This window comes from Sabethes cyaneus, chromosome 2, assembly GCF_943734655.1.
Source record: "Sabethes cyaneus chromosome 2, idSabCyanKW18_F2, whole genome shotgun sequence".
Classification (NCBI taxonomy): Eukaryota; Metazoa; Arthropoda; class Insecta; order Diptera; family Culicidae; genus Sabethes; species Sabethes cyaneus.
In genome coordinates, this window is record NC_071354.1 from 88,587,455 (window position 1) to 88,659,543 (window position 72,089).

At 42.0% G+C, this 72,089-nt stretch overlaps 1 protein-coding gene across 2 annotated transcripts; it reads right to left on the reverse strand.

The window, feature by feature from the left end:
* Positions 1-550: 550 nt before the first annotated feature.
* LOC128734843 (serine/arginine repetitive matrix protein 2-like) lies at positions 551-18,885 on the reverse strand. Of its 2 annotated transcripts, none has more exons than XM_053829217.1 (5): positions 18,722-18,885; positions 17,755-18,369; positions 1,851-6,162; positions 1,603-1,789; positions 551-1,527 (listed from the first exon to the last, which is right to left on the reverse strand). In XM_053829217.1, exons 2-5 carry the CDS (start codon positions 18,137-18,139, stop codon positions 955-957), a joined length of 5,457 nt encoding a protein of 1,818 aa, XP_053685192.1. In that variant the 5' UTR covers positions 18,140-18,369; positions 18,722-18,885; the 3' UTR covers positions 551-954. The 2 variants fall into 2 exon arrangements, with proteins under 2 accessions (XP_053685192.1, XP_053685193.1); XM_053829218.1 differs by having other exon boundaries at positions 18,684-18,885.
* Positions 18,886-72,089: the final 53,204 nt, after the last annotated feature.

The window sequence follows — 72,089 nt, forward strand, 5'->3', positions numbered from 1 at the left end:
GTATTTATTAATCGGTGCCTGCGATATCATTCGTGCCTCATGACCTAACAACTAGATATCTAATGAGGAACTCCATCGTCGATGTCATCAACGGCCGATGGTGACAACAATTCGTGAAAGTAGGTGGAAGTGCATCGGACACACCTTGAGGAAAGGGGCAAACGAGATCGGTAGATCTCTACTAGAGAAGCACTCGACTGAAATCCGCAAGGACAACGTAGAAGAGGGCTGTAGACGAAAACCTGTCCTGGCGACGGGTAAAACGCATGGTGGGTAACCGTCCGAAGTGGAGATATCTGTTTTCATCCGTTTGTTCTGCCGGACCGGTGGACATGGTCACACAAGTAAGTTTTCTAAATTTGCTGGATTAGTTGCGGACGATGCGTAATTCCGAAATTCACAAAAAGCAGAGTTTTATATCGCGTAAACAGAATCAGGAAAAATTATGAAGAAAACTGGGTAAGATCGATTTACTTGTTTCTTATATTCAATAACAAAAAGCCGTTCCGTTCGTTCAGTTACTACATAACATTTTTATTAATTACCTTTTTAAAAGAATTATATTACTATTCAGTAAGCATACTCAACACAATTTGATGTTTATGCCTAAAATATATAGGTATAGTAGTGACTTTATGGACTAAATTAACCGTGAGTTTGGAACTACTCGCTACGCTCCCTTTAGTTCTTAACTCAAAATATATAATTGTTATAATTACAAGCCAGCGAATGCTCCGTCCGCGTTGCTTGAACCGGACGCTCGCTTAATTACATACAGCTTCGAATAGTGCTTATTGCCTAGTTATTATTTTCATATATTAACGCTAGTCTGAATTCGTTATTACTGCAAATGCACATACGTTGACATATGTTATACTTTTTGAATAGACATGAAATGATGTCGACGCTGAAAGCTGGTAGGTGCTATATTTACAATTACCTGCGTCGAATCAGTTAATGGAGTCCTCCGTCGTAGGTTGAGTGCCGCATCGAAGAACCGGAGGAGCCGATTGTTTCGATGGCGTGGGGCGATTCGCGATAACCTTCCCGACGAGATTTTTTCATGGATTGCGAAGGTGGAAGATGCTGATGGTGCTGACTGTGCGAATGGTGGTAGTGATGCTGATGGCTATGGTGGTGCGATCGCATATGTGACGATCCACTGGGAGGGATAGGTGCGCTCCGGTATGGACCCGGAGGGGGCGGCGGCGGCGCGTTTAGATTGTGATTCGAATTATTAGAAGGATTATTGCCACCGTTCGAGGGCGGTGTTGCTGGAGCAAACGGAGCCGACGACATACCAGAGCCATTAGAAGAAGGCGTATTAGAAGGTGTAGAGCCGCTACCAGAAGTAGCACGAAAGGGCAGCATTGGCGGTGCATCGCTGAAGTCAATCATCTGCACGGGAGGTGGATTTATGCAGCGTGGTTGCACGAGTTCCGGAGGCGGAGAACCCGGTGGAGGCGGCGGTGGTGGCATGCTATCCAACTCCGGATCAATGCGCTCCTGTTCTTCGAGATCTAAGTCCTGCAAAGAGAAGAATCGGTTGATTGTTGTTTTAGTAAAGTGTGATTGTTTGATTGTACATATGTCATTTCTTACCGGTAGTTTAAGTCGGTCGATCAAACGTTTTCGGCCGGTTGCTTTCAGAGTCCGTTTCCTCCGTAGCTTCTTACGCAACTTTGAGGCGGTCAGTTTCGCTGGAGAGCGCAGTGCTTCTGCACCCGAGGAAGATGATTCATCACCTGGTGCGACGCCGTCAGCGAAGAGAACTGATTTTCTTGCAACACTGTAACGAAAGCCCAAACGTAAAGAACGCGTGTTATAGTGGAAGTACAGATATCACTTACCATGCACCGGTTTTCGTTCGAAGGATACTCCGTTCGTATCCTCTGCTAAGGGCAGCAAGTAGATCCTGGTGCTTAACGGCATCGAATTCCTCCTCTTCGGAGGAACTGTTCGCTGCCGTAGTGGCTGTTTCCACCAACAATCGTTTAACTTCCATTTTGAGTTTTTCTTTGCGCATCCTTTTCTCCAGTCGTTTTTTCTCCCGTTCGACGCGGATCTTCTTCTTTAATTCCAAACGTCGCTCATGCCGCAGTTTCAGTTCCTCCGCCGTTAGAATCTTCGGCGTGAGCAGGTTTGGCAAGTCTGACGGCGATGTACTTTGCTGCTGGTAGGGAGTTGCTGAAGCCGATACAGTTAAGGGTGTTTGAGGTGGGGTTGCTTTGACGGATTGATTCGTGGAACCTGGAACCGATACCGGCGGAACTGCTGATGGTACGATTTCCAGTACGTTGCCAACCTGCTTGACGTGAGTCTTGGTCGGGTCCGCTACCGGCAATGGTGGTGGAGGAACCTGAATGTTTGGACTCGCGGGATACATGCTAGCTGGGTACATTTGCTGCTGGTGAGGTGAAACTGGTGGTAAACAATTACCGTGTGGTGTTCTAATCCATCCTGGTTGTGGGGCTCGCGGACTGGGATAGAATTGGGGACGTGGAGCTTGACCGTAGCCGTACTGAGATGGTGGCGGAGGAGGCGGCTGCGTTGGTGGGCCGCTGTGAAAATCTGGAGGATAGTTATGTGGGAAGTGTTGCTGCTGGGGAGGATGCAGCATTGGTCTAGGACAATTTATGGGGTTGGGGTATTGCTGATGGGCTGGTGGATATTGTTGTTGTTGCGGCGATGGATGCACGTCATTGTGCAACGGGAGAGATTGAATAGGCTGGTAATCTCCGTAGTGATTTGAACCTTGTGCTGGCACGGAATCTGCGCGTTTAGGTGCCTCTATACCGTTAATACCAAGCACGATGTTGATTCGATCATCCAGCGATAATCGTTTTGGCGAGTCCCCACCTTCGGGTCCTTCTAGAACCATGTCTTCAGGACCATAGAATCCATAATTTTTAGAGTAAATATTATTGTAAGCGGAACTGTCGTTGAAGTTTTGCGCCTTCCGCTTCTGAATTTCGAGGTCAGCATCGTTGATGGTGGAATCGGCCACGCTTTTCTTGTAACCAGCCACAGGAGATTGATCGCTGGAGGGTTTAAAGGCTGCATTGTTGCCCCCAGTGCTGGTAACGACGTCAATCTGGTTTTCACCTGGGGGTTTCTCTTTTGGAGATGGAGGTCGCTGATAGAAGGGAGATCGAGACCGACGCCATTCGCGTTCTGTTGAAAACCGGCGACCTCGTGGGCTGCGATCACGTTCCGGTGGACTTGGAGGCCTTCGCAGCAGTGTCGGACTAAGACTTCGTGACCGTGAACGTGAACGCCTACGGCGAAGAGGAGGTGAAATTCGCAACCTTCGTAATGGTGGACTACGCGAATGTCGCAATCGCCGATCCGAGAGTTTTCTCCGATCTCGCTCAAGTGAATCTCGCTGATCTCTAGATTTGCTCCGAATTTGTCGATCTTTTGAACGATGCTTACTGGCAGCGTCAGGACGGTCTCTTGACCTTCTAGGGCTATGGTCTTTTGATTTTCGATCTCGATTGTGTTTAGAATCCTGATGATCCGTCCGAGATTGCTTATCCTTACTGGTAGGTTCCGGCGGCTTATCCGAGACTTCCTTGGTTAAGTTATCTTCTTTAACTGTTTTTTGTTTTTCATCTTCATCGTCCTCTTCTCGACCTAGTAGAGCAGACGTCGTAACTGCCGGCACCATTTTGTTCTTTGCTTGCAGTTTGAGTTTGATTGGTGAGTCCCGTTCTAAAGTTAATGGTTTAATTGTACTGGCAACAGATTCATGGCTGGTGCTTTCACTTAATGAATCATCTCTGATGCTGTAAATTTTAGAAGAAGCTGGTATACCAATAGCAGCTCTCTTTGGCAGCAAATGTTCGGGAATAATTAAAGGTGCTGGTATAGAAGGCATCGACGGTACTGCAGCAGAGAGCTCCTGAGGTGTCGGAGTAACAGGAGGCGCTTGAAACGCTGGTACTGCTGCGGGCAACTCAGGATTTCGCAGAGCTTCAGGCATTGAATCTGACTCTATTGGTGATGTGTCAGATTGAATTAGCTCACTGGCTAGTTTTTCTATATCTTCCACGGAAATTATCGGTTTAATCGGCATCTTCTTTCGTTTAATCAGAACCTTCTTTCTCTTCTTTTTTTCTCCGTTCGAACTGTCCGAGGACTCCGAATCGGACGAGCTGGAGCTAGAACTGGAGGATGAACTGGAAGAGCTGGAGTCTGAGCTGGAACTCGAACTGTCCGAACTGTTGCTTGTGCTAGTTGTGCTAGTGGAAGCTCTCCGAATACCCTCAAGCTTACTAGCAGCAGGTTCACTTTTCTCTTGTACATCAAGAGTTGCCGCATTTGGTCCTCCGGTTGCTATCGACTGTACAAAATTGTGATATTCGTCAACCAACTTATCTGGTTTTTGTTCCCCAACCGGCGGTGAAGATTTTTTGTCGGTCTCCTTCGTTAGTGGAACGATTCCCTGCAATTGACCTACACTTTCCAGCTTATTTTTAATTGATTTTATTTGACTTTGAATGTTAAGTAAATCGTCCAGCGGGATGATTTGTTCATGGGTGCTGACGGGAATCAGCCTCTTTCTTTTGATTTCATCTTCTGCTGTCGGTGGAGGCTTTCCAGCTGTTTCCAGTTTTGGAGTATCTACCGATACTTTGCTGGCTGCTGTTACCAGCGGACTGAACTCGTCGATTTCCCAGTTCGATGCATAATCGTCGGTATCGGGAGAATCAGTTTCCTTCCTGTTGTGATCCTCTAGTTCTGCTTTTTGCAGGTCGGTCAAAGGCTTTGTTAGTTTTTTATCGCCGGAGTTTAGGTCATCTAAGAATGAGCAACTAAACTTTGCTCTGAGTGGTGTGGACTCGGTAGGTTTCAGCGTCATTTCTGCAGTCTTTGGCTCCGGAGTGTGCGCTTCGGGCACCGTTTTTCCTGAATGCGATGTCTCTCGGTCTTTTCTTTCTTTCTCCTCGTCGGTCAGAGGCTCCTGCTTCACAATACTGTAATCTATTTGAATTTTTCCAAACTGCACCGGATCTTCATCGTCATCTTTCTCCAGTTTGATCCGCTTCACGATTGGGTCATGCTCTTCGTCATCGTCGTATAACGATGTATTTGCATCCAATTCAGTGTCGGTATCGTCGCACTCACCCGATTTTGTATCCGGTGTTTTTTCTTTTGGTTTTTGCTCCTCGGTTTTTTCCTTTTCCGACGAGGATTTGCTACGTTTTTTATCCTCCTTGCGCTTTTCCTTGGATTTTCTTTTATGAGATGATTCACTTTTTCGGGATTTCTTTGCTGCAGTTTTGTTTTTCATCTTTTTCTTACGTTTTGTTAAAGATTGATCCTTGTTTTTCCTACCAATTTGCTCACGCTTGCTTCTTTTGGATGCTTCGCGATCACTTTGCGATGAATCTCCATCATCGTCGTATTCCTGTAGGGCAGCAATGGCTGGTGTTATCGGCGTCCGTGGAAGAGGAGTCGAACTGACCGCTTTACTAACAACTCGTTCTCTCCAGCTGATGATGGGAGGACTAGTAGTGTACTTAATCACAGAAAGCACAATCGGTGATTTTTCTCGATTTTTCCTGGCTGACGATGATGGTGAGCTATTGAATTGGTTGTGTCGGTTGAGAAAGTTCTCCCCAGTTAAATCTTTACCGTCGGTTCTGTTGGTCGCATGGGGCAGCGCTTTGAAACCCGCCGACTTTGCTCTTGTTTTATCGCGCTCTCTGGATCGGGATCTGCGCTTAGATTTGTCCTCGCCTTTATTTTTGCTTACGCCAGGTGTACTAGCTCGCTCTGCTTTGGGTCGACTAGCGGCTCTTGATTTCGACGAATTCTGCTCTTTTCGGCCATGAGGTGTACCACTTCTTCGGCCAACACTTTTTCGTCGTTCGATACTTTTGGATTTCCTACGCAAGCGTACCAGGGAACGGTCTTGCTCTTTCGTTTTGGGCTTATCCTTGGAACTCACTTTCTCTCGTTCTTTACTTCGATCTTTCTTTACCTTTTCCTTGTGTTTCTCCTTACCCTTGGAATGGCTGGATTCGGCGGACTTTTCTTTGCCACGGTTTTTGCTGGAGCTAGCATCTTTTGTGTCGGGCTTTCGCTTTTTGATGGGTGGGGTTTTGCTGCCGGTTGGCGAAACCTTTCGAAGCTTTTCAGGCTCTATCGAAGGACCTGTTCGGGGAGAGTTATGACAACGTAAGATGTAAATAAATATGTTAGCAATACGGAATGTACAGAATGCTCTTGGAATTTAATTATTAAAAGCGGTCGTCAAACAAACAATGCTTGTCAATAGCTAGTAAATGGAACAGATATTAAAAAATAACTTGAACTGCGATTACTGCTTACACCAAGACAGGGCGAAGGGCGTGCAATGGTCAGAAATGGTACAAAATATTCCAATTCAAACACGCTCCCATGGGTAGGTGTTTCGTCGAATCTATGCACAACCACTTAAGTTTTAGTTCTGTGTTTAGAATGTAGGTAATATAGCTTAACCTAGTTACATGTATAGAATGCTAGTAAACTTGCTGCAGATTTCTGGGCGTACTTGCATATTATCATCTACCATTCATGCATTTGGTCTTAGACTTCCGCGGTTTGCGAAATCAAGGAGCTAGTTACTTTTGCTAAAAATCGTGCCTTTCGTTTTGATGCCCACGCTTCGGATCACTCTGTTAAGAGTGAGGTTCAAAAGCATGCCGGATAAGCCGTCACTTTGTCTCAATCCTCGCCGCGTTTCGAAAGGACTCGAAAGTATTCCTAAGATTTATACAAAATACATCACTCCTTCCTCGAGATCACCACAACAGACTGACTCACGAATTAGCCTGGGTGCTAATTCCGTTATCGAAATTTGACCTTCTGCTATTATACGACAAACATCACAACCAGCTGTTAGAATACAGGACAGTGCGGGGTCAGTGCTACGATCCTATTGACTCTGACAGCCTCTCCCAGCCGAGATTCGAATATACGACGACTGGCTTATTAGACCAGCGTCTAATAATGACCTACGAATCAACCACATCTTAATTGACGGAAGGCACTTCCCTCATCGCCGTTAGAATCTTACGTGGCGCAAACATCGATTCTGACCACTATAGGGTGCCTGACGAAGTTTTGCAGTAAATTTCAAATAGCAATTTCTCATGCTTGCGATACAATCTTCAGATATATCTGGCAGCACTGAATAGCTTATACTGTTGGGTGTCAGATGTAAACAAATAGTGTTGATTAAACTGAAAGATGTCGACACAAGGAAATAATCGGTCAGCCGTCGTCGTTTTATTGCGCGCCGGAGCAAGCGTAAAGGAGATAGCTCGGTCAGTAAAAATGTCGGAAAGAACAGTGTACTATATAAAGAAGGCTTGGGAAAGTGACAAGCTATCCTACATCCCTACCCGGAAGGCATACAAGTGCCGTTTTAGTACCGCTGAACGGAACAGGGTTAAAAAAGTTGAAAGAATTATTAAAAAGAATCCTGCGACATGACATGGCTCGGAAAATCGGGTGTTCAGACTTCTCAATCCGGCGATTAACGGCTAAAAACTTTGGTTATAAGTCGTATGAGCTACAAATGGTCAATATATGATTTTTTTTGACCAAACCTCGTGTTTTAGTCATGACCTTGAAATGCGGTCAGGCATATATTAATATTTTTTTCAAACGATGGTTCTACAATTGATGGAGGGACGGTAAGGAAAAGTAATGTTTTTTTTGGGAATGGAGGGGAAAGAGTGGAAAGGAAGGGGGGGAGGGGGTAATAGGTAGCTACGCTTAGCAAGTTGTCGTTGTGACTCCTACCTTTTGTCCAATGCTGGAAGGTGCATGGATCGAACCAAGCTATAATCTGAGATTATAACCGGATTCGAACCCACAACACCCGCCAGGGCATGTCAGGGCACGGGTCCAGCGAACCACATGCCCTGGCGGGTGTTGTGGGTTCGAGTCATCGTGAGTCAGGTAACACAGTAGTGTTAATTTTCTAAGGCATGTCATTTACTGTACAAATTCGTCACGCACCCTGTACATTTTGATGGTTAAAGTGCATCAAAGACTTTACTCGGTACCATCGCCCGTCCAGGTATAATCTGGAACGACTCAAGTTACCTAAGGTTGCCACTGGGTACGCGCAAAGCCTTGAGGCAGCGCTGCCGGGTACGCTGAAAAGAGTCGACGTAACGACGTGGAATGATCTAGACATAAACTAACTCAGTTTTTTCCGGGATAAAGGGTGTCCCGCATCAATTTGCTTCACAAAAAAAACCTTGTAGAAAATTATACATTGGGTATCCATTGAGCGTCACCCGAAAAGCAACGTAGCGAATTGATTTTCTGCAAGCACCTGAAATATCCTCAACTCTCTCACTGGGACATCGGAAAACAACGGCAAAATCGGGTGGGAAAGTCACGGGGTCGGAAACTGTACACCCAGATGCTGACCAAGTCTCATCTCATTGTCTCATCATGGATGATAATATTTACGTCAAGGCAGATTTTCGGCAGCTTCCGGGGTTACAATTCTTCTCCGCCCATCCCAAGTTTGATGTTCCGGAGGAAGTAAGGAAGCAGAGACTTTCAAAATTTGCCAAAAAATACATGATTTGGCAAGCAATCTGCTCATGTGGCGCCGTTCGTGACTACGGAGACTGAAAACGGGCACATCTACCTCCAAGAGTGTCTACAGAAGAAGCGTCTGCTTCCTCTGCTGAAGCAACTCGAGGGCCGTACGATCTACTGGCCGGATTTAGCTTCGTGCCACTAACGTATGCATTAAAAAATGGACTTTTTTCGGATGGTGATACAAAAAACTAAGGAAGCTAATTGAGTTTGATAAATTTTCCATGGAAGGTAACTGTATTAGCTTACTTGCAAAAAAAATTCTACAGTCGAACTCTAACCGTGATGCCAAAAACAGTGAAGCTACTCCGTTCAGAAGTGTGCGTGTTCATAGAACGGTACCTCGCCGCGTCGTGCGGCACTTTATGGACGCCGGATACGCCCATTCCGGCATCTACAACTTCTTGGCACTATTGGAAAACAATCAGAGCATGGAAAGAAAGTCCGGTTCCGGACGGCCGACGACCCTGAGCGACAAGAAGTTCCAAAGAATGCTTGGCCGGGAGGTTGGTGCAACCGGCTAAACAGTGGAAAAGTACCTGGCGAACGAACATAGACATACATGACAGGAAGCGACAGTCCCGTCCACTGGTGTCGGAGCTGCAGGCAATGACGCAGCAGCAGCGGCTGAATAAGATGGTCAAGATGATTTTCCCGGCGAATCGCGACGTGGCGATGGTGGTGGACGACGACGTTCATTTCACACACCAAGTTCCCCAAGAAGGTGCTGATGTGGCTGACAATCAGCGAGAAGGGGATGTCAAAGCCGCTCTTCTTTCGCTCCGGACTGGCCGGGTGAACGAGGAAATTTATAGTACGAAGTGCCTGCCGGAAGTTACGTCGTTCATCAAGAAATACCTAGAAGAAAAGGAGTACGAGGACTTGGAAAAGCTGTATTGATGCCATCAAGCAGCTCAAGAAAAAGAAGGGAGCTAGCAAAGATAGCATCGACGCGGGGCTTGTCAAGATGGGCTCGAATAGGTTGGCTTCTTGTATGCACCGGCTGACGGTTGACAGGATCTGGGATAAAGAACAGCTACCGGAGGAGTGGAAGGAGGGAGTAATATGTCCAATATACAAGAAGGTCGAGAAGTTGGAATGTGAGAACTATCGAGCGATCACCATTCTCAACGCCGCCTATAAAGTGTTTTCTTAGATCATCTTTTGCTGTCTATCGCCGCTAGCAAATAGATTTGAAGCCGGTTTTGTGGAAGGGAGATCGATAATGGACCAACTCTTTGTGTCGCAGGCTCGCAGCAGATGTTTCAAAGGTATTGTGAATACCAAGGTCGCCTATGATACTATCGACCGTGAAGAGGTATGGAAAATAATGGACGGAAACGACTTTTCCAGGAAGCTGACACGATTGATATATAAAGTGGTTATGGTTGGGGGGCTCCGTAGCCGCAAGGTTACCGAATCTGCTTTGATAAGCGAGTGGTCATGGGCTCGATTCTTAGTAGGATCAGATAGGACATTAGATGTCAACTGACTTTAGCATGGGTTTATTCTCAGGCCCCTCATTACCCTTCCTTCATGCTGCATTCTATATGACCCCCATGAAAGCACTCAAGACAGTGCAAAACGTCACTCTTATAGTTAAATGTACTGGTTATGTACTGCAGTGCATGTTATACAGCAAAACCCGGGCGATATCACAATAGATCAACGATACTGATCGCAGAGATGAGTCCATACAGGAAACGGGGCTGGTACCGAATGGCCGAAACACAAATGGCCGAATCACGAATGGCCGAAATCCAAATGGCCGAATTTCAATAACAGTCACAGAAGGCCGAATCACGTAAGGCCGAATCACGAATGGCCGAATCACGAAAGGCCGAATCATGAAAGGCCGAATCACGAATGGCCGAATCACGAAAGGCCGAAATTTTTCGGAATGCCTAATTAACTACTCAATAAATGTGAAGGTTTTTCTCCCGGTGAAATCTGTTAAGGACTGTCGAATTCTTCAGGATAGTGTACAACATTTCATCGGATTTTGCACGTTCGGCCTAAAAGTTAATGCGAAGAAGTGTAATCTGGTGTCCTATACCCGAAAAACAAATAAATTGCTATTTGATTATTCCATGGACGGTGAAATAATACCAAGAAGAGACCATGTATGCGATCTGAGGGTAGAAATGGACAGCGAGCTTAACTTCATCCGGCATACTGAAAAGGTTGTTGCAAAAGCAAATTCTTTATTTGGCGTTATCAAACGACTCAGTGGAGAATTAAAGGATCCGCATGCTATCATCTCATTATACAATGCCTTGGTACGAAGTGGTGTTGAGTACGCAAGTGTAATATGGCAACCATTCTACGAAGTGCACAAAAAGCGAATTGAGCGAATCCAAAAGAAATTTATTCGCTATGCCCTGCGGAATTTAGGATGGACCGGAGGGATGCCTAACTATAAATCGTTATGCTTATTTGTTGGAACGGAAAGCTTGGAGAGCAGAAGGCGTACGACAGATGCTCTGTTCTTAAAGGACATACTCGCCGGCAGGTATAATAGAGGTTTTCCGTCAGATCATACCCCTTCTTTTCTTATTTTTTCTCGAAAGTACTCCCAATACGAGTGATAATGGTGCAAAAATATATTTTTTTCGTTGACTCTAGAATTTACTACGATTTTTCAAACAATGTAAATTGCAAGAATGGTGAGTTTCTTTTCACCAAATCACGAATGTTGAGTTTTAAAAAATTCGTTTCGGCTGCACTGTTTATTAAAATTTTCAGATTTTCTGGCAGCATTGCACAACAGATATTGACATATGTGTATCAGCGGTTGAGTGAAAAGGACAAAACGAATGAAGCTAATGATTACCTTCTTTTTCGTTTCGTGCGTTGCTTGCCACAAGAGTAAAGAGTGGCATAAATGGTTTCGAAGTGGTGAAAATAGAGGACACTGGTACAAAAAGGCATGTAATACATCCGAGAAGTGACGGGTTGAAATATACGTATTTTAGTTTTTCATTTTTACAGTAGTTAGAGGTTTTAATAAAGAAAGTTTTATATGGGTATAATTTCTAAGAGTCAAAACCGAACATTTAGTGGAAAAAAAAATTTTGACGGAAAACCTCTATTCGCCATATTTATTAAGCCAAGTGACCGTGAATGATGGACGTTCGTCGTTAAGACGTGTTAGACCTTTTCGTTTGACAAATAGAGTTCAAAATTACGCCAGAAATGAGCCAATGTATAGAATGATGGCCACATTTAACAATCATCGTGACATTATAAATGTTGAATTGACCAAGAAGCAAATTAGAGATAATCTGAGGATATTTTATGTAAATTATTTGTAATTAGTAGGTAATAACTATGTAACATTTTTTTAATATCGATAATGGGCAGAGCCTAACATCAGTCAAATAAATAAATAAAAAACCATGAATTGGCAAGTAGTTAACAAATAACTTTAATCAAACAAAAAACAAACTACTACTATTAAACAAACAAAACATGCTTAACGAACGCCTTTGTTTAGCGCTTAATAAAACCGCAACTGCGTCAACAAAATTTTTGCTGCTCATTTTGTGAGCATTAACACATTTCGAGTAGATTTTTTCGTCTATTTCTCGGCGCGAATTCGGAACATCCCCTTGAAGAATTCTAAGGATGTTCCTCTCTATCGCCTTTTGCTCCACCCGCAGCTCTGTGATGATCCTGGTCATTGACAGGTGATGGGAACCAACAATAGTTGCGTACATTACCTGCTTGTTTTTATTGAATAGTACCCCATCAATGGAAAGCATCGGTTTTCCTCTCTGCGACAACACAATTTTGACGACAGGTGCACTTTCTTCATCGTTGAAACCAGCAACATCGGATGAATCGCCGGATGCACTCATTTTTCACAGGACAACTACCAACTACCGTGCGGAAAGCAAACCGTGTTCAACAACAATGGACACAACTGTTGGCTTTGCTATGTGCGGTCAACAAAGATGGACACGGCGGGATATTGAATGAAATATTTCGGCCGCTTTAGTGATAGGGTAATAAACTTGTTTTTACCTGGTTTTTATCTCATATTTCTTAATTATAAATCCATCTTCATTATAAGGTGCGAGACGTATTTACCGTGTTAGTAGCAAATGTTTCCTAGATGATTCAGGGCGAGACGGCCGTAGGCCGCGAGTGTGCGCCGGTGACCCGCCGTCGGAAGCGCCGGCCACTGCGGGGGGGCAGCCCCCCTGCAGAAACCACTACTATTTAGGTGCATGCATTTTCCTAGGTTTACTGTCTATTAGGGATTATCCCTTAGTTAAGTCCGAACGAGCGGCAGCGAGTAAGGACAGCATGTACCCAACGTTTGCGCAGGTTGAAGGCTATGAATATTTTCGGTCGAATATGACATTCGGCCATTCGTGTTTCGGTCATTTGTGATTCGGCCATTCGTGATTCGGCCTTTTGTGATTCGGCCATTCGTGATTCGGCCATTTGGTATATTATGCCATTCGTTATTTCGGCCATTTGTGTTTCGGCCATTCGTGATTCGGCCATTTGTGTTTCGGCCATTCGTAGGTAATCCATCCTGTTCAACATAGCGCTAGAAAGTGTTATGAAACGTGCGAGTTTTAACATGCGGGCACGATTTTCAATAAGTTCAGCCAATTTATCTGTTTTGCTGATGCTGTGAGCTTTGTCGGAAGAACGCCCTAGATGCCTAGATGGTTGCTGAGCACTATGTCAAATTGAAAAGTGAAGCAGAGAAGGTTGGATTGAGCCTGAACACGTCTAAAGCCTGTACCTGTTCGTAGGGGGAACAGAGCGCGATCGAGTTCGCATAGGAAATAGTGTGGTGATCGACGGGGACGAGTTCGAGTTGCTATACAAATTTGTTTACTATGAGTCGTTAATGACCTCGGATAACAACTCCGAGCAGAGAATTGCGCAGACGTATTCTTGCTAAAAGTCGTGTTTACTAGGAACTTCACGAGCCCCTTAGGTCCGATAAGCTTCATCCCCTATTACATTCGGAACACTTCCGGATAAATGAAGAGAATACAAACTATTCAACATTTAACAAACTTATTCAAACGTGATGGTTTGTACGGTAAAACAAGAAAGAACCGAATATTCACATTTCTTTATTTGTCTTCGCAGTCACGGCTACTTCGATGGTAACTCCAAGGTTTTCGACAGTTATCTCAACTGGATCTTCTGGAACGTCCGAAAAAACAGGTGGTCGAACTGTTGTCTCAGGTATGGTTGCTACTGGTACAGGATGAAGTTCGAACATATCTACTAAAATATTGAAGTGACTTGTCGACTCCAGCGGATTGTCATCTGCTTTACGGTGCTTGAGCTGTTGGGCATGCGACCGTATCAGCTTGCGCTGAACTTCCAGCAATACGTTGTAGTTGACGTTGTTGAAAGTTTCAATAGCTTCTCCTGATAGACCAGATCCATTTCTTGGCCTAGATTTGTCTCCAGCTTGAAACGAACGGGAAGCTATTGTGTTTTCTGTTGAATTGCGCATTCTGCTGCTGATTCACGGTAGCCGGCTGACGCTGTGATGGCTGAAGTAGACTAAGAATTGTCCGCATCTTTGGACCTAGTATCAGTTCTGCTGGCGATTTTCATTGCTGATGCTGCATTTCACACTGTTTGCAGAATGCGGCAAAATGATCCGAGATGAACTGCAAACCGTTGTCCAGGAATTCAGTAATTGCTGTTGTGGTTAATAATTTAACGATTTGGACTTCAGGCCATTTTGACCGTGCATCGACACCAACCAGGAAATGTTGGTTGAAGAACGGTCCGACGAAATCTATAAGGATGTGCTCCCATGGTTTGGTTGCTTGTGACCATGACTGCAGTGGAACTATCGATGGTGTCTTCGAATGAGTGGCACAGTTGTTGCACTTCTTAACGAAATCTTTGATGGCGTGTTCGATTTTCAGAAAACGGTACTGAATCAGAAAGCGGTACTGCGAGCGACAGCTTTCTTTCTCTTGATGCCGGAATGGCCTCGATGGAGATGCTTCAGAATACGATGGCGAAGGTTGGTTGGAATCACCAACCGATCCGAAATCATCAGACATTCTTCCACGACAGCAAATCGTACTGAGTCATCCTCAATGCGGCTTGCGGAGGAAGGCCTTTCTGGTTGTACTCGTACTGGATTACTTACTTTAGGACTGGACACTTGAGCGTAGCGCCCACCGTTGTGGGCAGTATGACCATTGGAATCGACGATATGCCCTACTTGTTTGCAGTGGCGACTCGTGGGGGTTTAGCTTACCTGTTCAACCAGCGAAAAATACAAATTAATACGCAACTTTTTTTATTATCGCATTTCTATATTTTAATCATGAAACAAACATTAGGGGTTTTCACCGTAGCGCTTGCCATGTTGCGTAAACGGTGTATTTCGTGTATATACTGCCGCAATTCGCATTGCAGTTCCAGTTTCTATGAAGATGGAACTGTTATGCGAGTAGCGGCAGCATAAGTATGCAATACTCCGTATTCGCAACATAGCAAGCGCTACGTGAATATCCCTATTTATTTAAATAGCAACGGAATATGACGGTTTACTTTACCAGCAAACTGGTCTCTGAATTTTAATTACGAACCGAAAACTTTTGGTTCAATTTACCTATTGAACGAAATTCAAGAATTACCACCTTACTGCGATGCGCGCACATCACACGCACCACAAGCAATATGCGTAAGTTGTTCAATGCTAAAAATGAACGAGTTAATGAGAAAATTTTGCGAATAATGCATGCCAAATCGCCAACCGCGCTCTATTTTCAAATCCCCTTCATACCAACACATTATTCCTGGTGCTACTATCTCTAAAGTAACGTTCAAACGTCGTGTTGAACGTTTTGTTCATTAGCTTCCTAACTAAATAAAATATGGAATCAAAGCGCGTGCCATAGGGAGCCCGCGCTTTCGAGTAAAAGCTGTGTCACATTCTCTTTTTATCTCCTTCGTACCAACACATTGTTCCTGGTACTAATTCAGTATCAAGAATCAATGAAGTAATTTGCGGTTTCGTCACTAACGAGAATGATATTAGCTGAGGCTCGATTATGTAGGAGTGAGAGGGGAGAGAAGAGTGGCGGAGGGGATCCGGGAGTTTGGAATTTGATGTTGTTGATATTATTCCTACTGCAAACAGCCTCAGCGAGGGCCTCAGCTAATGTCAAAAAATCTTTAAATGTGTGCGTGGTGGAATACTTCATACCAGAGGAATAATGCGTTGGTATGCTTGTGCATTGAGATCTCGAAAGAAACGTTCAAATGTCGTGTTGAACTGTTTGCTCATCAGCTTCGTAACTAAACTAAATTCGTATTGCATTGCACATGCGTCGGTGCAAACAAAATTTGGTCGGGCTGAATTTTGTTTGCCTGTCCTATGAACAGGTTGAACATGCGGACGAGTCGCCACTGCTTGTTTGATCTGCCGTTAAACAATGCTGCAATTCTCTTCCCGAAGATTGAATCCGTACTCTGTCTGCCTCTTGATAAAGGCCATAAGACGTCGATGATGCTCCAACTCGATTTAGCTGTTTACCATAAAGTAATCCAGCAATGATTCTACGCCGTCGAGGTCAGCTATCATGCCGTTCATCAGCTGTTTGAAAGCTCCAGGGGCAGACTTTAAACCTGATGTCAATCTGTGGAAGCGGTCCTCGATGGGTGTTGATTGTTAACAGCTGCTTCGACTTGTTGTCTACTTCTACTTGAAGATATGCATCCGACAGGTCGAGGATGCTGAAGAATTTGCAACCGAGCTAGGTGCAGATGTCATCCGGAACTGGTAATGGGTAATTGTTTGGCTCTAGAGCAGCGTTCAGACCAGTGGAATAGCGACACAGATACGTACTTCCTTGGTAGAGAAGGACCTTAGCTGCACAGTTTAGCGCTGTCCTTCAAGGAAAGGTCTTCGTATTTCTGAAACCGTCGGTCGAACACACAGTCACTCTCCGGGTCGTTCCAAAACTCACGGATATTGGACGCCAACGATTCGATTATGAACTCGGGGCTGGCCGTTGACCGGGCCGGAGTTTCTAGATTGTTGAAACATTTCATCATGGCCATGTGACGAGCCTTTTGTTCCATTATCTGTTGGATAATAACCCTGAGGATGCCTTGATTCTCGATACCGCTTGAGGTTTCTCCTTCTGCAGGTAGTTCCAAGGTGCGTAAGGTGAATTCTTCAATTCTCATTACCAACTTGTTTAGTCCGGAACACTTCTGGATAAATGAAAAGAATACAAACTATTCAACTATTTTAGCACATTGCCATTGCTAAAGTGGAAAAATTTTGCGTTGGTAAACCCCAACTCCGACCCGAACGTCTTTGTTTTCGCCGAATTCTTGTAAAACTTATTCAAATTTTATGCAAAATTCATGCATGTTTTTCAGAGAGGAATTAACAATTAATCAACTTAAGTAAAACTCGTTTTTATGTTTAAGTGCAATTTTTTCTTTTCTGTGACATGCTTATAGGTAGTGTCAGCAACTTTACTTTGTCGAATTGAAGATCAAATTTACGGTTTTAAAAATATGCAAAAATATTAATAAAATTTAATTTCCAGTTGTGTCATTATTTTAATTTCGTTGTAGGTAGATGTTATTTCCATGCAACGTGAATATTATATTCGAAACTGTTCAAAGCAGACATGCCCATAGCGAAATTTTTTGTTTGTATCAGCAAACAAACAACCAACACAGATGCACATTTTGGGCTAGAACATTTTTTTTGATTTTATTTATCGAAAACTTTCCAAGAATTTATAATATCAGTGTTGTACAGTTATTTTGAATTGATTGTCGTGCAATTAAACTACATTACGACAAGGCTGAGCTCCATCGCTTTTGTGAGACTTTGCTGAATCACTCTGAAGAACGCAATTCTTACGCCAAGGCATTAGGATCGACCACTTTTGCAAGAAAAAAACTATCAGCACATATTTAGAAATAAAATAATAAAATTTCAGATTTTCGCTGCGTTTGCGATAATTGTTTCACAATTATTCTTCGCTGGAAAAATACCAAAGATAACTTATAGCAATTCTTTCCAAGAACGAGAACTTCCCCCTCATTTTTTCATGCATTATCTTCACAATAAGGGAATGTACAGAGAAGCAAATTATCAGCACTACTTACTTGAGGCACCACTCTTCTTTTCTTCCTTTTTCGTCGAGGACTGCTCATCGGTCGACTTTATCTCCGCTGGCGTCACCGCCTGCTCCACCTCTTTAGAGACACCCTTTTCCGCAATTTTTTGATCGCCATTTTTCTCTGTTGCCACAATATTTTCGCTCACTGCCGGCGGTTCTTCCTGCATTCTAGTCGAGTTTGCTGAAACTTTATCCAAGAAAATATCACCTTCCGGTTGAACCGAATCGTTACTGGTTGGCAATATCGGTGTAGCCAGACCGTCATCTTCATGGGCGAATTTCATGATTTCGATTGGTGTGAGATCAGTCGTCGGTAACGGAGGGGTACATGACGGCTCCCTCGTATTGGATGAATCGTCGTCGAAATCCATTGCGACGCCAAATCGTTCTCAATCGAAGCTACAATAATAATCAAAAATCACACGTTGCAGCACACTTCCGAACGGAGCACGGTCACTTTTTCTCCACCAGAGATGAAAACTACTGCACCACGACGACGTCCATTGTTGTTTTTCGTCTGTCACTTGAAGGGCCGTGAAAAATGAAGTTTGCCTGCCTCGCGTTATGCTCGAAGAGTTACTTTACCGTGCTGCCAGTGTATCTACGAGTAAAACAAAAAAGGAATGTGTTAGACATTTTTCATGAAAATAGTCTTTCTACTTAGTTAAGGATCAAAACTTTTATATTCTGGTAAATTTCTCGGACTTTTAGAACACATATATTCAGTGTAAATCAAATATAATTATTTGGACTTTTCATATTGCAAAGTTATCAGTCGTAAAGGTCGTAGAGTTTAAAATATGAACATTGACGATAACTATCGGCAACCCTTTCTTTTGCCAAACACGCTAAACTAAACCAAAAGAAAGTTAGAAGTGTTGGTAATGAACGCGATAAAATTATGAGAATACTCACATCATCAAGCGCCATCCGAGCAAAAGAAAATCACTTACCGAATGAAAAACAAAACGAAACAGCTTTAATATTTTTCAACCAAACTGCAGTATTTCATCTACATGAGTTACTATTCGTACCAATGTCTACTTGGAACCAATTTTGTTAAAGTTCAACGTTCTAATTCTGTTTGAATAAGAAGTGATAAAAATAATCCACCGAACACAAGGCTGCTGTCGACCGAACACTTTTCACTGACATTGTAATTGCACAAACACATATGCATTTTTGACATCACGCACGAACACACAAGTTTTGACAGTTGCCCAAATAATCCAGTGCAGCCAGCAAAATCGCCAGTTGTGTCGATAATGTAGTTTCAAAACCTTTTCGAAGCAACGGGTGGTTTTATAAAACGAAATGAAGATGGCATACATGTACTTCTTACATCAAGCTTTTCGATTATTTGTTTATTTGTTTATTTGTATAAATAATATCAACAGGCCTACTGGCCCTACTGATACACTTAAACTAGAATCTACGTGCTAGTGCCAGGAAACGAGTTTTCAGTACCTCGCGGCTGACGTTTAAATCGAAGCAATGTGTGAATCGATTGAAATGGCGTTGCAGACCGATGATTGTGCTAAATGTGCTATAGTTGGTTCGCCGATGCAGAAATGGACCGTTGCGTAGAACACGACTGAGGTTCGTTGAGGTTGAGGTTCGCGAGTAGACATGGGCAATCCACTCTCGAGGTCAGCATGTCGGCGACTGCCATTGCTCTGATCACGTCGCGACGAGTGTTCAACGTGTCAAGATCGATGAGTCTGCAGCGTTGTTCATAGCAGGGCAGCTGAAAGGGGTCGTTCCAGGGCAATCTTCGAAGTGCAAAACGTATGAATCGGCGCTGCACTGACTCGATTCGGTCAACTCCATTTTGGTAGTACGGACTCCACACAGGAGCACAGTACTCAATGTTGGACCGGACAAGAGCACAGTAGAGAGCTTTGAGGCAGTAGATGTCGTTGAAGTTCTTGGCGATCCGCATGATAAATCCCAGATTCCTGCAGGCCTTATCGACAATACAGCCTGAATTCGTTAATTGGGCCACGATTGCACTCCAGCTGATTCGCTAATTGGGCCGACTGATAGTTGTTAGAAATTTCTAAACTCGAAAATTCCATACAATTTTGACATTCAAGTTGTCATATAGCCCAATTAGCGAACACCCAATTAACGAACCGCCCAATTAACGAACCACCAATTAACGAAACTGTGCTGTATATGCGATGTGCTGTTTGAAGTCGAGCTTAGAGTCAAGCAGTATTCCCAAGTCCTTAACACAATTTTCGCGGCGTAGAGGCACGTCTGATAGAATGTAGTCGAAAACGAGAGGGTTCCATTTCCTTGAGAATGTAATTATTTCACATTTGTCGGAATTCAGCAGCATGCGGTTGTCTGTGCACCATTTTGCAAAAATCAGCAGCTGCTCCTGCAGGAACGCGGCGTCGGACGGACTATCGACTTTAGCATACAGCTTCAGATCGTCGGCAAAAGAGAGTCGCGGGCATTTAAGCAGGAAGTTGACATCGTTGAAGTAGATGAGGAAAACCAAAGGTCCGAGATGGCTACCTTGTGGAATTCCAGAACCAGAAGTGAAAGGTCTGGAGGTGAACCCGTCGATACTAACTTCTAGGTGGCGATCGGAGAGGTAGGAATTAAACCATCGTAGCAACGAGCCTCCGATTCCGAGTTTGTCCAGTTTGGCGATGGCGATTCGATGGTTCAATTTGTCGAAAGCAGCGGAAAGGTCCGTGTAAATAACGTCCGTCTGCGACCGGTCGTCGAAACTTTTTATCACGTCGGACGTAAGAGTTAGAAGATTGGTTGTCGTGGACCGCTGGGGCATAAAGCCGTGTTGATCGTCTACGACATATTGCTTAAAGAATGCAAATACAGGTGCATACACAACAAGCTCGAACAGTTTTGATATTGAGTTTAGTGCAGAGATGCCGCGATAGTTATTCACATTTCTCCTATTCCCCTTTTTATGAACATGAAACATGTATGCCGATTTCCATATTGTTGGGAAGACACCTGTACTGATTGATAAACATCGGAGCAGCCAAGACGTTGATACACTGTTTCCGCAGAACAAACGGAATGCCATCCGGTCCAGAAGAACGAGAGGATTTTAGCTTCGCGGCGGCTGATATGACCATCGCGTCGTCGATGGAAAGGTGAGTTAAGCAATTGCTAAGTACGGGGACGCACTGGATGGCTGCGGAAATTTCTTCTCTTGTCAATCTTTCGTCAGTAAATACGCTGGAGAATTTCCGCGCGAATAGTTGGGAAATCTGTTCTGTGTTACTGGCAGTTTCACTACCCAGGAACATTACCGAAGGAAGCCCGTTGTCCTTCCGCTGTTCGTTGACGTGCTTCCAAAAGGATTTGGGATTCCTTTTCAGTCTACGTTCGATGTTGCTCAGGTAATTCCGGAAACAGGAGCGACTCAATCGTTTGTAACGCGTGTTGATCGACAAGTAGTGGTTACGGAGTGGCAACGTTCGATATTTTGAAAATTTCTTGAGAGCGGTCAATCGCGCAATTATATCGCAGATTATATTAAATACGCCACTTCGCATATGCATTGAGTTGAGTTATTAGTGTTAACGGAACGCATTAAACATTCGACAATTCGGAATAATTAAAAACACTAAAATGTCATTACCTTGCTCATCATCATCATCGGAAGAAGCACTGACAACCTAACCTAAAGAAACTGACTAAAGAAGTGACAGGTAACTCATTTTCCGTTCGTCGAAACCAAGTGCGCATGAATCTCGAAGAAACCTTCTGAATCTTTTGCTCGAAAACTTGCGAAGTATCAGTCGATCAACGCGGGAGAAAATATTGACTGCTAGCAAACGGCAACAAATATCATCGTATCATCACGAAATCGATCCGTGCTGCCTAACGAAAACACCAGGCAATCAAATTTGTATCGTACAGTTCATAAAATTGCCTAAATGTTGAACTCGAAAAAATATTGTTCGAACTTTTCCTAGCAACTTTGAACAGAGTCACGCACAACAATCATCGTTGAGCAAATCAGGTTTAATGATGACAGGATGCCGCGAGTGACTGAGCTCCAATGTCTTTTCTTTAGTCAGATTCTTTAACCTAACCTAACCCAACCCAACCCAACCCAACTGCATCCTCAATCCGAACACTGAATTGAGAAAAATATTCATGAAGCGTGACATCTTTGCCTTCCGTTTCGTCAACGTCAAGTGTTTGTTCTTTGCCGAAACTGGTCGGCAATATGGTTCCAGTTATCCGAAACTGGTCGGTTAAGTGGATCGAAAAGAATGGGATGTGAATTGACACAGCGAACGAATTTGATACGAGCGATTGTCTCCGTGATCTTTATCGTACTGAACATTTATTGCTCTCTTTAGTATTAGATGAGATTGATTGGTATTGTATTATATTGAGTGTAAGATTGATTTGAATACAATGTATATATATAATGAGTAAGGTATATAAGCGGTATGCATTTATGTAGTTTTAAGTAGAATAATTATTAGGTTTAGTATTTAGATTAATTCTTTTAATGTTTTGCATGTTTAGATTATAAGGTTCAAATTTAATTTCGAGGAACGCAACATCGTGTTCCGCAATGTTTTCGATGTCGATTTCTGGAAAAAAAAATTAAACGTATCTTCCTTATTTATTCGGACCTGGCTTATTTGATCGTTTTTAGATATTTTTCTCTGCGGTGTAGAAGCTGCTGTCCTAAAGGCCCATACACAATGCATACGGATTTTGTTACGTTGCGGAAATTTGACAGAAAACCCATTGGAAAACTGGCCGGAATGCTGGCCAGGGAGGTTGAACAGTGCGTTAAATTAAATATTGCTTGATATATATTGGTATATATGGTCATTTTGCACTAAATTTAGCATTTATTGGTTTTAAATATTTGTCGACTAACATTTGAAAGGGGCGGATAAGCCAACTGTCAAACAGAACGAGTGAGAGTTCATTTTCCTATGCTGCTCCAGCAAAAAATAACTCTCACTCGTTCTGTTTGACAGTTGGCTTATCCCCCGCTTTCAGATGTTGGTCGACATTTAATATAACAACAGGGTAATCCATTTATTTTGGACCCCACGTGCAGCTGCACATAATTTGTATACTTCCGTTTGATTTTGCCGTAGGTGTCCAAATTATGACAGCTGTGGATGGGGATAGCTTTATTACCTTATATGTATCATATGAAAAATGGAATTTAGTATAGTTATGATATGCAGTATATAGAAAAATTATTTCAAAATTATAAAGAGTTTAACTGCCATTTATTATACATTTTTTAAATTGTTTATGTTCAGAAAATGAATCAAAAATCAAAAGCAAAAAGATACAAATAGCAATGATTAATCTTCGAATTCATCTATGACAAATCTGATTTTTCATCTTACTGGTCCATGCGCCGAACAGAAGAAGAATGAAACGATAAATGAAAAACTGCATCATCATCAAGAAATTAATTGAAGGGTCCGGAATGGAAACTGAGGATCAATGAATGGAAAACGTTACCCTCAAGAAGTTGTCTGAAGAGCAGATTTTGTACGTTAAAAATCATTCAATCCTTTTTCTGTATTCTCGCCATTATATTAGTTTATATTAACTTTGGTATACGATATACGACGACTTAGAGGTAAAAATAATTCAAATATTTTTCTGTATATGAAACTAGCTCCGAACAAAAAGAACGCTTAAGCATTTCTCGCCTGCCAAAAGTCGAATGAACATTTTACTTTGTGTAATAGCAGTTATGCATTTTTTCTGGTTTTATTATGCTTTTTTGTTGCATTTTAATAAGAATACCGTTTTCCCAAACCATATCAATCATTATTTTAAATCACGATTTAAAAAATCAGAGGGGTTATATATAAGACACGACCGTATAGGGGACGCAGGACTTCGTAAGTCACTTTGTATTGATAGTAGCATGCATACATGCATGCAATAATACCATTTTTCATGTATGCATATACTACATACAGCATTTGTTGAGACTAACTGCAGGTTGAGAAAATTCGATTATTTTTAAATGAATGGGAATAGCCTCAAATCTTACTTCAACATCAAACACTATTTACATACCTACACGGAGAATAAATATGTAGTTTCAACCATATTTATGGTTGTTTTACGCACAAACAAAAATTTTGTTTTGTTTCAAACTGAAATATATGATTGAAATGAAAATATTTATTGTTATATCAATCTCAACTTCAAATTTGAAAATACTTTACTTTTAATTCAAAACTGTTATTTTCTTGATTCAAACAGAATCTCGTTTTGAAACAAAAATATTTTCAGGTTGTTATAAAAATATTTTTTTGAGGCTTAAAGCAACAATAATTTTGTTTGAAACAAACCGGAGCTTTTTCGCTCCGTGTATGTGATTTGATGATATCAAAAGATTGCTATGTTAAAATGGATTGAGCTGCTGCTGGTTGACAAATTCAAATTTTTGCAAGTCGATAATTTTTTTTACATGGTTTTGTTCATTTTCAAGATTGAAAGCTACTATATAAGTAACTTTAAGTTGTTTGCAAAATGCTTTGTACCTTACTGCCTTATACTGAGTTGATGGTTAAATAAATATTGGCAACACTAAGGATCCCTCCTGCCTTGTCTTGTTCATCATTTTCGAAAGAAATTAATCTAAATGTAATGCTTGACCATTGAAACTATGTAAAGAATTACAGGTCCCTAACTGACGCAAAGCAGCAAATGAAACGTTTTAAACTATTCTCGGATAAGAGAGTTGCTGATTTTCCTCGCTTTGAGAATTTCTGCGTTACGTCACATGCACAAATATTCCTTCAGCCATGTTTCCGTGTAAGGCAACAGTTCCGTACAAATTCTTGCAGTACTTATATGGATACAATTTGGCAAAAGGAAAGGATTACCGCCCACTTTTCTACGTCGTTTCACTTTCAAGACATCAATTTGGACTAGATTCAATGTTTAAAGATAAACTCAGTTGAAAGATAGGGGTGGTTTCATACTTTAACAAAATTGTTTACTTTCAGGTCATCAAATTGGACTACGTTCAATGTTCAAACGACAACATCGGTTGAAGGAGAGGATGTTTTGGCACGCTGGCGTACTTCCCAAGCACAGATATCAAATTGAACTAGGTTTAATCGCGTTCGTAAGGAATTTGGTTGGAACGAAGAGACTTTGTCACTCTGTCGGGAGTACTTCCCAAGCAGAGATATCAAATAGGTCTAGGTTTAATCGTCGCAAAGAATCTTCAACCGGTTGGGACGGGGAGATTTTGTCACTTTTTTTTTTCTAAAAATAGGGGAAACAAGGGAGACTTGGTCCCCATTTTGTTTAATGTGTATTTCCCAAAAGTCCACAAAAAAGCCGGGGTTGGTAATTTTTTTTCAGTTTACAATACAACTTACTACCTAAAATTTATCAGTCAGTAATACGTACCGCTAGCATTGGGCGATACTGCGAAAAGCATCGATATTCGAATATCGATACAATTTTTGTAAAGGTATCGATCCCGTTGAAATATCGGGCGGCAAGTATCGATACCAGTGATATCGATATCGGTATCGATACACTGACAGGGTGCAACGAAAACCACACTTTTGTTTATTATTAAGCTTAATTTTTTAGAAAATTATATGCGTGTGCTTTTACTACTGTTGATTCTCTTTCGTTCTCATACGAAATCTCGTTAGGAACGAAATAATAGCTGAGTCGGACTGGTCAGGCCTGCGGTTTTAAACTCTTTTGACCGGAAACTGTAACGAATTGCTCAGGATTGCTACAAAATTTATTAGAAAATCTAGTGGAATGATGGAAATGAAAAATAAATTTTAAAAATCGGACAAAAAGTACAAATCCGTTTTTTAAGTTGGTAAACCGACTTTTTGCCAGATTGATCGGTCACCGGCTTTGCAAGTGAAAAACCGGCCGGGCCGACCAGAAATCGACCACTCAGCCAAGCGCTAGCAAATGCTTTTATATTTTGCATACGGTTTATGCTCCTTGATCGAAATGACTTACGAAAAGAAAAGTAGACCTGACTTAGCTAGAATGCGTCGTTGAATCTGCTTACTCGTATGATTGACGGCGGTTGCCAGAGATCCCTAATTTATGAATTCATCAACCCCTTCCAGTTCATCTCCGTCAAAAGTTATTTCATGCACTCAGGGTTTCTTCACTTAACAACGCAGTTGCGGCTTCATTGACGGTCTAGCGTATCCAACCACATCCATCTTCGAGTGCCAAGACAGCTACCTCCATTGAGGAAAGCAGAGCTTCACTCAGCAACTTGTGAGTTGTCTAATTGCATTTGAAATTAATTTTAAAATCGGAGCTGGAATTGCACTTGAAATTTTACTTAAAATTGAACCTGAAATTAAACTTGATATTGAACTTGAAATGGGAACTGAAATTTAACTTAGAATTGAGCATGGCATTATGCTTAAAATTGAACTTCAAATTGATATTGATGAACAAATGATATTGGACTTCAGTTTGAATCAATTTCAACTTGAATCTTTACTTTAAATTGAGCTGGAAGTAAGACTTTAAATTTAACTTAAAATTAAACTTGAAGTGGAACTTGAATTTGGACTTCAAATCACACTTAAAATTGGACGCGAAGTTAAACTCAAGTTCGGACCAATTCAGACTAGAATATATAAATTGGACTTGAAATTACACATGAAATAGGACTTATAATGAGACATGAAATTGAACTTGAAATAGGACATAATAAAGAACTTAAAATTTTACTAGTAACTAATAGTGAATTGGATGTAAAATTTGACTAGAAATTATACTTACAACTTTGCCAGAAATTGGAGTTAAATCGGACTTATACTTGAATTTGAAATAGGATTTGAAATTGAATTTGATTTTTTTACATCACCCAAGAAATCCGACTTTAAATTAGATTTCAAATTGAAATTGAAGTTTTACTTAAAATTTGATTTAAGACTGGAACTGGGAATGCATCTATTTTTACAGAGTTTATTTATCGAAAAAAAAATTAGCTGCCGCATTAATTAGGTACACCTCTTATTTTAATTTCTACGAGTTCGAGGTGGTCGGATAACATCTGCAGCAGAGAAATACGCAGAGGTATTCTTGCCGGAAGTCGTGCTTACTACGGATTCTACAAGACCCTAAAATCTGGCAAGCTTCATCCCTGTACCAAATGTACCATGTACAAAGCGCAAATAAGACCGATAGTCTACGGGCACGAAACGTGGACAATGCTCGACGGAGACTGATCACTTTTGGACGTCGTGTGCTTAGGATCATCTTTGGTGGTGTATGTGAGTACGGTCTATGGAGGAAAAACATGAACCACAAGCTGGCGCAGCTTTTCGGCCAACCCAGCATTCAGAAAGTTGCTGAGGCTGGAAGAGTACAATGGCCGGGACATGTTGTGAGAATGCCAGAAAACAATCCCGTAAAAATGATGTTTGCCTCGAATTCGGTTGGTACCAGGCGCAGAGGTACGCAGCGTGCTTGACGGTTAGACCATATGGAGCAAGTCCTGGAAAGTGTGGGACATTCGAGAAATTGGAGGCGGACAGCCATGGATCGAGTTTGTTGGCCGAACATTGTTATGCAGGTGAAATCCTAATGGACATCGCATTAGGATAAGTAAAGTATTTTAGTTTCTCTAGCATTTACTATAAAGGTATCGATACAAATATCGTCGTTTTAGCATCGATACTGGCCGGTATCGGGACGCTCAGTATCGATCCAAAATATCGATGTATCGGCTCAAAAGTATCGATTTTTTCGATACAGATACAGTATCGCCCAATGCTATATTAGGTTGCTCTGCAGGCAGAAACTGGTAGCTCTTCATTAAGGAAGCACCGGACACCGGTTTTGTTCAAACAATGTACGGAGTACGGTTTCGTTGTACCGCCTTTCTTTCGTGTCTATGATTCTCTGCCCTACGTTGATCCGCCTTTGTTACAACTTGCTGCCGTTTGCTCTGGTATATAATCAGAAGTAAGCCGGCGAACGGCATCATTTTCGCATTGGCATCGGTACGGTACAGAGCACTAGAGCAGACAGCAGAGAGTTGCGGTTATATCTCCCTCACTGGACTCGGCAAACTGGTAAAACGCAGCGCAGCGGCAGCAGCAGCAGCAGCAGCGGATCATTGTTTGGTGTAGAGTGCGCCGAACGCGTTGGTACTGGAGCATTGATCTATTATCAGCTGTATTAGAATATTTGGTTGCGGGAGCGGAAGAGCTTGAATCAATGGAAAATGCTCTGTTCGGTAACCATTGTCACCATTGCCCTGGGAGGTGTTGTTTCAAACATTCAAGCCATTCTGCTGGCCGGATTTTCAACCACATAATTTACCACAACCCGTCCTTTTTAGGACGAACGAATTTGTTTATGAAGAGATGAAAATTTTCTGTATACTAAATTTCTTTAATTAAATTTCCAAATGTCGCTGATTCTTTAAATCATGAAGAATTTCTTCTGATTTGATCTATAAAACGTTAAATATGTGGTGACTCACCATGCGATCTTCTAACTCATGACGTTGCTTTAATTCTATTTTTGCTAAAAATTTTTGCCTTCTCACGCCAGTGCTTCCCTAACACGGATGACAGAAATATATAGGAGAAGAGCCAAATTCCCTTTGAATCAAAGGGATCAAAGTTTGATTGTATTTAATTTACGCTCTATAGAATCCGCTCGAAAATCGTTGAGCTTCAGCTGCTTCCCCGGAATAAGGCAACGAAGACATCCAAATTCACTAAGCGAGACGCCAATAAACCGAAGAGTCAACGGATCCTCGTTGCAAGCCGTCTAGAAGTATATCGCCGCCAGCTACAATTGTGACGTTTCAAGGTTGGACACATTCGTGAAAAAGGCTTTGAAGTTAGTTTTCAACAAGAGAAAGCTGGTCCAAACAAAGAACTGGCGCTTCCGGTTCCTTCGCCTACCAAACTTGCTAGCGAGAAGCAAGATTACTAAGTCAAAAAAGACCATAACAAAGGCACCGAAAACTCCAAAGCCAAAATAAGTTGTTTTAACGGAGAATGCGGTTCGAAAAAAGCTGCTGCCAAGCAGTAAATTTCTTCGATTTGTATTATTAACAGCTGGTAGAAAACAATCAGTTCTTTTAAGAACTACTGAATAAGTATATGAAGCAGTTGAATTGATTTTATGAATGGCATCATTTTCGCGTTGTTTGGGTTACAAATAATAATGAGAGTTACGATTTTATCTCCCTGTCCGGATCCGGACGCGGCAAAGGTGGCAAAACTCGGCAGCAGCCAATTATTGTTTGGTGTGGAGTGGAAATTACGCCGACCGTGTTGGATTCGAAACATCGATCTTTTATTGTCAATTGCAAGGAAAATTGTCCAATCAATAAGTACGCAATCGCTCATAAAAGTGCTATTTTAGCTTAAATCGTTTCGGTCTCTTCGGCGCACTTATTGCTTGGCAGATAACGAAAAAGTGCGCCGAAGATCGAAACGATTTAATGCAAAATAGCACTTTATGAGCGATATATCGCACTTTGGATGGTACAATTTTACTTGCAATTGACAATAAGCTGCTATAATAGAATATTAAATTAGCTAGAAAACCCAAATTTTGGTCGCGGAAGCAGAAGGGTTTAAATGGGTGGGAATAGTGATGTCCGAAATTTTCAATTATTCGATTAAAAATTATTCGAATATTCCTTGTGTTATTCGATTAGTTGAATTAATCGAACGATTAACAGACATCACTAAGCCCATCTGAAGGACGAAAGTTGACAATGGACACTACGAGTCAGAAATTTGAGAATTAGAGATTAACAAACGGACCTTTTCAGGTCCACCATATAAATTAGCTGAAGAGTTGAAATTATGAATTTCTCACATGTAAGAACACAATTTTTTAATGCGCAACTTGAGCATCTATATATGAAATTCATACAAAAATCACCGGCTTTAGCATTGGGAGACGAATTGCGCTACATTCGTAGTCCTACTTCAAGCCTGCGCCCGTGCCACTAGGCATGGACCTTTGTACTTTTTCCAACACAGATATCAAGTTCGCCGAGGTTTAATCGTCTCGCAGTAAAGAATTTGCGGTCTGTTAGGACAACGAACTTGTCATTTTTTTCTGGCACACTTCCCTAACACAGACATCAAATTGGACTAGGTTTAAACGCGTTCGTAAGAAATTTGTTGGCACGAGGGGGCTTTAACACTCATTCTAACGTACTTCCCAAGCAAGGACATCAAAATGGTCTAGGTTGAACCGTGGTGTTAAGAAATCTTGTTGAAATGAGGAAACTTTGTCACTTGTTTTGGCTTACTTCCCAAGCACAGATATCATATTGGTATAGGTTTAGAGCATCGTAAAGAATCTTCCAACCAATCACGAAGCGAGAATTCTGGTAAAACATAGGTTCATTATTTTCAATTTTTCAATAGTTCAACATCAAGAATCCATACTTTTCTTCATTTGGGTCAAATCTTAGAAGATTTTCCGATCGATTGGTGTAAGAATATTGAAAATCGATCGGAAAACCGCTGAGCTATTAGCGCTCAAAACCTTTCATTTTTCGTGACGGTCGCATTTTTCGATTTTTTGGAATGACACCCTATCTCAAAACTTGCCGTAAGACGTAGTCCTACGTCAAAAAATCATTCACTATGCTATTTTTAGGATATTTTTAGGATACACTACTAGAATTTCTTATAGCGAGCTGTCTTTCAAAAACGTAGGGGGCTCCGTAGTCGCAAGGTTACCGAGTCTGCTTTGACAAACGAGTGTAAAATCAAAGCCATCCGATGTCAAATGACTTTAGCATGGGTTTATACTCAGGCCCCTCATTTACCCTTCCTTCATGCTGAATTTCTATATATTTACCCACTGAACCCTCTTGACAGTTCAAAAGTCCCTCCCATAGTTAAATGTACTGGTCAGAGGAACGAAGGAGTCATCGCCAAGGACTTAGTTTCGCTCTAGGTTGACCTTTATAGACGTCGGGTTCACCCTGGGTCTTTCTACAGTTTCAACCCCGCTATTAGCAATAAACTGACAACCCGAAAACGTTTGTTTATTCTTCCGAAAATGTTTGTTTATTCAGTGATCGGATTGGAACTAACCCAGGGTAAAAAACAAAAACGGTATAAGTTTTATTTCTGTATCAATTTGATTCACTGTCGAACAAGTTTGTTCTTCTGTTGTTTGCGAAGAATCTAGCTCATTTCTATCAGTTACATTTGACGGTAGAAAATCGTTGTCGTAGATCGTTGTGGATAAATACCAGTCAGTAGTTTTAATGACCTTTCGTGATTTTTACATGTGGATCAAGTGTGCCTGTCGTAGTAAGATTTACCGAAAATTATTTTTGTGAAGTATGTATTAGTTTTATTATAAAATGTATACGACATCAATGAACAAACATGTTTAGCTAATTTTTTGTTTGAAATGCAATTCAAGAATTTCACGACAGTTCTCCGTAGCCAAAAAATTGGGCTTCACTAAAAGAAAATATTTCCGTTGCCAATTTTATTATATTATATTTTCATTGCAATGTAAAATATTGTTACAGTTTTGCTTTGTAATTTAATTAGTGGAATGAAACATTAAACTTTGTTTTTTTTCTGCATAAAACCCCCATTGAATTTACTGAGAAACAAAGAATGGATCAAGTGTCCCAAGGGATCAAGTCTACCTGGTCTCCCCTACGTTAAAACCATTGGCGAAACTAGTACTCATTTCTAGGGGGGCTACAGCCTCCGGCGTTTTTTTCGACCATTTTATTTGATCGGCCAGCTCTATTTTTCTAGGGGAGACTAAAGCTCTCCAAGGGGGGCTCCACTTTTGCCCCGTCCGTTAATTGTACTGTTATCCCGTGCTTGACGGGGTTTCATCAAATTATGGAACAACGAGATATATTTTGTAAGTTCTTCTTACCGCATTTTCAAAAGAGATATGTGAGTGATGTAAAACGCTGTTATAAGTTTTCGACAAGTAATATCCACCTGTTGATATCGTATTTGCCGTATAACGAAATATTACCTCAAAATCGCTCTAAAATAACCTTTACCCATAATTCAGCAACCATGCTTCGTAAACAACAAATGTTTACGATAGATTCAAGCTGTCAAAGTAGGCACCCATCCATGCCAATGTAGTCAGTTTACTCGGAATCTGCACTGATAAATCATTGAATCGCACTTTTACCCCCATCACACTCTTGCCCTTCCTTACTTTACTACTTTTTTATTTTTTCTCTTTAGCGTTTTACATGCCCAATACTTAGAAATACCATCTATTTCAATCGTGTAATTTAATACGTTTTTTTAACTAAATAATTATTACAATCTTTCAGCATGTTGGCGAAACCTGTTGCTTTGCGCTTCAAATTAAAAATTTTTGGAATAAAATCTCTTCTCGAGATTAATCAAAATAATCAATATCAAAATTCTCTCATTATTAAACTAGAACTACTGGTTAACAAATTCCACGGCAAACATAACCGCAGTAACTGCATAGTAAACAGTAGAAGTCCTTTTCGTTGCAAGCGAGAACGTCACGTTGAAACGACACCCGCAATCGACTAGCTGAAAAGTGATTTCAAATTTCTCCAGAACACATGTCACATAGAATGATTTCCACCATGCCCAGACTGCTGGAATTTCGTCAATTTCGGCTTATGCAAAGTATGGCAATTCTTTGACTCGGATAACCCCCATGCGTACGAAAGTCAAACCATACCGAACCTTCCGTTTGTTCAAGTGACGTGACGGTCACCATAGGAAGAGAGGGTAGCGAAACCAGATGGGGTCCGATAGCCTTTTCGCCTCCTTTTGTCAAAGTTGGTCGCTTCCGGCACAGCTCTTTCCCGTCACCATCGCCGCCGCCACCATCGGTTGTGTGGTATCTGTCTGGCATATTGTGAGGTTAGTTTTCCGGAGGCAGAGTAACTGAACTGCAGGGTGACAGCTGAAATTGATATAAATTGGACCGGTCAGTCCCATGAGACGCAAACGAGCCCTTTTCGGTTTGGACGGTTTCTCAGTGTTGCTATTCGAAATCAAGCTACGGAAAAATGAATACATACGTGCATGAGGGGGTGATGGAAAACTTCACGGCTACTGAATGGTAAGGTTAAATGGGTTGATTGAAATGAGAAAACATTCGTTGGTCGATTCAATTATCAATGTTACGTTTCGTGGTTTTGGATTGCGCGATTTTTTTTATCCGAATAGCGAAAATGGTGTATCGGATCATCAGTTCTGTGTGTAACTCAAAATGCAGATTAACAATCTAAAGCCTTTAATTGAATTAAACTATCAAAACCGATTAAGATGGATATTATGATTTATCTTCCTAAGAAGTTTGCGGATAATTAGGGGAGGGAACCTATTTTTAAGCAGTCTAAGTGGATCACTAATTATTTTACTTTACCAATCCATACCAATTTTCTGGTTAATTTTAGTCCTGCAAGCTGATACCATTAAAAATCAATATCATTAAGCTCTATTTCTGGCTTATTACATTAAAAATTGAGTCACCGCCCACACAGGAACTAATTTTAATCAGCCAAAACGCATTTTAATCACCAAGGTGCATTCTTAAGTTATCTTAAATTTTACTTATCTCACTTACTTCCCAAACTTAACCCAAATTATCACTGTTGTAAGCTTGCGACCATGACATAAAATGACGTAAACGCTCACATGTCTACTACAAAATGGTATGTGAAAATTGACTTGACTTTTGGAAACACTGTAATCAGTGCTTAAGGTAGTGATGTGGCGATATTCTTCAGTAACTGAAAAAAATGTAATTTTTGACAACAATTTTTAATGTATCATATTTTTTTATCGTAAATACTTTCATCAATAAGCGAAGTTAAAGAAGCTATTCAGTCATTCTCATTTGTAACCTTAATCTATATCTATACAAATGGATTTCTTTCTGTCTGTTTGCCTGTATGTTCCTTATAGAATCGAAAACTACTGAACCGATTGACGTGAAAATTTGCAAGTAGGGGTTTTTGGGACCGAGGAAGGTTCTTATGATGGTTAGAGACCCCTTCCCCCACTAAGAGGGGGACTGCCATACAAATAAAACAAAAATTTCTGCATAACTAGAGAACTAATCGAGTAAATGGAATCAAATTTGGCATGTGGGTGTTTTTGGAAGCAGGATTTTTTTCTATAGTGAATTGAGACCCTTAATCTCTTTGGGAAGGGAATTATGACCCCTCCCTCTTTTAAGAGAGGGGGCTTCCATACAAATGAAATACAAATTTCCTCATAACTCTCGAACTAATCAATCAAATGGAACCAAATTTGGCATGTGGGGGTTTTTGGAGGCAAGAAGTTTTTCTATGGTGAATTAGGACTCCTACTCCCTTTGGGGGTGGGGGGGGATTTGACCTAGGTATATGGAATCGCTGTGAATGGCACAGGATAAAAATTAACGGGACATTTTTAATCGATAGCGTAATACCACAGTTCAGGGACAAATATTTCGGGGATTTTTAGATAAAGTTGCAATTGCAAAATATTGCTTCAAAATGTACACAACAAAGGGTGTAAGTATTAGAGATGGTCGGGTATGAAAATTTGAATACCCGAACCCGACTCGTACCCGATTAAGAAAAATATTAAAAACCCGTACCCGACCCGAACCCGCAGGTTTATTATTTTTGATACCCGAACCCGACCGAAACTCGTCGGGTACGGGCGGGCCCGGGTATCCGACCATCTTTAGTGTTAAATGTGGTCAATAGAGATACCCGACCCAACCCGTACCCGTTTTCAAAAACAAAACTTAAGAACCCGTACCCGACCCGAACCCGCAAATTATTTTTTTCAATACCCGAACCCGACCCGAACTCGGCGGGTAATTTTCCGCTACCTGACCATCTCTAGTAAGTATGTAGAATACGTCTAACGTAGTTGAACCGATTTTCGCAAGTCGCATAATCCTACTACTTCAACAATGAGGTCGTGCCCTTATAGTGTGGTAGGTGTAATGAATTACATGTAATCCATATTTGTATTTGCAATAGATTGCTCTGAAATCGGTTCAACGAAGGGCTGCATCATTTTCAAATTAACTTAAGTATTTGATTGCAAAATTCATACACCATTCAAACAAAAATGATGCAATTATTACCACACTGAGTTCATTTATTTTTCGTTACCATTTTCAATCCAATACTTCCGGGTCACCACTATACAACGAAAAGAAAATCAGCACAAAATTGCCAGATCGAACAATCAGAAACCGCATTCCACACTCTGGTAAACCCCACTGTCACCGACAGAAGCACGGATGTGACAGCCAGCCACATATACGAAATGCTGCATGAACGAATTCTTTCTCAGCAATCTGAACGGTCAATATACACGTACACGGTCCTAGCCGAGAACGATGGACCGATTATTTGCCAGTTCGAGACGTTCCGTGCCGACAACCATAATCGAATTGAGTCAACCCGTTTTCGGTGTGTATAGTGAAGTCACTCTTTTCACTGATAGTTGAAGTAAATCGTTCAACTGCACATACGACAGAGTTTTCTGACTTCGAGCACTTTCTAACAGGTTACTCCGTAGAATTTCAAGATCAACTTGTGCAAAAAGAACAAATAAATAAATGTTTTACAGCAAAAAGAAAAAAAAAAAATTGAAAAAATATCACAAAATTATTTACGTTCAATTCATTATCGATATATAAATTGATTAACCCACAGAGAATAGACGTCCATTTTTTTGGGAATTCTTGGAAAAAATTTTGAATTTTGAATAAAATTTATCAAATTATCATTATAATTTCCCAACAAAATGATTCTTTTCAAGAATAGGTGACTCTTATATATAGTAGGACAGGTGGATTAAAACATTACACTAGCACCAGGAGCTGTCGTGAGCTCATTGTAGAAATTTATTTACCTTTAGCCTCACCATCTCTATAGTTTCCCAACAACTTTGACATACGTTTTATCCAAGTGGGGTATTTTTGCTTCGATGTCTGTTCTCTGTGATGAAGCTTCAACTTGGAGTATCCTAAATAGACTTAAGAGCATAAAAAATCGTGCAACACCTGCCACAAGTCAACACAGCACTCTATACAGCTACCAATAGCACAAAAATGTTTTTGCAGCAAGGCACTGCTGAAGACCAAAGGAAATGTGGTGAAAAACCACACCCGCCAGTCCCCAGCTCAGGGCGCCTGTTCATCGCATGGAATTTTTCAAATCATCAAATAAGCGATAAAATGAGAGAAAGCAGTTGTTTGCACGCTGACAAAATGAACGACAATGTCTTAACAGTCGAATCCAACAGGACAGTACCTATACCTATTCTTCCGGTACTTCATTTCTATACTTCTGCACCCTGCTACCTAGCGCTCAAATGTTGGTGCAATTGTTCGCCAGTGTCAAATCCAGAATGTCTGGAATTGTTCGAATCCCGGAATACATTCGCTGTGTATCAGCCTTCGTATAATGTGCTGCTGTATAACTCATCTGTGTCGAAACATACAGTACAGTGGGTAAGATAAAATAAATTTTTCTATTTTAAAATTGACGTTTCTTGATGCTTGGTCATACATGTCGTACGAAGAATAATCAGTCACTTACTTTGCGTGAAAATAAGTCCAACGTGAAGAATGCTTATCCACTAAACACAAGATGCACAAGTATGAAATAGGATTTTTTTAAGAGAACACACGATTATTGTATTAAAATTAAAAACTCTATTTTATTATGGAAGTGGAACCAGAACCATAAACATAATAGTGGTTATATGGGTTTCAATGTTTGTGGATCTTGGATGCCGTAGAAGAGGCAGACACAGATGCTTATAGTGATGCGGTTTACTACCTATAATCGCATATCAGTCACATAAAAATTATCAGTATTTATGAGTAAAATATCATAATTCCTTGTTTTCTTATTGTACTACTCTTTTGTCTTGCGGAGAGAAAAGTAGGCGTAACTTCCAGCTTGAATGTCTTGTTGAATCTCCTTACTCGTATAATACGAGTCGTATTATTGTCGACGATGACCAGAGATCCTAAATATACGAGCTGATCAACCACTTCCAGTTCTTAGCCGTCAATAGTTACTGCCTGTGGGAGGCGAACGTTATTTTCTCTGAAGCCTCTTCCTACCATATATCCCTATATCCAATCCACCTAGCCTCCGTTTTTAGTCTGGCGTAGATTGCCTCCGCCGTCCCAATGGTTGTAGTGATGATGCCGAAGTCGTTTGCGAAGGTCAGGAGTTGGCTATTTACTTTTACTGTTGATCGTCCCTCTCGTTTGTCGATTCACGCCTTCAATAGCGATGTTGAATAAACATACAGGACAGTTCATTGGACTGAAGGGACTCCAAAGTGCCGCGGAGTATATGGGTAGCATATCACCCAGTAAACCATTTGATTTGTATATCTCGATTGCAACTAAGATATACGAAATCATATCTGAACGAAAAAGTTATATTTCACGCCATATAAGAACATATATGTACCAAAGTGGAGGCGATATACGTGCGAAAATTTCGACAATTATTTGTAATTCTATTTTGCGTAGTTTTTATAACACGCAACTAAATACTCCTGAATATATGATTAAGATATAATCAAATAATGCAATCGTCTATACTGCTTTATAATTCACAGTCATGAATTGTATATGAAGACACGCACGACTGCAAAACAACTTATTGTTCACTTCGATTTGACATACTCTAATCATTATACAATTCCAATGTGAAATTGACATGAAAACGATTTAATGTGAACTTTCTATTACGATTTTGTGTTATCTGGGCACTCGCTCCAGGGTGTTTTTGATCAGCCGCATCAGTTTGTTCTGGAAACCATTTTCGTGTATCATCTGCTATAGCTGTTCGTGCTCGAATGTATCGTATGATGCCCTGAAATTCACGAAAACATGGGCAATTCTTTTGCTATTGGGGATGGACGACGTAACAAAATCTGGCAGAGTACCTTGTAGGCGGCGTTTACTAGCGTAATGACGCGATAATTACAGCGTTCTAACCAATCGCCCTTTTCGTAAATGGGACAAATGATATTTTTCATTCACTCCTCCGGTAGCTTCTCTTCCTCCTTGAAATCATCCAGTGAAGTGCTGGTGTGAAGTGAAGTGCCATTGCTAGTGGTTCTTGGCCATTTTTGTAGACTTCTGGCGGGAGTTGGTCCTTTTCGGCGGTTCTATTATTCTTCAGCTGATCGATTTCTCGTCGGATCTTTTCGAGATCGGAAGCCGGTACACTGTCGTTTGCAAGCATTCCGAGGTCCCATCTTGCGCGCATTTGTGACCAGATATCCCTGCTCGTCTCTACATATATCAGGCTTCGGTGTGTATCCTTTACGAGGTTGGTTCATCTTTTCATAGAACTTGCACGTCTCATTAACCCGGAATAGGCTCGGTGGATCTGCACTTTTTTTTACATAGCATTATCATCTGGGGTATATCTGTCGTCTTGACCCAGGAACTGATGAACAATTGCACAGGTGCTAAGTATCGCTGATTTCTGCAACGCAGCTAGCTCACGATCTAACCTCAGCCCTTTAGGTCTTCCAGCAATACTTTCGGAACCATTCCGGTTACGAAAAGCGCCATCGGAACTATTGTATTGTATTGTATTGTATTGTATGTATTTGAATATAGGCTTTGAGCCCGTTACCCAATCTTAACCTAGTTACAAAACATAAAACACGCTTCTTAAAATGAATAAAACATATAAACAATAAAGACACTAATACAATTGTTCTCTAAAATATAATCTAAGCTTATGTCTAATTGTATCTGGGCTCATATCAAGGTGACAATTTCCTGCAGTGTGTTGTAGGCATTCATGAAGCGTGACGTAGGCTCATTCTGTGTGTAGTTCCTGGTTCGCAACGGTGGCTGGAAGGTTCTCCTATTCTTGGGACTTTTTCTAATCTCCACAACTCTTTCAACTCCACTGTCAGCGGATAATATTTTACAATTTTGTGACCGTGTGTTGACTCTAAATTATGGCTCAGTGGAATAACGACGTCAATGATGATTACTATTCGTCTACCCTTGTCGTAAACCATAATGTCCGGTCGGTTGTGGTGAATAAAAAGGTCCGTCAGAACGGTGCTGTCCCAATACAGCTTGAAACGGTCGTTTTCTAAGATGGGATCTGGCTTGTAGCGGGAATTTGGCACGTCTTCCTTTAATAAACCACATTGCAGCGCCAACTTCTGGTGTAATATCTTTGCTACGTTGTTGTGGCGTTCTGTATAGGCTGCGTTTTCTAGTACTAGGCAGCCAGCTATAATATGGGTGGGTTCTTGTGGTTGATGACACATTCGTCATACATCCTCTACATCCTGATTCCAGATATACCGCCTACAATTTCTCGTCGGCACAATCCCGTCTTGAATGGTTATCATGTTGGATTCGACCACTAGAGAGAGTTCACCACGGGAGAGCCATAAGTTCGACGCGACCTTGTCGACATAAGGCCGGTTCAATTGGTAGGGATGAGCACCATGTACTGTTTTCCGCTTCCAAGATGCAATCTTCTCTTTCATCGACAGTAGATTGCATCTGAGTCGTAGCCTGGTTGCGCCAGATCAACGGCACAAACAGCACGGTATATTTCGTGTCGAGTTGCGCAATGCGCATTCTACGAAATATTCAGGCATCTGATGCACCTAAGCAACGCACAATGCTTGAGTGTCGACTATTCCTACACCCCCTTCTATTCGTGGTAAACTAAATCTCTCCAGTGCCGATTGAGGGTGGCGTTTGTTTGAATTCTCGCCGCACCATCCTCTCAAGATCTCCTAGGTCAGTTTTGCTCCACATCATTACTCCAAAACTGCAGGTCAACAGAGGAATGGCAAATGCATTCAGTACTCGTACCTTATTCCCCGCGTTGCAGAAAGACTTTAGGACACGGTTCACTCGATATAAAATTTTATTCCGCAGGTTTATCTTTATCAGGTTTATGTCGGTGTGGCGAATACTGGTGAGCTGCCTGAAACCAAGGTATCTGTACGATTCGCCACGAACAATATCCCTATTCATCTCCCCATCGTAGACCTTGTAGTCGTTTGATTGATTCAGAATAGATCTTGAGATCATCCATATAAAAGGCATGGGTTATATTTTCATGCTGCCATACCTAATCTTATAACCATGACCGTTTCTGTTAAGCGTTTTGCTAAGGGGGTTCAAAGCTAGGCAAACCCAAAGCGGACTGAATGAATCTCCTTGGAAGATACCTCTTTGAATCCGCAACGTTCTCGAGCGCAACACAGTTTTTCCATTACTAAGTTGTGCTATAGTAGTCCGCTCTTCTTAACATCTTAATTAAGAACGTGTGAGGCATGGAGTCGTATGCTTTCTTGTAGTCAATGTAGGCCATACTGAGATTCCTCTGGTTGTGAACCGCTTGCCCCACAATGACTGCATCAATGATGGCCTGATCTTTGCAGCCATGGGTATTATTTTTGCATTCTCATTGTTCCTCCGTCAGGATGTTTTCTTGCTCTCAGTGGAATAGGATTTTCGCGGCAATGATGGCATTAAGTACTTTGCACAAGGTTGATAAGCATGTGATTGGCATGTATATTGATGGGTTTGATGTGTTACTGACTTTCGGAATGAGGAAAGTGGTGCCTCGGGTGGCAAAATCAGACAGTGTGTGAGGTTCACGTAGTACCTTATAGAAGCACTCGGCTATCTTGGGATGAACCGCGACTAGTTTTTTGTACCAAAAATTCTGCACGTCTGGTCCTGCGGTTGGGCTGGTCTGTCCAATTTCTGGTGACACGTGTTGCTTCGCGGACGTCTGTTGCCGTGGCAGTGATAGCCGGCATTACTTCGATGCCACTGCAACTTTCCTCTTGTCGCATTACCCAAGACTGCCCGTCACGATGTTGTACTAGGTTCTCCCATGTATTGGCCCAAAAAATCGTGATATCTCCAATCTCCGATAGGCCATCTCTGTAATCGGGCTTCTCGTTGCTAATTTACTCGTTGAACGCTTTTTCGTTATGATGTTCGCTGAACATCTATTGTCGTCGTTTTGCAGAGTCAGTGTAACGCCTTAGACGCTTCGATAAAACGCTTAACTGCTGTATTAAGGCCCAGACACAATGCATACGGATTTTACTACGTTGCGGCAATTTGACAGTTTTTCCATGGGTTTTCTGTCGAATATCCGCAACGTAGTAAAATCCGTATGCATTGTGTTTGGGCCTTAAGTGTGTCGATTGTCCGTTTAGCGGTAGCTCTTTCCCAGCTAGCATTTTATGCATTATCTATACCTATAAAGAAGGATTTCTGTCTGTCTGTCTGTCTGTCCGTATGTTCCTTATAGAATCGAAAACTACTGAACCAATTGGCATGAAAGTATGCATGTAGAGGTTTTTTGGGGCCAGGAAAGGTTTTAGTGATGGTTAGAAACCCCTCCCGCCACTAAGAGGGGGGGCTCCCATACAAATGAAACACAAATTTCTGCATAAATCGACAATTAATCAAGCAAATAGAACAAAAATTGGCATGTGGGTGTTTTCGGTGACAAGAATTTATTCTATGGTAAATTGAGACCCCTCCCCTCTTTATAAGGGGAATTATAATTCCTCTCCTCTTTAAAAGGGGGGGCTTCCATGCAAATTACCTCATAACTCGAAATGGAACCAAATTTGGCATGTGAAGGTTTTCGAGGGCAAGAATATTTTCTATAGTAAATTTGGACCCCTCCCTACTTTAAGAGGGGGGGCTCCTGTACCAAAGAAACACAATTTTCCTCATAACTCGAGAAGTAATTAAGCAAATGGAACCAAATTTGGCATGTGTGTGTTTTTGGAGACAAAAATTTTTTCTATGATGAATTGGGACCCCTCCCCGTTTTAGGAGGGGGGGATCCTATACACATGAAATACAAATTTCCTCATAACTGAAGAACTAATCAAGCAAGTGGAACAAAATTTGGCATGTGAAAGTTTTCGAGGGCAAGAATATTTTCTATGGTGAATAAGGACCCCTCTCCACTTTAAGAGGGGGGGCTCCTATACAAACGAAATACAAATTTTCTCATGACTCGAGAACTAATCAAGCAAATGGAACAAAATTTGGCACGTGGATGTTTTTGGAGACAAAATTTTTTTCTATGATGAATTGGGACCCCTCCCCACTTTAGGAAGAGGGGCTCCCATACAAATGAAATGCAAATTTCCTCACAACTCGAGAATTAATCAAGCAAATGGAACCAAATTTGGCATGTGAAAGTTTTCGAGGGCATGAATATTTTCTATGGTGAATTAGAACCCCTACCCACTTTAAGAGGGGGGGCTCCTATACAAACGAAATACAAATTTCCTCATAACTCGAGAACTAATCAAGCAAATGGAACCAAATTTTACACGTGGGTGTTTTTGGAGACAAAATTTTTTTCTATGATGAACTGGGACCCCTCCTCACTTTAGGAGGGGGGGCTCCTATACAAATGAAATACAAATTTCCTCATAACTCGAGAGCTAATCAAGCAAATGAAACCAAATTTGGCATGTGAAAGTTTTCCAGGGCAAGAATATTTTCTATGGTGAATTAGGACCCCTCCCAACTTTAAGAGGGGGGGCTCCTATACAAACGAAATACAAATTTCCTCATAACTCAAGAACTAATCAAGCAAATGGAACCAAATTTGGCACGTGGGTGTTTTTGGAGACAAAAATTTTTTCTATGATGAATTGGGACCCCTACCCACTTTAGGAGGGTGGGCTCCTATACAAATGAAATTCAAATTTCCTCATAACTCGAGAACTAATCAAGCAAATAGAACCAAATTTGGCATGTGGAAGTTTCTGGAGGCAAAAATATTTTCTATGGTGAATTAGAACACCTCCCAACTTTAAGAGGGGGTGCTTCTACACAAATGAAATACAAATTCCCTCATAATTCGAGAACTAATCAAGCAAATGGAACCATATTTGGCATGTGGGTGTTTTTGGAAGCAACCATTTTTTCTATGATGAATTGGGACCCCTTACCTTTTTAAGAGGGGGGGCTCTCATACAAACGAAATACAAATTTCCTCATAACTCTAGAACTAATCAAGCAAATGGAACCAAATTTATCATGTGGGTGTTTTTGTAGGCAAGAATATTTTCTATGGTATATTTTCTATAGAATTCCCCACTTTAAGAGGGGGGGGAGCTCCTATACAAATGAAAAACAAATTTCCTCATAACTCGAGAACTAATCAAGCAAATGGAACCAAATTTGACATGTAAGTGGTTTTGGACGCAAGATTTTTTTCTATGGTGAATTGAGACCCCTCTCTTCTTTAGAAAGCGAGTTATGGCCCATCTCCCCTTTAAGAGGGTGGGCTTCCATACAAATGAAATGCAAATTTCCTCTTATCTCGAGAACTAATCAATCAAATGGAAACAAATTTGGCATGTGGGAGTTTTAGATGGCAGAAATTTTTTCTATGGTGAATTACGACCCCTTCCCCTTTTAAGAGGGGAGCTCCCATACAAATGAAATTCAAATTTCCTTATAACTTGAGAACTAATCAAGCAAATGGAACCAAATTTGACATGTGGAAGATTTTGGAGTCTTGAATTTATTTTACGATAGTTAGAGACCTCTCACCCCTGTGGTAGGGGGATATGGACTCTTATACAAATAAAACAGAAATTTTTGCGAAACTCAAAAACTAATCGAACTCGAGAAATTCGAGACTCTTCCATAAAACATTAGTCAATACAAGACCACAAAAACTGTCTATAGTAACACTAGATCATTCAGGACGAGACGGTCGCGAGTGTTGCCGGTGACCCGCCGTCGGAAGCGCTGCCCACTGGGGGGCTTGCAAAATTCGAGATTGTGACATAGATCATCCGAGATTCATGATTTATGTACAACACAGCTTAATTTGTGGCAATACGAAGTTTGTCGGGTCAGCTAGTATACATATATATACAAGTTAAAAACCATGTATACATAATAATAAATCGTATTTGATGCGCAAAATTGACATATCCGTGGTATTTTGGAGGCGATATACGTGATGAGGAATAAACATACGCATTTCATCGATATAAGTAATTATATATGACAATATCCGATTAAGTCCGACCCGCTCCGTACTGCTATACGTTTCTGTGCTGAATGTCGTATGTATGTCAGCTATTATCATTATATATGACTAAAAATCTACTTGGGAGGTCTTTATTCAGCTTTCATTACGATTCCGAATTTGTTAAGAGTTATTTACGATAATTTTCGGTTATTGATGTTATTGGTGCTAGCTGGGTTGGATTGAACTCGGTTGGAAGCCCACTCTTGCACTTCAACTTTCAACCGCTGACCGCTTGCTCTTCTCCCCATTCCAGGGCCAGCTCCAGTTGGGGGGCCCTCATCGGGCGATCGCATGCTAATAACTCTTGATGACCGTAACTCTGATATGGGCGCATCTTCATTTCTCCGAAGATAGAAGGGGGGCTGGGCTGTGCTTAAAGCGGTACTACTCGCTTTGACGGAGCTACTTCCGGATACTGTGCTATTTTATAAAAATTTGGCAGGGTCCGCATTTTAGGCAAGCTCCCTGGGTGGTTAAACTGGTAATGCCTAAGCGTGGGATGGGGCCCCCATTCCCTTACCCTTTTTTTAAGTCTCTTCACGATCCCTGTCCTCTCTCTGGCGCTTTTTCCTGCTCTGGATCGTGGTCAACTCATTCTGCGCTCGTCGATATTTGGTCAAATTCTCCTTCGAAGCAATGCTTAGTTTTCCTTTCCTAGTCTTCGCTTGTTGACATTCCTCGTCAAGCCAATCAGAATGACAAAAGGGTGCAGGGTTCTCAACAGGGGGAGGGGAGGTCATAACTCCAGAACGCCTTGACCATTCTTCATGAAAGTTGGTACTCATGTTCCTTAATATAAGGGAATTAGCACTGGGGGGTTAACAAAAGAGTGGGGGGTTCCTAACAGGCGGGAGATCATTACTCCAGAACGTCTTGACCGTTTTCCACCAAACTTGGCACACATATTCATTGATCAACAATGGAGGTTGACAATAAAGCGGGGGGGGATGTAATAAGAAGGGGGAGGCTATAACTCCGAAAAGCCTGGACGATTCGCTATCAAACTTTTCACACATGTTCATTAACATTAGGGAATCAGCTAAAGGGGGTGATCCCCAACAAGGGGGAGGTCCAAATAAAGGTTTGCGTTTCTCTTGCATTTACTGAATGCAGTTGTACAGGGGACTGTGAGAAAAGAGAAAGGTTCCACCGAGGAGGGATATATGAAAGAAACCTGTTAGTTTGTTCCGTTTCTGTTATAGGAATTTTCATAGAGCAAACCGATGCATAATTAACTGCGTGACAGAAGGGGGAGCTGACTAGGAATGCGCCGACAAGGGGGGGGGGGACACGGAACGTGACTATGAATGTATGTTTCGCCATAACTCCGGAACGTCTGGACGATTCTTCATCAAACGTCGTTTGTCAAACAAATGTGTTTTAGACGTAAACGTAAAACACATAACGCAAAAAGGGCTCTGTGTCGATTTATAGGGATTACCGAGAAGAAGACAGATTTACAAGTTGCTGGGAGACAACAGGAGGGGAACTGATAAAGGGGGTAAACTAATTCAAATAAAGAAAAAATGTGTTGTATCTTGCATTATGACTATTTTCGTTACAACAGATGTACAAGTGACTAAGAGACAAAGGGCCACCGAGTAAGATCGGGCAATCAGCTAGTGTATTTATATTTGCCACCTGCCTAGTTATCTTAGCGGAATGATGCTGGCCTAACAAACCAGTCGCCGTATCTTCGAATTCCGGCTGGGCAGTACAGCTAGAGTCAGTAGGATCGTTACAATAGCCCCGTAATCGTTCAGTACTCTGACAGTCGGCTGCGAAGGGACAAGCCTTGAAAGACGTGGTAGCCCATGGCTTTGCTCTTTTGTTTTACTTATATGGTCGTTTTTACGGAATTTTAATGTCTCTACATAGATTTCCAATACGTATGTCTTCGAGTCTACACAATATGACCAGACCTTAACAACATATTTTTGTTTTTAAGTAAATTGCTAGAACTTTTCTGTTTTTCAAGTAATCAGCTCGAGATTTTCCAGAAACATACCTTATTCTTAGACCTTCGCCACGTTGTAATTTTCTTTTGAAACGAATGCCAAAAGGTGACTCAACCAGGCTATGATTGCCATAGTTGGTGTGTTTTCAATGAAATTAATGAAATGAAACCAACAACTGTTTAAACTTCCAGGTTAAAACTACTGCTGGTAATAGAAGAGCTAATAATATGTTTCACAGGATTTTGGAAACAATCTTATTAACCTTTCCATCATGGTTGCAAATCTGTCTTAGATCTAAAACAGGTTGGGGCAAGTTAAACTCTTAGAATTTCGCACTATTGAAAGTGCTCAACATGGAAACATAATTCTTCGACATTTCCACTTAGAAGTCTTGCTTATACCATACAGAGCCGGTACAATGGCCATAGATAGTTTCGTCTTTGTACTCAGGCAGTTCAGATTTCTAAGATGATAGTTCTCACAATGGAATTTGTATGACCGACGCTTGGTTGTAAGGAAATGGCCAACTGTGCTATTGATCTTTGAAGTCGGAGATGGTGGCATTGCAATCCATAGACCGCAACCCTTTGAGTGGCGGGGGGAACCAGGTTAGGAAATAGAGCATGATATAGTGAAACTTAACCAGGAAAGTGAACACTATAACTTTTTCGTATACTCTTAAATTTTTAGGGGTCTTTTGTGCCACAAGTCAATAACAGATAACAATTGATGATTATCAGGGGTGATCGAGGGGTGACCGTGCAATGATGATTGAAATGGAATAATGAATCATTTTACATTCATTTGAATAGTAATATGTTTGCTTGAATCTGTAGAATAGAAAATTAGATTGTATTTGCGGTTATTCTGCAGGTAACGCGTTGTTGAAGTAATTTTGCGGCTGTTTTGCTCGAAGTATCACGTAATTTTGATTATTTCTACCCCTGAAACATTTTACACTCACTCTCACCATCGTACAAATCTTTACAAAATGAAAATCGAATATCCGCGGAATATTCATTATAACGAATATCTTCTCCACTGAAAACGGCACTTACTGTTTGGTCTTCGACCGCAAATGGATAGACACTAAATTGATATTCAAATACTGTCATTATTCGATGAGCCCCAAACGGTCGGCAGTTTATGGGAAATTGAATTTCTTCTGGCAGGTGTACATGCCCAGTGCGAATCTTGGATGGTTTACAGCTCTTGTTGTTCAATACGCTGGCTGGCATTATTTTCGATTGCATCGGGCTCAATTGGACTGTGACATTCCAGCCATTGAACAAATTGAATGGTATTCAGGCTCGATAATTATCTAAATATGGTTTCACTTTGCATTGTGTCGTGTGCATCCTGATTGCGTTGCAGGGACGGCATTTGGCTTGAAGTTGTGGCAAGCTGAAGTTGAATTAATTTTCAATCAGTGGTAAATCTTATTTGGTAGATTGTAAAAGCATCAAGCGAACGATTTAATTGAAATACGACCAATGCGTTCATGAAATTAGTGCGGTACGGAGCATACTTTATCGGTTTGCACGATAGTTATCGGATCTTAAAAACAACGTTTCATATTGGAAGCTAAAATAGAGCATAAAAATTCATCTCACACAGTTTTCAATCAACCATTTTCTACCCATTTCCGGGCGTTCGTTGTCGAATATCCCAGGCCCCTATACAGAGCTATAAAAATTGACAGTAGAGCAGAGTATGGTATTTTGAACGAACGCAAAAGATCGTATGTACGATGTGCTTAAAGCTAAGCGATATAGACAATATTCCATAAAATTATACGATGTCGAAGTAGGTACTGCTATTCGATAAATTTTATTTTCAGCTTCCATCTATATTAAATAGTCCCGTTTGGCAATAGTTGCTATCTACGTAGTCGCAGCGGTTTGGCTAAGTACTCTAACCCGTTGAATCGTGCAGGTTTTATCTCGTTCGATGGAAAAAAAGAAACGGGGTTGGAAAATTTGAGCATTCATGAGAAGAAAGCTAGCTTTATTATCTGTGACCTCTTGCCCCGTTCGGTCGTTTTTGTGCACCGGTCATCGCATTCGGTTGTATTGTAGGATACGATGGATCCTGCACAGGAAACAAGCTTGCTCTACTTCAATGATTCTTTTGTGTCCAAGTGTTCAGCTTTCGCGTGGTGAATTGGCACGAGTCCACTATAAACAGCTTGTTGGCAGTTTGCGCATTTTCTTCTATCTTATAGAAAGAAAAATAAAAAAGTTTTATTCTATGTCAATGCTAGCAGGATCAGTGGGTAGAATCTAGTTCAATGCGGTTGTGGTGTTCGCTTTCATATAGGATTGAAACCCGCTTCTCAGCACGAAAGCCGGTAAAATCACTGCTATATTCGGTATGCAGCGACATTTTGGTTTCATAAAAACATGACTTTAGATTTCACAACATGTAAATCTCAATAAAATTCAATTGCAAATCGAATACATTAACCAAATTAGGGGTATTAGGGGCATAATGAGCACCCTAACTTGTTGGCTGATTTAAGCACCCAAAATGACTGAATTTTTAAAGGGTCGTCATTGCAAAACATACATTCACTAACGATAATTAAAGGCATACGGTTGACAAATTGAAAAATAATTGATTTGATGACGAAAATTGCAATTCAAACTCATGCTTCAAAAACTAAAAATCGGTCAGTGTGTGGGGCAAAATGAGCACCCCCTGGGGCATAATGAGCACCCTTATAAACACATGCTTGAAGGGTGTATATAAGTACAACAACCACACACATACACATATACATACACACTCACACACATGCATATACACATACATACACACATACATACACATATACACATACACATACACACCCATACATACACAAACATAAAACGTGTCAAAACGTCGAAAAAACTATTGACCGTAAGCCGCTTGAAGCCAATTGAGCCGCGGAGGTTGCCTCTGGAGCACACAAAGAATGTTTCGGATGACGCTAAGGCTAGCTGTATTTTAGTGTTGAAGACATATGCTTTTCCGTTTCCCTCTGCCAGCTGGTAAACGAGGATTCTGATTTCACGGGTAGTAATACCGTAGCATCGATCCTCCATTTACAAAATATGGACCACCAGTTCTTGTTCTGCAGCGGGAGTGAAAACAGACAGTTTTGAAGGAATCAATTTGGTCCACCTCTTGCCCCGAGATTGCCCTTTCGTATGGCCTCACATACCGAGCTAACGCCTGCCGCAGAATGCCGTGGAACTTGGCGCCTTATTTTGTGGATATTCCGTCTCGCCTTATAGTGGTCAAGGTCGCTTGGAAGGCCTTTTTTGACCAATTATGTCTTCTGGATTCTCTTGGCATATTCATACCATCACTGTAAACAAGCATAGACGCGATAAACAAAGAAACTGACAGGTTAGTTAATGCAACACAATGCTCGTTTCACCCCACCTAAGGGTGCCCATTTCGCCCCCAGTCAAGTAGTTAAAGTAAAAATGGGTTTTTCCACTAATTATAGTATAAAATCAAAACTTCAATGAAGGTGAAATTTGAGATACAATGCATACATTATGTTGCAGTGTGCACTTGATAGATTAAGATATTTAAATGATCGTAAAAGCTTATTTGGTAGTGCACCAAAATTATAATTTTTTCAGCGTCTGAGAACCTAGTTAAGTTTTTTAATATAACTCCGTGTTTTAAAAGTAGAGATCACTCATTTTTTGATAAATTGATACTGTAGTACCTACAGCAGTGTTTCGCATGCCATATGATGTTACAAAATGCGTACTTTCGTAGAAAAGAGGGGTGCCCATTTCGCCCCGTGTGCTCATTATGCCCCTAATCCCCCTAAGTTTATTAAATTAATATGTTTCATGTTTGGGTTTTTTATTAAATATTATTCACTGTGCAGACTTTTTGGAATACAAAAATAATATAAACTATTTATTTACATATTTGGCCTGGCGTCTCATGACAAAACCTGATAAATCTGATAAACGTCTAACTCGGTTCATGGCCTACCAGCACTGATCAGAAGTGGAATTGAAAATGCAAACACGTACATCCTACCCTTTTGTAGATACTAGTGATATTATAGAGAAAATACCAATGTTGTAGAGACACGCGAGTTCGTGGTTCAGCTTTTGTCTCTATACACTGTTCTCCTATCGCACCGCAAAAGATGGCTCTGAGCATTTGCCGCTCGAAAACTCCGAGTGCTCATAGGTACTCTTTTAGCAGTGTCCACGTTTAATGCCATAATAGGACTACCGGTCCAATTAGCGTTTGGTATAAGGTGCACGTTGTACGAAGTCTCAGATTACTCGACTGCATTCGGTTGTGGAGTCCATAAAACATGACTTTCGCTGATAAGTTCATACAGTGGGCTTCGCAAGCCTGAACTCGTGTGGTGAACACGTGCATAGTTGAGCGTACTCTTTTGGATCCCCTTTCCAATTGCGATGTGTATTTGTACGAGTTTCATTGTAATTCGCACATTGTAATGCACTTGATATCGCATCACTCGCGAGGGACCGAACTCTTACACGCGTGCGTGAGCGAGGGAGCAGGACGAAGAAGAAAAGAAGAATTAAAGCTCGCGCTCCCGAGCTGTTGGCATTGGCTTGCCTCGTGAGCGGGCTGCGTAGCTACGGGTAACGAGGCTGTGCGGCTATGAGTATTTTTTTACGAGTAGGGAAATGCTATCAGACACCTGAGAAGACGACTCAGGTAGTGTGGGGTTGGCTGTACCGACCACCCCTAATGAGGCGTGAGGATACCGATCCACTAAAACCCTACTTGAGTCTCCAGCCTCAATCCACCCTGACACCATCTTATCGGTAGGGGCTATTGTGCTTACCGCACCCTCTTAGATAACTAGTGGACTATGGTAGTTATGCTATTTACTCGTCGTTGAATGGCTGTCCAGCGGTTTTGTAGCTCAAGTACAATATGGGTAGCAGCCACGTTGACCGCCCGCCAGACGTCCGAGCTAGAACACATCCTTTGGACTAAATTGTCCGGAGTAGTGTCCTGTCCGCTCACTGTCATCATGTTACTTCTCGCGCCCACGAAACGAGAGCATGTGAAGAAAGCATGTTCTACAATTTCCTCTCATTCCGCGCATTCGGGGCACGCGGGAGACTGCGCATTCTCAAGCACATGAGATGATAGGTACTCTCCAGTTTACCTAGGTAGCTCTTGGTTCCTAACGCCGGCCCGCCATACCTAAGTATGACTGGACCACATTGGCTAATAGCCTTCGCTTGCTGCCATATACCGTAGAGCTATTAGACATCATACGAGACAATGCCGAAATAGCTGCGGAAGCCTTCTTGCAGGCATAGTTGACGTGGCTTCCGAACTTGAGCTTGTCGTCGACCATGACAAAAGGAGTTTCAAGGAACGTGTTGATGAAATGTGCAGTCCCCGACGCTGGTCTTTGCTTGCTGCATCGACTTGCGGTTGTTCACCACGGTAACCTCCGTGTTTTGATGCGCTAGCTCCAGTCTCCTGGAGCGCATCCAATCTACAACAATGCTTATAGAGTGGGCAGCCGTCAACTCGACCTCTCCGATAGATTCACCGTAGGCTTCCAAGGAGATGTCGTCCGCAAAGCCGACAATCACCACCCCTACTGGGAACTTTAGCTTCAACACCTCATCATACATGACGTTCAACAACACCGGGCCCAGTATGGAACCTTGCGGAACCCCTGCGGTGATTGGAACACACTTCTGACCCTCCTCCGTGTTGTAGCATAGCACACGATTCTGGAAATAATTTTCCAGAATCCTGTATAGTGACACCGGCACTTGGACGTTCCGAAACGAGTTGGCTATGGAGTCCCAACTAGTGCTATTAAACGCATTTTTCACGTCGAGCGTGACAACTGCGCAATAGCGAATACCCGTCTCTTCCGCTAGATTGCCACCTCGGTGGTCTAAGTGACAGACAAGATAACATCCACCGTAGATGAGACTTTTCGGAAGCTGAATTGATTCCTTGACAGACCGTTTGTCCCCTCAGTGTACTGTAGAAGTTAATTAAGGATAACCCTCTCCAACACTTTGCCGGCAGTAATGAGCATACAGATTGGCCTATATGACGAGGGGACACCCGGAGGTTTTCCCGGTTTCGGCAACAGGACCAGGTTCTGCCGATTCCATCTGTCCGGGAAGTGGCTATCTTCCAGGTGCCTTGCTCACCTTTAGGGATTTAACGATTTCAATGAGCTCCTCGTTCGTAACCGTCGCTTCCTCCCCGATCTCTAAGCCGCCTTCGTTCACGTTACTTTGGATATTCGGCAGGGAGGCTGACCATCTTACGCTATGGTCTGAGATACTGGAACGTCGGCCGTGGGATGAGTCAGTGGCCTGAGGCCAGGGCCTTGACTCGCGGCGCGGAAGGAGTCCCTCGATGATCCGCTCCAGCATCTCTGGAGATCGCTCTGCGGGTGCCATCACGCCCTTGATCTTTGCCATTACGATCCTGTAGGCATTACCCCACAGGGTTGCATTGGCGCTAGCACGTAACCTTTCAAAGCAGGCTCGTTTACTAGTTTTTATCCCACTTTTAAGCGCTACGCGTGCAGCAACAAGTGCTACTCGGTATTCAGCCCTGCCTTCGTCCGAACGGGCTCTTTGCATAATTCTCTTCGCACGAAAACACGCTCCGCGGAGTTCCACAATTTCATCTGTCCACCAGTAAGCCGGTGACCTCCTATACCTATGTCTGCTTATTCTAGATATGATGGCGTCACACGCGCGCGACAGTACCTCAACCAAATGATCAGCGGTCGGATCGGGTCGGATGTCTGGTGGTTATCTGACCGACAATATAGCGGACCGTCTGATGGTCACTGTGAGTGTAGCCATTGTCTACCCTCCAGTCTCCTATCAGACCAGGACTGCCGAATGTCACGTCGATGATAGACTCCACCCTACTAGCACAGTTGTTATAAACTAGTTGTGGTAATCGATTAATGACTGATTTCAGTCATAAATAGGTTTCAGCAAAAAGAAGTGACAAAAGTGTGCTACTTGGGCACACCGTTCCTACTGAAGGTACTTATGGTGCCGACGTTAGTTAGACCTACGTTGAGCTTTACCAGAGCCTCAAGCAGAATCCGTTCCTATGGTTCGTGCGACGACTTCCCCTCTCTACCGCCCAAACCTTAAAATCGCCCGCCACAACCACCGACTTTAGACCAGTCAGCACAACTGATACTCGGTCTACCATCCGCGTAAACTGCTCGATAGACCAATCGGTGGAGCATAACAGTTGCAGTAGAACACTCCACCCACTTTGGCAACCGCAAATCCCTCATCTGCAGTTGACACAACCTCTTGAATCGGGAACCTGCTTGTCGTCCATATAGCCGCCGTCCCGGACCCATCCGAGACCCAGTTGCCGTTTCTGGCAGAAGATGGTAATGTCCGTAGCCGACTCAGAAATTACTTGGTGTAACTGCTGAGCCGAGCTACAGTAGTGCAGGTTGAGTTGTGTCACTTGCACTATGAACGTGGCTTGGTCGCCGGCACTCCGGCCGGGCACCTGAGACCTCCCGTTACGTGCTTTGCGGTTTACCGGTATAGATCAAGCACTTGGGATGCTCCGCGCAATCCCTTGATTTATGGCCAGCACTGCCACATCTCCTGCACAATTGGCTCCTATCTGGCTCCTTGCAGTTCCAGGCTAGGAAGCAAGCCTCCGAATGCTTGAGCACTCTCAGTTGGCATGCCGACCTCCCCATTTTTACCCTAGCAGCTTTCAGGGCTTCGTTTCCGTCCGGCAGCGGAAGTCGTATAATGGCTACCTGGGTTCCGGCCGGACCCTTGCGCAGGCCAACCGCCTCGGTTACCACCACCACTCCACTTTGCTCTTTGAGAACCTGTACGACCTCGTACATTTCGATGATCTCATCTAGGTTTTAAAGCTGGATAGTATCTTCCGGTGACTTCATTTCTTTCACTTTTGGAGACTTGTGAGCGGAACTCTTGTTGGTGGCGTCCTCCTTTAACTCAAGGATCATATCGCCCGTGCGTGAGCGGTGGATGCTCCGTATGTCCGCGCACAGTTCTCTTAGTAGGGCATCTCCTCTCATGACCTTCAGAACCTCCGAGTATTTCGACCCGTCGGTTTTCAGGATAAGAGCGTCGCCCTCCTTCGCTAACTTCCCTGTCGATTTAGGTGGAGCTGTTTTTGGTGGAGCTTTCACCTTTTTTCTTCATGACCTTAATCCACGGGCCACTCGTCTTGGAGCTTCCCGCTGGTTAATTTTTTTTGGTCCACCAGGGGTGCCGTCCCCCGAAGACTGTCTCAGAAGCTTGGCGGATGTCTTACCGCTGTTGGTAGCGCTCTTCGTGGCCTCCAGGGCCGCGTTGCGATACCCCGTCAACGGGTAGGCATCCGTCTGTAGACTGACTTCGTCGCCTTCACGGTCACCTTCCTCGCCTCTTTTGCACGCGCCACGAGGTCTTTGTGCGTTATGGCGACTGCACTCAAAGCAACGTTTCTTTTCTTAGAACAGTTTATAAATTGTCATCTCGAAAAGCAGAGGGGCTCCCAAAGTTCCTATTTTGGCGGGGGAGTCGAAGAGTGGCCACACACGGCCTCTTTTGTCTTTGGGTCCCATGGCGTCGGGGCTATGGAAGAAATTTCGTATGTGTTGTTTAACCTATACACAAAACGTACTTTGTTAGTTAGTTTTATTGGGCCTCAACTCAACGGGAACGGAGGGGGTATTTACCATCGGCTGCTGACGGTTTTCCGGTGGATCTACGATGCAAGTGAACCCCCTATCGATTCGTGTTCAGCGCGGTCGGCTGAAGTGTGGGTAACGCTTACCTTAAAACAAATAGACTTTTTGGCTCATTCAGTCAGGTCAGAGGGATGGCCCACTACCGCGCCCTCTGCATGTTGAAATGTCAACATGCATGTTGAAATGTCAACATGTCGTATTCACTACCCATGAAACTGAATTGACTACCCGTACCTCTCAGATATCATTGATGTCAGATCATAACGAAGCACCGGGTCATATGCTTTGTGGTTTGCTATTCAGAAACAAATGTACCTATGTGACATGGCACACGGCTAAATAAATTTATGCTGACTACAAGCACGTTTTAATCCATTAAAATCTGTGAGCTATAATTTTTATCATTTTGACACGTGAACTGAGCTAAATTGTAAGAACATGTTTATTTAATCAAGTTTGTTTTCGTGAGTAGCGAATAGTAATCAATTTCCTTGACATGAAACACATCTAATTGATTCTTTAATACCTGGAACCGGAGCCAAGTCGGCTGACACCTGCCATAATGAATGCGCAAAAGCGTGGAAAAAGAGCTTTCCTTCCAACTCATTATTTTAATTGCAGCGGCAAATATTTACGCCTGGCAATTATCGTAATTTAATTTTCCCCGAAAGGCAACAAGCGACATCAAGTCAACCATTGTGGCCCTGATACGGAGTGGAATTCCGTGCGCGTGACATCCTTTAACTTCTGGTTTTCCTTTTCCGTGCTCGTTACACTCCAGAATAGGTTGGTACCTACTCGCAAACTTCGTACTCAGTTGCACACTACACGCGAGGCTCAGCAAACAATCGAGAATGGAAAATAATCAAACTTGGGTTCCTCGCTTTTCTGCTATAGAACAGACTTTTCCAACGCGCCTTTTTCTTTTGAGTGGTTTGCTGGAAATTTGTTCGACTTATGTGAATTTCAAAAGCACACTAAAGCATATTATTATACTGATGATTCAAATCAGCATAAGGGCTGCTATGAAGAGCATGAAAAATGTACCATATATTGTATCAAGCTTTTTACTACTAATTTTAATAGTTGAACGAATTGAAAAGCATTCTAAGCACGCGATTTTTTTTAAGGTTGATAATCAGCATTGTTTCACGAATATTCTGACACTTCCATGTAACGTCAATTAGGTATAAAGGTATTAAACAATGCTTATTACATTTTCATTGGTGTGAATTATCAATTTGACAATCAAGGATGTGTTCTATATTTAGTTTATAATGGTAAACTATTTACGCAGCAATCCAGATTTACATGGTATCAGTTAGGTCTTCTCCATCGTATTCAATATGAAACAAAAAGAATGGATTTATCTCTTTTGTATTACAAATTCTTTTGTTTAACACCGAGTGCAGAAATAATTCGTAAATTGTACTTATGAGGACCGATTTCAACTGGGCTGTTCAACCAGAAAGCATTATGCCGGATGAATTAGAATCTCATCAACAATAGAAACATGCCGACAAGCTGGTCTAGTTGTTTTTACTCCCGCCGAGTGCTAGCGCTAGTTCGTTCGCGCCATATCGACTCCGAAAGACAGCATCGTCTTGGGTGTCATTTTCGTTGCTTCTAGGACCGGCCCGGTGGCTCCCTCCGATCCGTAATTAATTATGACCCACTCTACACCGGCAATTTATCACAGCACGAGGCGCGTGCATCTCGAATGCATCTTTTGACAAATGAGCTCGTTTTCCTTTGGTTTTTGGCCTATTCCTTGGTGCGATGAACGGGTAGAAGCCGTAACCGTAGGTACAAGCTCAGGACCCGAGCATGGAAACTGGCAGGGCCATCGTCACCGTTCATTCTCGCGGTAGTGTACGGTTGCTTTCCAATGGCCTTTTCAACTGACAAGTGCACTTCGTGATGTTTGCCGGGACAACGGAGACAGCTAACCTTATTGCACTAACTGGACCATAAATTAAGCCTTTATCGGGTCCATTCAACTTGCGAGCAATAACAAAGGATGCCTACGACGACTCCGACAAGGAAACATGGTGCTCCACCATCAGTTCTTGCGGAACGCGGCTTCCTGTAATTGGTCTAAAAACAGACGTAATTATGTTTGTAGGACAAGGAACTGAATTGCATCATCGTACTAACCGAATCGGAAACAGCAGCAGCAGCAGCAGCTGTATGGAACGATTTACAGTCGCCGCCATCGCCGCATAATAAATTAGTAACATGTTTGGAAAACTGCTCGGCTGCGGAATGGAAGTGTTCAATTAGCGTATTCTGTCAAGAGTTTTCTTGTTTTGTAAAGATATCTGCATAATAAGTGACAACTTGCTTTAAAACACCGATGAGCAAGGGTAAGGAGAAATTTAGGTTAGTGTACAACGTTGATTCCATTTCGTGTGATTAAGTTTAGCTATCCCATTGATATGAATATGATTTGATATGAATTGATATGAATTCCTCCTTCCTGACATTACGTCTCAACTAGTACAAAAGGAGTAGTATCTGAGCATTTTTGCGTTGCTTTTTTTTATTGCTACATATGTTACGACTAAACTAAATGATGCATTGATAATTCATATAATACAAAAAGAAGAAGCAAAGCCTAGCTGCTACATTCCGTTTTTCAAGCTTGACCTCATGTGTTTATTCAACAGTCTTCGCAGCCAGCTGTTAGATTACAGGACAATTACGGGGCCAGTGGTATGATTCTACTGACTCTAGCAGCATCTCCCGCTCGAGATTTCGACATATGATGACTGGTTTTTGAGACCAGCGTCGTACCTCGAAGCTAACTGGAAGGACGAATTCGTGTAACATTATCATCAAAAGTCTCAATTGTTGCTGGTTTGTCCGTATGGACGGAAGATATCACGTAATCCTACAAAAGGTAATCTAAAGAAGGTGTCACATCATACCATATAGATGGTCAATTTATAGGATCAAAACGAGAGATTAACTGCCCACCAATCTCGCCACTAAATTGATCTTTTGTTTCGCGTATGGTGTAGAAAGTAGCGCCGTCTTGTTGAAATCACATATTGGCCAGTGTTACTGCCGCGATAAATTAAATTCAGCGTCATAAGACGAACGTACACATGGAATAGACATGCATATACGGGGCGAACGATTAACGGAATAACAATTTCTCTCGGGCCAGCATATTCAAGTCAGTCTCTCTTTTGTCAACCCCCTGCGCTGATTTTTGTTATGTCAAAAAACATGTGTTTGACCAACGACGTTTAAAAAAGAACCGTCCAGACGTTCCGGAGTTATGGCGAAACATATATTCAAACTCACGTTCCTCACGTTGTTGGCTCCTTCCAAGTCAGCTCCCCCTTATTCCTGTTTAAGGATCTCGAGGGTTCCTATTTCATAGTAAAAGAGATTCCTTTACCGAGATATAGGTATCCTTGGGATACGCCTTTTGGATTCTCATACAACAATCCTAGCTCTATAGGCAAGGCATTCTGTACGAATCTTATGCAGGATTTCTATACACGATTCCAATGCGACAAATCCCAGAGAATCTGTGCGAAACTTTTTGGTTCGTCCGGGCTGCGAACCTGTACCTTCGCCGGAGGGACTTAAGTCACGCACGCACGCACAGCCAGACTCAATGTTTGCATTTGATACAGCAGGTTTATAATAATCGATCTCATCTTGTTAAATGCGACAGTTTTGTTGCCCTGTCCAGAAATGAGTTTCCTCGCTGAACACAGACTTTTGAGTCAAAAAGCAAGTCTTCTTCAAGTTGAACCAAGGCCCGCTCATCAAAAATTTAACACTGTGCTAGGTTTCAGCTCTTGCACGAGCTGTACTTTGTATGGAGCATAAGCGCGTTTGCGTGAGTAAGCGGTGCTGACTCGGTAGTTATTTGCGGATTCGGAGCTCCTGGCAATAAGTTGCTCCTGTTCTTGCACACGACTCAAGTATGAAGACACGAGAAATAGTTCTTCAGACTTTGAACATCTGTCCTCATATCAAGGACGGCTCTTGACGGTGATTGCACTACAAGGCGGAATATCATTTCTTCAACCAAGTGAGCGTCTGCACTTCAGGTTAGAAGCGGTTCACGATAGCGTTTGACCCGGAGCGGGCAGCTGAATTAAGAAATGTGTTGTTTTGAACGCTAAAACCAAGATGGCTTTCTTCCCAACACAAGACTCTGTAGCGTGACCCTGGTAACGCATAACAACGTATGCATTAAAAATGGATTGATTTTATTGTTTTTATATGCGACTATCCTAAATCACCCTACCGGGTATGAAATGGGGAAAGGCAAATAATGAGCGTTCAACATAGCTCTGGCCATCCCAAGCCTCTACCTAGCGCCTCAACGTGACCATACCCGGTAATGCTCTATTGAGTAGCCGAGCTAGGAGGTGCGATGCCGCGTGGTTCCCGGCTGCCTGATCTCAAAACCGCGGTTTTGGGCAGACGACGGAGCCAAACGGCCTTATTGATAGGTAAGTGTAATATAATTTATTTTAATTATTTATTTCGTTTTAGCTTGTGAAGCAACTTCTGCTATATAGTGAAAACTTTGGCGCAAACGAGTTTTAATACTGCACATGGATACCAGGAGAAAAAATTAAATTAATTATTGGAAGCGCTATATGGAAACTTAAAGGACGCAACACTATTCCATTCGAAGGACTGCTGGTGAGATTGTTCTATTTTTGCCCATATATGCAACATTTCATCTTAATATCATATTATTAATAGTATTATTATTGATATCATATATGTGGAAGGGTGGATGATGGATTGGATTGCCAACCTAAATCCTTAAGGTTTGAAGCAATTATGGCAGTTTACAATTCTCACTAACAAATCATCACGTGGGTTAAAGTTGATACAGCGAAATTGATTATTACATGGAAGGATCCCAATGCTGGAAGGCAACTCTTATAACCCCGGAATGCACAAAAGTGCCTCTGCTTGTGGGTCTGCCCTATCCCTTTTGGCCCTTCTGTAACATCATTAGTGTGAAATTCATTTGATAATCAAATTTGGATCTACTGTAATGCTACCTACATACACTGGCAAGTCCTTGAAGTGGTGGCGACTTTCCCCTACTACTACTACTACTACTACTACTACTACTACTACTACTACTACTACTACTACTAACTACTACTACTACTACTACTACTACTACTACTACTACTACTACTACTACTACTACTACTACTACTACTACTACTACTACTACTACTACTACTACTACTACTACTACTACTACTACTACTACTACTACTACTACTACTACTACTACTACTACTACTACTACTACTACTACTACTACTACTACTACTACTACTACTACTACTACTACTACTACTACTACTACTACTACTACTACTACTACTACTACTACTACTACTACTACTACTACTACTACTACTACTACTACTACTACTACTGCTACTACTACTACTACTACTACTACTACTACTACTACTACTACTACTAGGACTACTATCCTAAATCACCCTACCCTACCCTGAATCCACCCATGCATCGCCAGTCGTAACAATTGCGTTCAGAGAAAATTGACAGCGTTATCAGTTGATTTGCAGCAGCTATGACGAAAACAGTTAAACAACTACGCTTGATGTTTTGTTCGTACTGCCAGCATCACACCGGAGCGAAGTATATGAGTATAGGCACATCGTATCCGCCGGTTATAGCCTGGAGTAAGATGAGAGCTTCGAACGGCAGCCTGCTTCCGGCTGCCTGCTCAAAATGGGCATTTTTATGCAGAGGCGTTAGTGGAGGCCGGGTGTGACTGAACAGCAGACAATTGCCCATATCAGGAACCCGAGGAAGGTCATACTGTGGCTGATGATTAGTGAGAATAGAATCTCCAACCCGCTGTTTTTTTTTCATTCGAGGATTGCGTTGAACGTGGAGATATACAGTAGAAGTGCCTGCCTTCATCAAGAATTATCACGCGAAGGAGGATGTGGTCTTTTAGCCGAACCTGGCGTCGGGCCATTATGATTCTTAGCATGGACCGATGGACCGGTTGATGGTTGAAGATGGTTAAAGATAAACATATCTTTTTTTTGGGCGAACCTCAAACGAAGGATCTACTTCAATAATTTCGTGGTCAAAAGGAGGTGCAGCTGATCGTCAAGGGCACGAAAGAACTGTAGAACAACTGCATTAAGATAGCTTAGCAGGGTTTCGAAGCATTTTTATAGAAGGCCTAATAAACTTAAAGAAAATCTGTTGCATTGAATTATCTTTCGTAATTTTTTTCATCGTATGAACCACCAGTTGTATCAAGCATACGAATATACTGATATAGTGAACTGCACTATCAATGTGGCAGGCTGCGAAGGGCTGGGCACGTGGTCAGCATGCCAGACGACAGAGTAGCCAAAATTATTTTCAGTAGAGAATGGATGTTGCCAGCACCCGATGGTTGTGCGCTGTCGAGGACGACGCACATTCATCTAGTGTTCGAGAGAATTGGAGAGCGACAGCTTAGGACCGACAGTACTGGAGGACCATTATTCGTTCGGCGAAGGATCGATAACGGACCGTAGCCACTAAAACAAAAACAAAACAAGTTTTTTTCATTGCAATCCGAAATTAATCGTTTTTTTTTGTAATGCATGCTTTACCTAAATTGTCTCAAGCACCTCTGAGACGCATCAAGGATTTAGATAAGGCGATATGGTATATCCAAAGGCAAAGGCAAAGGCAAAGGCAAAGGCAAAGGCAAAGGCAAAGGCAAAGGCAAAGGCAAAGGCAAAGGCAAAGGCAAAGGCAAAGGCAAAGGCAAAGGCAAAGGCAAAGGCAAAGGCAAAGGCAAAGGCAAAGGCAAAGGCAAAGGCAAAGGCAAAGGCAAAGGCAAAGGCAAAGGCACAGGTGTTTCAAGTTATTGGTTTTCTTTCGTGATGATAATAGGAATGGAAGTTTCATTAAAACAATATAAATAAGAATACTATTCCCACCAAGCGCAACTAATATAACAATTATTTTTATAAGAAGTTTATCGGATCGAAGCAGTTTGCTAGTGATAAAATGCTAAGAAATTTGAGACCAGTTGGGTTGGACTAAAAGAGTTGCGGAGGGTATTAAATTTGGGACCAGCCTAGCAGAAAATACAATATAAATATTACAGTGCAGAATACAAAGCAAACCAATTGCTTCTAAGCCACCACATAGGAAATCTTAATGAATTTTCTCCTTCCCGTCAAAGTATCGAAATAATCCTCACTCATGTCTGGAAAGCTAGTTTCTGAGAAGCAACACCTTCTGCCCTCCTAGAAGCTGAAGCGCACTGCAATGTGGGTAATCACCGAAAATGAAGCACCCTTTCATTAAGTATTTGGCTGCCATATTTGCCCGACTCATCGTACCTATAGACGACGATGTCTCGAATACACACATATGAACGGAAGTGTCATCTTAGTGACTAAAATGAGGGAAAATTATCGCTTCTTTCCTAAAGACGCTAGTTGTAGACACAGTGAGAAAAATTGGTACTATTGCTTATCAAATATAGCGCTACATATTTTTATGCCGTTCCATTGATATTTACATGCAGTTGAAACAATTAAGAGAGTTTGAAAAGTGCATAAAGTATTCGATTCGATTTTAACTGTGCAGTAATTCTCAATTTGAGCAGTACAAAACACTGTGTATGAACGAGCCGATTGGGGAATAGTTTCCCGATTGGATTTCTATTATTTTCCGAAAACTCAATTGACTCCTCGTTTCCCGATACCAGGGGAAATAGGCAATCCTAGTGGTAAGCAGTACAGTGTACTCACTGCCGACTAAAAGTTTTCAGACACTAGTTGGAATTGAATTATGTTGACAATCCGTAAATTATTCGAAACAACTTAAAGTTATGTTAGTGCATAAAATTTGAAAATATCTTCCAAATTCTCATATCGAAATTAAAGATATAAAAAATTTATAAAACTTTTAATCGGCAATGTGCGCGTGTAAAGAACACCAGCAAGGTACGGTTGTGCTTTTCTCTCCCGATTCGGCAGGTGCTGGAAAGTGCCTTGCCGTAGGTAAGTAGATTTTGCAGCCAAAGTCTTTTGGAACAAAAGTGTTAGGCAACGGCTTACAAAAGAAATGGCTACAATACGGTATGGATAATTTATATTGGAAGATTTTAATTTTGTTTCGCATCCACCGGGAATGTTCTCGGTTTGGTTCAGCAGCAAAGTAATCATCCGTTGCGAATCGAGTGAATTTGGCTGTGACAAATTTGCGGCACTGAGCCTAATCCTATCGAGGGTAGAAGGGTTGCTTTTGGGTAATAGGTTTTCATATCGAAATATAGTCAGGGCGAGGATAGGGAAAAAGGATGTATTTCACAATTACTTATTTCAGCTAATCCGTTGAAGTGAATGCGGTGTAGATATTTGTACACAGTTAATGAATGCTTAGAATGTGTAATTCAAATAAACAAAGCATTATAAAAGCGTAGATACTTCAAAGTAGGTACTGAACATGAAGATATTTGTACTGTCAGGTTATGCGAAATGGATTCTCGCTTTATATAGGAACCTCCGATTCGTTGGTTTCGAAGAATTAATTGAAATCTTGCTTTTAAAGTATGTTTTACAACAAGAACTATCACTTAATTTTTTTTATCAACTATTGTATTCAGTGGATGGTATTTTAGCGTTTCTTTTTCATAAGTAGCAGCAATATAAAATGAACAAATTCAACGGTTAAGAATAATTAAGTACCCTCTGTGAAAGCTACTAAGAATACTAGAAGAGTATTTTTAGGATAGAATTTTGTAGCCACTCTAACTCACTCACTCGCCCTAAGCGTCAAATAAAAAAACATGAGTCCTAAATTTTTCGACTATGAACAAACACACCATTTTGAACAAAACCGAAGCGCTTTTAAAGTTGTTGCTTTCCCTATCAATACATTCTCAGATTTCAGTACAAGTTTTACGATATAACGAGGCAAACCATTTCCTTACACGATGGTTTAGTCAAAAACTTGATCGTCGTTCGATTTCCGACTTTTTCAACTTACACAACAGGCATGCCTTCTTGTAAATCTTTGATATAAGTAACGAATTGGCATTTTACCTGTAATATTTGAGTAAAATGGGGCAAATCAGACTTCTAGATTACGTTGAATTAAAATAAAATTTTTTATATACCTTTTTCCTAAAATTCTTCTACTTTTCCTACCATAGAATCTTAAACTAGAGAGAGTTTGTACACGATTTTTTCAAAGCTATTAGAAAATAAAAGTGAATGGGGCAAAACGACCATCACCAATCGATTTCTCGTGATTTTTTACATAAGAAAAGTCACTTTTTACCCCTTAAAAACAGCGGCAACCAAAAATTCCGTATTTTCGGTCGACTCTCGAGTCGGGCGAGAGAGGTAGAAGGGAATTGGGTAATTACTTTTTATGACTTCAAAGATTAGCGGGTAGATACCAATTTTTTATAATTAGTAAACTAATTAGCCATATTTACTTTCCGAAAACATGTTTTATTTGAAATTCTTTTTGGCTATAAATTACCAGGGGCATGACTCAGTTATAGAAGTCGGATGTTGTGCAATTAAGCAAAACTGGAAATTGATAATTTATCACTGAATTGCCAACAATATCTGTTTTACTTTCCCCGTTCATGGAAACAATTTTGTATACATGATGAACGAATTCCAATTTTGACATAGTGCCTGAACAAACATCGAACAGCTTGCAAAGCAACCTAATCTAGCTAGTTATCATATCGAAAATGAAAACAAATGTTTTATTCCGATATCCGGAGGTTTATGACTACAGTAAAATTTTGTTTTTCTTTGGCCACTACTGGGTGCAAACCGACGATAAAATCTAAATTGATTAAAGCCATTTTTGAAATTGTTTTTCTAAGGTTTATGAAAATTTACGGCTCAATAGCGACATGATGTCGGAACTGGAACAGTTCCTAAATCCCTTCTAGGTGGGGTTGCTGTGGAACTGCGGATATCGGAATAATCGGTGTGTGGGCAAAGGAACATCGTTACACCGTGAATCCGGTGCCTGTACGGATGTGAGTGAGGTTGCTTGCAACAATGTTTGACGTATATTTGCTGCCGCACGTGAGCTAGTTTCAATCACCATCCGTTGTGATTTTATGCGTTGTCATGTACAGGTACGCTCATCCTGTTGTATGTTGCATCAATTTTGTACAATAGCTGTTGTAATATGCAATGTTATAAAGATGGACAAAAACTTTGATTTCGTGACAGTAGTTTTTGCCCCCTAATATTAATATTATGCATTATTCTGACATCGATTTCACTGATTTGCAGCCAATGATTTGTAATAAAATTTTAACCACTAACAAATCACTGTTTCGATGTGTGTTTCTGAATATATTCATTATAATGCCAGTTAATACTTGTGACACAGTCCTGTTCCTGCTGTAGTGCATTTATCTGCCGAAGCACAGCCATCCCGGTACCTCGCGAAGTAATTCACTACAGCGATGCTTGATATTTATATTAATTTCCAGCATAAACATGTATGGCTTTGATATATGCATTATAGGGTCCTTTTTTGCATATCACCAGGCATGATGGTGCCTTTGCGAATGTCAGGTGCTTCACCTAGTTGAAAAGTTCTTGCGCACGAGGCTCCAAAGTGAATGGCCACCATTTGTTTCATCGTTAGCTTATTTTTCGAAGCATAAAAAGACTGACTAATAGATACGTAGTGTGGAGAGTTACCGAAAAAAAAAAATCACTGTAGCCGTACCCAACACGAGAAAGGTAGTCTCTCCGGTGTGGTCAATATTTCATTTAATGACCGTATAACCATGCTATTAACGTGTAATAGCAATCCCATGGAAAGTGTACCAGGAGCAGAATATTTTACACGAATCCGCTATGATTTTATAGAAAGTATATTTATGCTACATTTTTGGTTTTAATTGTTTATAAAGGCTATCAAGTTTTTTGATCTTGATCTTATTATATCGTGGATAAAAATAAACTACGAAAGCATCACTAGTGTAGGAATATTTTGACATAGTTGCTCTATAAGGAGTTAAGTTTCACTTGATGTGGTTTTGTGAGAAGATATCCGACGAGACATCAAGATCGCTATTAGAGATATGAACGCCCAGGTCGGCAGGAAAGTGTTGTATAGACCGATGATCGGGCTCCATAGCTTGCGCACCGACGCGATAACGGTCAGCGGTGCATAAACTTTGCAGCTTTCCGAGGCCTGAAGATTAGAAGCACTTTCTTTCCCCGCAAATATATCCACAAGGTTAACAGGAGATCACTTGATTAACGAACCATGAAGTAAATCGGCCATATTCTCATCGATGGCCGATTTCTGCCGAATATCATCAACATACGTTCCCTTCCGGGCTAATGACACGCGCTATTTCTATGAGAAGGTGAATTAACCTTGTGAAGGATACACACCGTAGCGTGATTGGTGTAGGGACCAGAAAGGAAAGTTTATTACAAATTGGCGTGGAGCGGTCGACAAGTGGAAGCAGTTCGATGGGCATCTCAATGGTGATATAATAAAAGGAGCTAGAACGGAAATTAATCTAGGAGTTCGCATAATCGATAACAGCGTCCCGATTTTCGATCTAAGAGATCCGGCGAGAAATAGGACCCATAAAGCAACGTCGCGAATTGATTTTGCGCAAGCACATGGGAAAACCTCAACAGTTTTATCGAGACATCGGAAAACAACTCAGAATCGTACAGTCAAAGGTGAGTCGTGTGATTAAACGTTACTACGAATATCATGGGATATCATGAGGCATTACGGAAGCATCCCAAGAAGGTCAAATCTGTGGAAGACGTGAAGAAAAAGTAGGTTTTTATAGTTTGAGAAGGATCGGTCAACTAACATTGGCGTAGCTAGAGGGGGTGCCTGGGGGACCAGGCCCCCTCCAGAACTCGGCAGGCCCCCCAGAAAATTTCGCCATTTAAAATTTAAAAACCAGACAAATATTCAGGACAATTTCCACTGCTAAGATGTATTTTGATTTTGAAGATGTAGTTATCGTCGTCATCGTCAGTAGCCTAGTAGCTACCCCGGCTCACCCTGTTTTAAGAAGTCGTCTCTATTCAACTCTATCTTGAGCCACTCGTCGGCAATTTTCCAGCCGTCTCAGAAGTTGTAACGCACTTTGAACCTGGTCGAAATATACGCTGAGTCCCCCTGATACTGGTGCCGGTGTAGTTGTTGAAAAGCTTTTTTCGTCGCACTATCGACCGGCATCCTTACGACTTATCCGGCCCACCGTAACCTACTGATTTTCGACAGATGACGAAGGAAATCTCTCCAAACTGGGCCTGTAGCTTGTGATTTATACTTCTCCGCCACTCTACGCTTTCAATTTGTACTCCGCCAAATATCATCCATAGTACCTTCCGCTCGAACACGCCAAGGGCGCGTGTAGAGATGCCAATACCGGGGGGTATTTTGAAAACCGGTTTTTCGGTATTGATAAATGCAATACCGGTAAAACCGGTAAAAAACCGGTAAAAAACCGGTAAAAGTTAACATTTGAAAACTGTATTCAAAAATTATATGATTCGAAGAGAATCTTTCCATAGTCAATGGTAGTCAATTCTTTTTGGCATAGCTAATTGAACTAGTTCATCAAAATAATAATATTAAACAATGCGAAGAGAATTTACTGTGTCATCTTTTAAACGAGAACAAATTTTAATGATAATCTTCCGGAGGCAGAGAATCTTCATTCGGTGTCCACAGAGAAAGAAAGAACAATTCCTAGTGGTAAATTAGAAATGTGGCTAGGAAAACCCTTGTTCAAGAGTTTACTGAATACTGACATTTATGATAAATTATAACTGAAAGATCAGTTGCTTTGGTTCCTCTGTCTACTCGGTTTCTGAATTTATTCCATTGACTTTTAAAATAATAAAATCTTGCAATATTGTGTTATCAAAACATCCTTGTAGCTTTAAAGAATATTATAAAGTCATCACGAATAGTGCGGTTAATTATAAAACGAATAAATTTAAATATACGAGATCTCTGAAATTCTACCGATACAGTAACCCGAACAGCAGTTGTGCGGTACCTGAAAGGTGTTCCGAGAGTAGTTTTAGATTTCGTAGTTCGTAAAGTTTGCAATTTTTCCGGTACAGCAATTCGACAGCAGCAGGCTGGTTCTAGCATTGCGACAAAATCTGCTTTCTTCACGAATTCCTCATCGCTTAAGTAAAGCGCATCGTTGCTTCTCAGATCGGACTGAAACGATCGAAGTGATGATTGAAGCCCGCAGAATTGTCTCAGCCCTGCCAACAGGTTATTCTAACTAAACATAAAGTTATTTCTATTGCAGTTTGCTCTAGCAACCGAAAGAATTTCTTTTCCGTGTTGTTTTCTGACATTTCTCTAGAGTTAACAGAGTATTTTGACTGAAGATTTTCTGAACAGCTTCACTGATATTTCTTCTCTTGCGCAATATTCTTAATTATTTGGCATATACAAGCAAGAGCAAGTAGGTCCTTTGCTCTTCGCAAAACGCTACTATCAAGAAGCATACGCCGCCGTACCAAGTAGACAATGTACCAAACCCTTATTTAACCGGTAGTTCTTTACGAACTTGACGCTGTGACATCGCTCACGGTGGATATACGCGCCCTTGTAGTGTTTGACCGAAAGATGCTGCAGATGATATTTGGTGGAGTACAAACTGAAAGCAGAGAGTGGCAGAGGCGTATAAATCACGAACTAAAGGCATTGCTCGGGGAGATTCATCGTACAGCTGACGAAAATCGGTAGGCTACGGTGGGGTGGACATGTCGAAGACGCCGGCAGATAGTTCTCTTCAACGACCCCTTCGGCACCAGGAACAGAGGGGCTCAACGTGCAAGATGACTCGATCAAATTTATGACTTCTGAGACAAATGGGAAATTGGCGACGAGTAGCCCATGGAGTACAAAAAAATACCGAAAATACCGGTTTTTGATCGTGGAAAAACCGGTAATTCGGTATTGTAAAATATCCCGGTAATACCGGTAAAACCGGTTTCGGTAAAATCGGTATAGCATCCCTAGGCGCGTGTGTGCTCCGTGAGCAGTGTCGCGGCTCCATGAAGAACTACTGTTCTTCGTACGGCATCATATGTTTCTTGATAATGGTGTTTTGCGACCCGCAAAGTAGGTCCGATTTCCCGCTTAAATGCGCCGCACGATCTCCTTAAGGCCCAGACACAATGCATGAGGATTTTCCTACGTTGCGAAAATTTGACAGAAAATCCATGGAAAAACTGTCAAATTACCGCAACGTAGTAAAATCCGTATGCATTGTGTTTGGGTCTTTATTAGTGTTGTTGTCCGCGGTTACCAGCGATCCTAAATACACGAACGCATCTGCCACTTCTAATTCGTCGCCGTCAACAATTACCGTCCGTGGGAGGCACGCGTTTGTTTCCTTTGAGCCTCTTTCTTTCTCGTATTTGGTCTTCGACGCATTTATATTTAGCCCAATTCTCCTAGACTCAGCTTTCATCGGATTACCCCCTCAAGAGCGATGTTTAATAGCTTGCAAGATAAGGCGTCATCTTGTCTCAAACCTTGCCATGTCTCAAAGGGACTCGAAAGTATCCCCAAGATGCCCACGAAACACATCAGTCGATCCAATGTGGCTCTGATCAGTTGCGTCAGTTTATCTGGAAAACCATGTTTGTGCATTATCTGTCATAGCTGGTTTCGAACGGCTGTTTCGTGTGCTGTCTTGAAATCAATAAAGATGTGATGCGAGGGCAAGTAGTACCTAGCCAGCACCAACTCGTATATCAATGTACGAAAACTGTCGTAAATATCTCTTAACAAATTCGGATTCGTAAATAAAGCCTAATAAAGCGCGTACAAGTTGATATTCTATCGTTTCTAATGCTAGTAACTAACAAACATACGATTTTCAGCACTAATTCGTATAGCAGGATGCAAATTCGTATAGCATGCAAGCTGGTCGCATAACACACGTCGAAGTCGTACGCCGCGACCCAACATTGAGCAGCTACGAGTCACCGGAGTTGCCCAGGAATACGCGCGGCAGCTGGAAGCAGCGCTACCAACGGAAGAGCAACTTGGCGCAGCAACTCTTGAAGATGGTTGGAAAGGCATTAAGACCGCCATCGGTAGCACTGCTTTAGCGGCACTAGGTACAATGAATCCGAACCGAAGAAACGATTGGTTCGACGGCGAATGCGAGCAATTAGTGCAGGAGAAGAATGCAGCACGTGCGAGAATGCTGCAACACCGTACGAGGGCGAATGTGGATCGATATAAACAAGCACGGAACAGGCAAAACTCGGTCTTCCGGAGGAAAAAGCGTCAACAGGAAGATCGAGATCGCGAGGCGATGGAAGAGCTGTACCGTGCTAACGATAAACGAAGGTTCTACGAGAAGTTAAACCGTTCGCGCAAAGGCTATGTGCCGCAGGCTGATATGTGTCGAGACTCAGACGGTAATCTTCTCACGAACGAACGTGAGGTGATCGAGAGGTGGAAGCAGTATTATGACGAGCACCTTAACAGCGATGTAGCTGAACATGGAGGTGACGATATGGCAATAGATCTTGGAGCACGCGTAGAAGACGACAGAATACCAGCCCCTGACCTCCAGGAGGTAGCAGAAGAGATCGGTCGGCTGAAGAACAATAAAGCGGCTGGGGCTGATCAGCTACCCGGCGAGCTGCTGAAATACGGTGGTGACGCACTGGCTAGAGCGCTGCACTGGGTCAATGTCAAGATTTGGGAGGATGAGCTACTACCGGAGGAGTGGATGGAAGACATCGTGTGTCCGATCTACAAAAAGGGCGACAAGTTAGATTGTTGCAATTACCGCGCAATCACACTGTTGAACGCCGCCTACAAGGTACTCTCCCAACTTCGGGTTGGGAGTCGGGTTGCGTTGCGGGCCGCAGTTTGGCCATCACTGATTTAGACGGTGATGAAATCGAGGTGGTAGAAGAGTTCGTGTATCTGGGCTCACTGGTTACCGCAGACAACGACACCAGCAGAGAAATATAAAGACGCATTATGGCAGGAAAACGTGCCTACTTTGGACTCCGTAGGACGTTGCGATCGAACAAAATTCGCCACCGCACGAAGTTAACAACCTACAAGACGCTGATTAGACCGGTAGTCCTTTACGGCCATGAGACATGGAGTATGCTCGTGGAGGACCAACGCGCCCTTAGGGTTTTCGAACGGAAGGTGTTGCGCACCATCTACGGCGGAGTGCATATGGAAGACGGAACGTGGAGGAGGCGATTGAACCATGAATTGCATCAGCTGCTTAGGGAACCACCCATCGCCCACACCGCAAAAATCGGTCGCCTACGATGGGCTGGGCACGTCGTGAGGATGTCGGACGACAGCTCGGTTAAAAAAGTACTCAATAACGATCCGACTGGAACGAGACGGCGGGGCGCGCAGCGAGCAAGATGGATCGATCAAGTGGAAGGCGACCTGCGGACCCTACGTAAACTACGTGGCTGGCGAATTGCGGCCATGGACCGAGTGGAATGGAGACGACTTCTTCGTACAGCAGAGGAAACTACGGTCTGGAGCTGATTAAGTAAGTAAGCAAGCTGGTCGCGCTTAATCGGAACTTATCGTATTGAAATACCTATATAAGTGTATCGCTCAAATTATTCCTCAGTGCGTTTATCGCCTCCAAAATTGTACTGATAACCGGCTTTTGCGCGCCGAATACGATTTTGTTGAATACATATCAGTACGTAACTCTTATTTGCAATTTAATTATACATATGAAAATGCTGACTGGGTACTCACGATATTTCTGCAAGATCTGTCGGATGGTAAATATCTGGTCCGCACTGTGCGGGCCCTCATGATCCCTTCAAAACCCTGTGCTATCGGTGCCAGCCTGTGTAACAGGATCATAATGATTTTTTTTAAGTGCACCCACTAGGCCCCCTCCAGGGAAATTTTCTGGCTACGCCAATGTACAACTAAATAATTTTCTACAGCATTTTTCCGTGATACAATTTGATGTGGGATACCCTTTGTACTACTGATAACTTGTCAGGACTTAAAAACATAAAAATAGCGCTAGTGATTTTTTCTTGTAGATAGAATACCCAGCTTATTTCTGCTCATCTTAATCATCAACAGACAGAGAAAATTGCTTCTCACATCGACCAAGTGCTATTGTTCTCTGTTCAACCGCTAAACGGCTGCATGTTGAATAGGTCTTAACTGCAAATGCGAGAGAAAGAGAGAGAAAGGGAAAGAATTGGAGAGAAAGACGGAGAGAAAGGGAGCTTTCAACTGCTTGCAAAGATACGCATGGGATCACAACAAGGCGACTACGACTACGCGACTACGCGAGTGGAAATAGGGGGGACCCAGTAGAATGGAAACAGCAACCGGAGAAACTGAAAATAACAATAACGGCGGCACCACGCCAACGTGAACGCTTTCGCAAGGAGTGGTAGACTGCAACGATCACCAGTGCGGAA

Bases quoted from the DNA above. Each gene is read 5' to 3' on its own strand.
- LOC128734843 (XM_053829217.1), bottom strand. From the start codon at position 18,139: ATGGATTTCGACGACGATTCATCCAATACGAGGGAGCCGTCATGTACC. The intron at 6,163-17,754 runs GTAAGTAGTGCT...CTCCCCGAACAG, and splicing joins AAAGAAGAGTGGTGCCTCAA to GTCCTTCGATAGAGCCTGAA. The intron at 1,790-1,850 runs GTAAGTGATATC...CTTTCGTTACAG, and splicing joins CGAACGAAAACCGGTGCATG to TGTTGCAAGAAAATCAGTTC.